Here is a 72,089-nt window from a genome sequence, read left to right as displayed (position 1 = left end):
TATTTAGCCAAGGGTAATTCTCCTGGGTTGCTGACAGCTAAGGGCTGTCAGCCTGCAGCATTTCCAGCAGCCAGGAGAAAAATTCCTTCAGTCCTAAAAGGGGATTTGGGGACATACCACAGTTTTCACTATGATCCTCCTTTTAACACAGATATCTGAATCTGATTATTATCAATATATAATATTTACTTATTTGCTCAATGCTAGAATATACTAAAAGTAGTTTCAAAACTGCCAACCCATCCCACTGAGGGTTTGAAGGAGAAAAACTAGTAACTAGAGTTCAACATTGGTTTAACTATTTTTTTTTCTTAAGGTATGTAGTTCAAATACTGTGTTTAAAGGTTACTAGTGTTAGTTCTTTTTTCTCCCTTTCAGTGTGCTTATGGTATTTATTTGAAATGCACCCAGGTTGGCTTGTTTCCATTTGTATTTCATTTTAGGGTTTTTTTTCAATCTCTGTTAATTTTATTCATTACTTTATTCACTCATTCACTCTGGAATGGGAAACATAACATGGTTCCAAAAGTCAAACCTATACAAAATATATACTCAAGAGAACTATCACTCCTCTCCACATCCCTTTCCCTCATTCATACACCCTTAATTCTCCCATCACGATCCCACCCATTCACTGTAAGTAACCACTCTCACTAGATTCTGGCATTTCTTCCTGCCTTTCTTTTTTGTTACATTAAATACATATGTGTTCTTATTTCTCCTTTTTTCTTATACAAACGTAGCATACTACCTTTAATCTTTTTCTCTTTACTTTTTTTTTTTTTTTTTTTGCAGTACGCAGGCCTCTCACTGTTGTGGCCTCTCCCATTGCGGAGCACAGGCTCTGGACGCGCAGGCTCAGCAGCCATGGCTCACGGGCCTAGCCGCTCCGTGGCACGTGGGATCCTCCTAGACCAGGGTACGAACCCATGTCCCCTGCATCGGCAGGTGGACTCTCAACCACTGTGCTACCAGGGAAGCCCTTCTTTATACTTTTTCAAGTGTCCCTTTGTTCTAGTTTTCTTATTTAATCTTTTACTATCTAGTTAGTCAATTTGTAATGGTATCCTTTCACTATACCTATTGTCTGTACAACAATTAATGGATTTATTCTGTTTCCCTCTTTCCCACTCCCTTCTCCCAGTTTTAACTATACTATTTCTTCCATCAAAAGATAAATTATTATATTATTCTTTAATGCTCCATTCCACATTTTTTTCAGTCTTAGATCATCAATTAAAATATTAAATGCTCACCATCAGTTCTTTTGATGAAGTTTCCTTAGTCACCTCTTGGTTAGATAAAGTTCATCCTCTCTTAGATTGCTTAAGAAGTAATTCTTAATATCTTGAATGTTTCACATTTTTCATCTATAGCCTTAACTCTTTTTTTTTTTTTTTTTTTTTTTTTTTTTTTTGCCGTACATGGGCCTCTCACTGTTGTGGTCTCTCCCGTTGTGGAGCACAGGCTTCAGACGCGCAGGCTCAGCGGCCATGGCTCACAGGCCCAGCCGCTCTGTGGCATGTGGGATCTTCCTGGACCAGGGCACGAACCCGTGTCCCCTGCATTGGCAGGCAGACTCTCAACCACTGCTCCACCAGGGAAGCCCTAGCCTTAACTCTTGAAGGACAGTTTACCTAGGTAAAAACGTCTTTATTCATATGTTTTCTTGAGTAGTCTGAAAATGCTGCTAATTGTTTTATTGCTTTATAATTGCTTTTGAAGAGACTGATGACAGTCTAATTTTGATGAAACTTAGTTGTTTGTTTGGTTAGGCCTGGAGGCCCTGATAATTTCTTTCATTATTTTTAAAGTTTAATAGTTTACTGAAATATGTCTATGGCTTGATTATTCTGGATCAGTTTTTACAGATAACTGGGAAGCCCTGCAGATCTATGTCTATTTTATTTCTGGAAAGTGTTTTTGTCTAATAGGATTAGATAAGACATTAGCATCATCCCAGTGTTTTTCCTTCTTCAGTAATTTCAGTTATATGTGGATCTTCTTTGCTTTTCTATTTCAACCATTGCCTCTCTAGTGAATTTTATTCATTTCTTTATTTCAATTTTCATTCTCTTTGAAGTTTTCCTACTTTTGTTTCTCAGGCATCTTATAATTTAGTCTTCATTTGTTATATTGTTTTCTCTTTCTTCTATTTCCTTTTTGAGATCAATCAACTACCATTTTATTTCTTTATGGTTTTGATACATTTCTGTTCTTTTTAAAATTTCAAATACACTATTATTGGGATTTTGTTATATCACCAAATGTTTGAGAATATTTGATTTCAGAATAGTGGCTAGTTTCCTTCTGCTGTGTGTGTGTGTGTGCGTGCGTGCGTGTGTTTGTGCATGTATTGGCAGCTTTCATTAGCTAAAATAGATTTATTCTCATTTGTGGTCTTATAATAGCTTTGTGGAGATCAAACATTCTTTTGTCTTTCATTTTATGGACAAAGCTACTTGTTTAGGGTGGTTTAGAGTATTCTTAGTTGAAAAATGACTCTCCTTTACCCCTTTGTCAATATAGGAAAATGCAGTTTATTTTTTTATCAATGGCACTTGGAAAATAGTGTTTGTGTTTTTTTTTTTTCTTTTGTCTTTCAAAATTTCTCCATACTTACTCATTTTTCTCTTCCCTGCACAATTTCCAGAGTCCACTTGTCTCTTCCTTTTTATCCTATTCTCCCCAGAAGCAATAACTTTCCAAACTGCATACTTTTGAGTCCCATATCTATAGCCAGTGCTCTGATATACACGGGTTCTTTTGCAGTGTTTTAGCACTTAGTATAGACTTACTTTTTTATGGTGGTGATTTTAGTTCAATCTTAGGCCCTCTATTTTCTGTTCCTATCTTCCAGACAGTTTTTCAAAATGTCTACTCTTTATGCAAAGGTTTAGTAGGAACTCAAGAAATAGCTCCACTGCAAAGTTGTGCTTATTTTTCTACTTACAGGACAGTTGAAGTTGTTGTGTTCTCTGTTTTCTACTTACACTGAAGGCTTGGGATTTGTGTGGTTTTCTTTGTCATTCTTATTGATTTGTATAGTTTTGAAAGATATGTTGGGAGATTTTAATTTAGGTGGCCACCATTACTTTGATTATCCAAAATCAAGGTATGTAATTTAAAGAATGATAGTTGTGTTTCATCAGTAAACTCTTAATTAACTCTTTAAGATTCTATTCAAGATTTTTCACATTATGGATCTAATTTAATTTTGTAGGTTCATGAACAAACACTTAACTCCCAGCCCCCTACTTCTATCCTCCCTTTTAATAATTGGTGTCACAATTTTTAGCATTCTTTGATTTTGCCTTGTATTTCTTATCTCTATACCTTTGTTTATGCTTTCTTCTCCCTGAAAAATTTCTCCATTAATTATTCAGTAGTTAAAAATATTTGTCCATTGGGTTTCTACCTTTTCCTTTAGTTGTAATTAAATACTTATTTTATGATTATACAAAAAGAAATCAAGTTAGGAATCCTTTCTCACTCTTGAGATTGGTACCACAGGTTGGGATGACTACAAGGAACATACAAGTAAGGGAATATTTTTCTCTCTTAAAGGAATAAATTCAACTAAATCAATCATCTATGATTCATTAAAGTTGAACTCCCACTTAGCATTTTGATAACATATGGTGAGCTTTTCCTCGATAAACATTATTATTATCAAGTTTCACTTCCTGCAATATTTCATTTTCTTCCAAAGAGACATTTTAAAGGTACAGAAAATTTTTAATTATTAAATGCCTGAATTTTTCTTCACAGCATGAATATTTTCTTTTCTTAAGCAACTACTATATGAAGTATAATGAGGAGCTTGGCTTCCCATTTCAAATTGTTTTAGGAAGCCATCCATGCTTTTGTAAAAAGAAGACACTTTGATATTGTCCAGTTTATAACTGTGGGGTGATTGACCTCCACCATTTCTGGATTCATGAACTTGGGTGTACTTTGGGTTATATACAAACATTTACAGCAGAATAAGAAGGAAATAAAATTTGGGGGAAATCTAATTCACTGACAATCCATGATGACTCTTATCAAGAATTTCTAAAGCAACTACTGCATTTCAGGTCCTAACCATTCTTAGACTGTGGAGATTGTTCTAGTCTAATTAAACTAAATTTACATGGTCCTTATAGTTCCAACTTGCCAGTGTAAATTTGATGCTGATTTTTCACATTTTGTTTATTGAAGAGCTTCTTGAAATAATTCTTTTAAACTCCAAAGTATACTAAAATATTGAAACATTATTCTTCCTAGCCTATATATAGACAGGCACTGCGTCATCCATCATACTGCCCCTTAGAAAATTGATTTTTGGTGTCCTCTTTATATGTCCCTGACTTTCTAAGTGGTGCTTTGACAAATCAGTGATTTCACTGAAGGAGTGGAGGAAATATTTATAGTTGGTGGAACTTTCCTAATACTCCTCAAATCAGACCACTGCACAGACAGCTGGCCTTGATATGAAGATACCAAACACATCAAGTATTTGAAAATCAAGTTTGATGCTCTTTAGCTGATGAGAAAATAATGACTTGTTTCCTGGCTTCTTTGCTTACTTTCTATTTTTCTCTCCTTCTACCTTGCCCTCAAGCATGCACAACACGAACTGCATTTCCCTAGCCAAGTTGGAAGACGTGTCTGCTCAGAAGCAGAGCATAATTTTTTTCTTTCCTCAGTGAAAAAAAAATTCATACATTATTAAAAACATTTGGTAGGGATGGTTAATATGAAAAATAACAGGAAAACACTCAAAACTGTAAGTAACCTTACCAGATTATCTTCTTTGCTGCCTTTCAGCCGTGTCCCCCCATAAGGATGACTGTTATCTTTTCTTTCTTTTTCTCTCTTTTTTCTCCCTCCCTTCCTCCCTCTCTTCCTCCCTCCCCCCTCCCTCCCTCCCTCCCTTCCTTCCTTCCTTCCTTCTCTCTCTTTCTCTTTCTCTTTCAACTATTGTCTGGATTCTCACTGGAAAGAGATTTGTACTAAGTAGAAATAATATTTCAAATTCTAATCCATGTAGACTGGAAGGAGAATGATGGCAAAATGTTTTCTACTGAGATTATGCTCTGCAGTGATTAACATTGATTTCAGTGATTTCTCTAAAGACTGCCAGTATCACCAAACATATATTAATTAGTTTTATCATAATTTTTGCAGTAGTTTATATATTTAATATAGATAGAATTTACTGTTAGTGAGATTTGATGTGCACCTCATTGGAATAGGGATTCAGAAAGACTTCTGTATTGTCAATTGACTTTGTTTTTTTGAAGCAAATATTAAGTGAATAATTAAGGAAAGATAAAGTTGGGGAAGTAACACCAACAACTAGTGTTTGGCTTGTTCCAGGTAAACCCTACAACTGCGTATCTATTAAATCATAACTAAGGTGGCCTTAAAGAATTTAGGTAACTACTGTACACTTTCAGCTGGTCTCCCTGCTTCAACTCTTGCATCCTCCATTCTCCACACACCAGTCAAAGCAGTCCTTTAATAATGTAAATCAGATCGTGTCATGCTTCGGCTGAACACCATCCAATGGCTCTTATGTCGGAGCCTGCTTATTTCCACCAATACCTATTTACCATTCTTCTTTGAGAGTTTAACCCTCAATATATTCACAGATGTATAGAATGGACGCTACATTTTCTACTTTCTCTCAGAGCTAGGTGTGACCATAAGACAGAGTTCTATTCAATGGAATGTAATCATGTCTTGACACCATAACACTCCTAGAAGAGAACATAGGAAAAACATTCTCTGATATAAATCATACCAGTGTTTTCTTAGGTCAGTCTCCCAAGGCAATAGAAATAAAAGTAAAAATAAACAAATGGGACCTAATCAAACTTATAAGCTTTTGTACAGCAAAGGAAACCATAAACAAAACAAAAAGACAGCCTACACACTGGGAGAAAATATTTGCAAACAATGCAACCGACAAAGGCTTAATTTCCAAAATATACAAACCGCTCATACAACTCAACAACAGAAAAAACACAAACAACCCAATCAAAAAATGGGCAGAAGACCTAACTAGACATTTCTCTAAAGAAGACATACAGATGGCCATCATTAATTATTAGAGAAATGCAGATCAAAGCTACAGTGAGGTACCACCTCACACTGGTCAGAATGGCCATCATTAAAAAGTCTACAAATAACAAATGCTGGAGAGGTTGTGGAGAAAGCACCCTCCTACACTGTTGGTGGGAATGTAAATTGGTGCAGCCACTGTGGAAAACAGTATGGAAGTTCCTTAAAAAACTAAAAATAGTGTTACCATATGATCCAGCAATCCCACTCCTGTGCATATATCTGGACAAAAAGATACATGCACCCCAATGTTCATAGCAGTACTATTTACAATAGCCAAGACATGGAAGCAACCTAAAATGTCCATCTACAGATGAATGGATAAAGAAGATGTGGTACATATATACAATGAATACTACTTGGCCTTAAAAAAGAATGAAATAATGCCATTTGAAGCAACATGGATGGACCTAGAGATTATCATACTAAGTGAAGTAAGTCAGAAAGAGAAAGACAAATACCATAAGATATCACTTATATGTGGAATCTAAAATACGACACAAATGAACATATTTGTGAAATAGAAACAGACTCACAGACATAGAAAACAAACTTATGGTTACCAAAGGGGAAAGCAGGTGGGGAAGGGATAAATTAGGAGTTTGGAATTAGTGGATACAAACTATTATATATAAAATAGATAAACCACAGGACTTAATGTATAGTCCAGGGAACTATATTGAATAACCTGTAATAAACCATCATGGAAAAGAATATGTATATATATGTATAACTTAATCACTTTTCTGTACACCAGAAACTAAAACAACATTGTAAATCAACTCTATTTCAATTTAAAAAAATGTCTGGGACACTTTTGGGGATATAACTTTATAAATAGAAGCATTTATACAAGGGTGCTCCCTTGTGCTTTCTGATGGTTGAAATGCAGAGTTGATAGCCGGAGCTCCTTCAGCTATCTAAGTTCCTGAGGCTAAAAACCACATTCTGAGAATGACTGAAGAGCAAGATAGAAGGAGCTATGTCCCTGCCAATTTTTTGAAATTTTTGATGCCTATATCTTGATGTTTTTATATGAAAGAAAAGTCATCTTCTATCTTTCTTAAGCTAGTCTAAATATAAATTTTTCATCATTTGCAGCTGTACCTAATTCTAACTTTTCATGTGGTTGAGAATAAAATTAAAATCCTCTCCATGGCCTACATGCTCCTTGGCTAATTTTATCCCTTATTTCCTACACTTCATCTACATTCAGTCTATTCCAGCTGTACTGAACTGCTTGCTACTCCTTGCACACATCAAGCACATTATTACCTTAGGGTCTGTGACGTCAAGCACATTATTACCTTAGGGTCTGTGTGCTTTCTGTCCCTCAGTCTGTCGTGCTCTCCTGGAGCATAAGAGTCCTGTGGGTGTCTGGTCTCTGCTTGGACTTCCTCTAGAAAAGACTTCTAACCAGTATGTCTTAAATAAAAGCACAAGTTAGTCTTCCTTCATCTGCTTTATTATTTTCTGTATAGCATTTATTAATCCCAGTTAATATATTTTTTTTTATTTGCCTTTTAGTTTATCCTCCCCCCTAAAAGCTAAGTTCCATGAGGTAGGCACTTCATTTTGTTTGCTACTCTGTCTCCCAGACCAAGAACCATTCCAGGCACTATTGCACAGTATGTATTTCTTGAATGTATGAACATATGAATAATTGATTATACATGTACATACCCGTTTACTTGTCTTATATTATCATCCTATCTGTTATACCCAGGATAGTTAGGTTGGTAAACTGATATGACACTGGTCTTTTTTTTTTAATAAATTTATTTATTTTTGGCTGCGTTGGGTCTTCGTTGCTGCGTGTGGGCTTTCTCTAGTTGTGGCGAGCAGGAGCTACTGTTCGTTGTGCACGGGCTTCTCATTGTCATGGCTTCTCTTGCTGCAGAGCACAGGCTCTAGGCATGCAGGTTTCAGTAGTTGTAACATGTGGGCTCAGTAGTTGTGGCTCACGGGCTCTAGAGCACAGGCACAGTAGTTGTGGTGCACAGGCTTAGTTGCGCCATGGCATGTGGGATCTTCCCGGACCAGGGCTCGAATCTGTGTCCCCTGCATTGGCAGGCAGATTCTAAACCACTGCGCCACCAGGGAAGTCAACACTGGTCATTTTTTTGATGGTGAGTTTGTTAAAGTTCTCTTAGAGCCTTCAAAATGCTGTTTGGTGAATTATTGTGTTGTTGGTTTCATTTTTACACTCAGGAAACAGGAAGAATCTTAGTGAGGTTAGACCCTAAATTTATTCTTTTTTTTAATTTGATGGGAAGAGACCGAAATGGAAATGCAGTGAATTCTGTGTATCCCATCCTGAACTTGACTGTTTTGGCCAAGGTATAATCCCACATTATACAATTCAGAATTCAGGAAATATACTGACCTCACACGACTGTAGGATTGTTTGTCTGTGATTGTTTTATGGGCAAGAGTGGAATTTTCCCTTAATGAATTATCCTACAGTCAGTCACACTGGAAAGGTGTCAATTCTGGGGAAGAAAGTGAGCCTCCAGTGGTGCACCACAGGCAGAGAAGTTTGAAAAGCTTTCATCTTTTCTGAGTATTTTGGGCATGTGGCCTGGGCTCTGAGAGAGAGACACTGGTAGTTCTCCTATTGGTGGAGGCAGGCTGGATTCAAACAGGAATGAAGCTGGGTAAGAACTCTGTAGTATAGGGCTGCAACCTTGGAGTAATTACAAATTATTTTCTATGCTGTACTTCTCATCCAGTATGGTCAAGCCTTCAGTAACATCTGGATAAATATTCTCTATGTCATGATGAATAAAGAGAAAGGAACTATTCCACATCTAAGAATGAAACAGAAAGAAAGCAGAAGCCTCGTCCAAAATTCAGGGCACCGGGGCTGTGTCCAAAATAGTGGCAATTAACCCAGGCAGTATAGCTGAGGCAGCAGCATCATACCCTAAGAAGGAAGTTGGAGGGACAAACCAGAGGGACCTGACATTTAAGAGCCCAGACTCTGGAAAACTGTCAGGAATTGTTAAAATTGAGAATTTTTGAGAAGGTGTTCTTTTCTGCACTAAAGCCTGTGGGAAGGTCATTCCATTTTAACGAAGATCTCTTCTGTATTTTCTATTTCTAGTCCAGAAAGTATTTTTCAAATAAGAAAGCATTTTTCACATTGTACTGAAAATTGCTGTTTATTTTTTTTCCCCAGCACTAGCCTGTAAATTCTTTAGGACCTGCTTCTTTCATCCGTGTATTCCCAGTGACCAGCACACTGCTGAGCAAAGTAAATCCTCAACAGTTGCTTGTGGAAGGCATAAACCAGCCTTTCTAAGAACATTTACAGTCATTCCCATGATTTGAATGAAATAACGTATATAAAATATTTGTCATAACAATGTTAATTGAATTTTTGTCATAACAATGTTAATTAAATCTTAAGTGGTGCTAAGGGCTTTTTACAAACACACACAAAAAATGAACAAGGAAAATTTCAGTAACACTTATTGCAAAAATGCTCTTGGTATTGTCACAGAAGAGGATATGAAATGAAGTGAAAAGACTGCTCTGTACAATTTAAATTCAAGAATTTAATTCCCACATTCTTGCAATTCCTATTCTGTCTTTCAAGACACCCAAAACTAGGATTTGGGGTGGGAAAGAGCTTGGGAAGAAACATGTGAGTAAACAGATGCTTTCCTGTCAGCCCAACTGTGACCTATTTCCAAGAAAACAAGCTAGCTTCAAATTATGATCTCTCTTAAATACCTTAACTTTCTTCCCCCAAGGTAAGTTCTTGGGGTTCTAAAGCTAAAGCAAAGTGCTGGCTGATGCCTGGCTTTCTCCCTCACTAGATACTGGTTAGCAATAATTTTGCCAGGTATAACTTAGATATAACTTTACCACATTCTATTATGTGTGGCGTAAAAGGAAAATTGATAAAAAATGAACATGTTTTTATTTATGATCTCAGTGGTTCAAAGCTCATTTGCCACAGCTCCCAGGATTTTGCAAAATTCAACTGAGTCATAGTCCACTCATTTGACAACATTCTTTCTCAAGTCAGCCCAGTGCAAGGGCTTTCAGCTCCTGTCTTTTGGGTCATTTGGGCTGAGAAGTTTCCAGCCTAAGCTCAACTGTGTCATAGTCCACTCATTTGACAACATTCTTTCTCAAGTCAGCCCAGTGCAAGGGCTTTCAGCTCCTGTCTTTTGGGTCATTTGGGCTGAGAAGTTTCCAGCCTAAGCTCAATCCTATGGATACTGATTGCTTTTCTGAAACATATTATTACAGTATTCGGAGCCCATTTAGTCTGTGTGCACAATGGTAGGGACACAGATACAAAAGAATTAGCACTTTGGCAAACTTCTATGATTAAACCAGAAAAGTAAGAATGACAGATAAATTTCACATGGTTTAAAGCCAGCTTACGAGCCCAAAATGATATGATGTTTACTGCCATTTCAAAAGGGAACCTCATCATTTCTTTCTACAACTGACTTTAATGGACACATTTTTGCATCATGAACTCAAACTGTAATTTCACCATGAATTGTTAAGCTCAAACAATACCATTGAAAATAGCAAGGCACCACTTAATAGGTGTGAAAACAGAAATCTAATATCCATGACTGAGGATTAATTTTCTTAATTGTGGTTTTCCCCATATAAATTTGTATTGTTTCTGTCATTTCTTCGTATACTTTTATAACATTTAAAAAAATACAAAACTGATTTCTCTTTAGGTAAAATATACTTATTTTTTATAATGCTTTAAACTAACTTTTTTTTTTTTTTAACTAAAGATTTTTGTTTGCACCAACTAAGGAACCTTCAGGACATCACTGAGAGCAAAATTAGACTATAATTTGATCATTGTTTTCAGAATTTCAGGAGAAGTTTTTAAAACATAGAATATTTCGTAACACAGAATTTTAATGCTTTCTGAGCTAACTGACCTAGAAGAGTGTCATCAACAGATGTCTCTCTCATTTGTGAACTTGTATTGTCTCCTGCCACTGCAATCACTGTGAACACTGACACTGATTGATCACTCTTATCTCCTGTTCCACATGGTAACAACTATAATGGCTCCAGAACCCCTATTCAAATAAACAAATTATGTGTAAATATAGTTAGGATAGGGAGGTGACATGAATGGGGATATATATATACTCTGGTATTTTGTGTATAAGATATATTTTTATAAATGGGCAAGGTTTTGATTCAACCTTGTTTATGGATTTATTTCCAAAATAAAACAATTTTTTTTTTGTCAGCAGAAAGCTAATGTGGCTCTTGTAGCTATGCTTAGGAAAGATGAAAGATTTAATATAAATAATTTCCATCTCTTTTATAACTACTGTCAACTGAAGAAAAACGCACAACCTAAAAGTTGTGAGTTATGTTTATTCGAGGACCTTATGGAGAATTATAGGCTGGGAGACAGCCTCTCATCCGAAGAAGTAAGGGAGGAGCCAGGATATATAGGAGTCTTTTCTGAAAAAAACAAAAACATGTAGTCAAACATCAAAAGGTTACTGCTGATCACAAAAAAAACAGACCTCCCAAGTTAATGATTTTAGTGCTTTCCTATGTATGGGAAGATGTAAGAGTCTGGGCTGTTGAAATTATTCCTTAGATATGCATCTTAACTGTCTAGGTCCAATATCCTGTTTTTCTCCATCCTGTATTCCCCTCAGGGAGCACGCTTGGGGGCAGCCACAGTGGCTGATGACTTGATGGCTTGATAGCTTGATGGACAGCAGCATTCATTGTCTACTAGAATGGCAGGCAGCATTTTTTTATCTGCACTACAATAGCACAGAATAAAGATTCAGATGATCTTTCTCAAGTTTGTACATAAATATTGTCAATTCAGTGATGAGGAGGAACTTATAAACATTTATTGTCATTTAAATAAGAATAAAAATAGATTTTCTCTTCTTTTTGGCAAGTACTAAATGATAAGATATTATAATGTGAGCCTAGGGGCTTGTGACTAATCCTATACTTTGCTTTTTTGTCAATGATTTTAGCTGACCTTTTAGGTTGATTTTTTAAGTGAACTTAAAATAAAAAAGGAAAAAATCTCTACCATATTCTTTTCTAATTCTAATCACTTAATGCTTAGACTACTCAGTTGATTCAAACATTTTTTAAACATTTTATTTTGAAAAAATTATAGATTCATAGGAAATTGCAAAGGTAGTACAGAGAGGTTCCATTTATCCTAATCCCATTTCTCCCAGTGGTTACAAATTAAATAATTATAGCACAGTAGCAAGAGCAGGAAATTGACATTGGTATAATGTATAGTTGTTTTTATCACATATGTAGGTTCTTGTAACCACTAAGATACAAAACTAACACCTCATTGCAAAGATCTTCTTAATGCTATCTCTTTAGTCATATCCAATGCTACCTCTTTATAGTCATAGCAAAAACTAATTTGTTCTCCATCTTTATAATCTTCTCATTATGAGAATATCATAGAAATGGAATCATACCTGTTGAGATGGGCTTTTTCTCTGAGCGTAACATCCTTGAAATCCATCTAAATTGTTGCACATTTGTTCCTTTTTATTGCTGAGCAATATTCTATGGTATGGATGTAGCCCAGTTTGCTTAAATAGTTACCCATCGTAAAACAATTTGGCTGCTTCCAGTTTGAGGCTACTATAATTAAAGCTGCTGTGGAGAGTCATGTACAGGTTTTTTGTGTGAACCTAAGTTTTCATTTCTCTGAGGTAAATGCCTAGGAATGTGATTGCTGGGTCATATTTATTATTTTTAAAAAACTCTTACACCATCTTTCAGAGTGTCTATACATTTCCACAAACAATATATGAGAGATTTCATTCTGTGCATCCTTGTCAGCATTTGGTGTTTTTGATATTCTTTATTTTAGCTGTTCTCATGTGTATGTAGTGATAGCTCATTGTGATCTTAATTTGTATTTCCATAATAACTAGTGATGTTGAACACCTTTGTGTGTACTTATTTGCCATCTATATATCCTCTTCGGTGAAATGTTTCTTCACGCCTTTTGCTCATTTTCTAGTTCGATTGTTTTGTTTTTAGTGTGGAGTTTTTAGAATTCTTTATATATTCTAAATATGAGTCCTTTGTCAGATATGTGACTTGCAAATATTTTCACCCAGTGTGTAGTTTGTCTTTTCATCCTTTTAAGAATGTCTTTTGCAGAGTAAAGGTTTATAATTTTGATGGTTTATAATTTATGAGTTTTTTCTTTTATGGATTGTTCTTTTAATGTCATTCCTGTGTACTCTTTACCAAGCCCTAGTTTCTGAAGATTTTCTCCTGTTTTTCTACCAAAGGATATATAGGTTATTTTTTTACCCTGTCATTCTTCTTTTTTCTTGTGGTTTAAAAAAAGTACGTAAATTCACCACCTTAACCATTTTTAAGTGTACAGCTTAGTGGTATTAGATATATTCACATTGTTGTTAAACAGATCTTCTGAACTTTTTCATCTTGCAGGACTAAAACTCTATACCCTCTAAATAACTCCTTTTTTCCCCTCCTCCCCAGGCCCTGGTAACCACCATTCTTCTTTGTTTCTGTGGATCTGACAACTTTAGATACCTCACAGAAGTGAAATCATACAGTGTTTGTCTTTTTTGTGATTGGTTTATTTCACTTAGCATAATTCCTCAAGGTTCATCTATGTTGTAGCAGGTAACAGGATTTCCTTCTCTTTTAAAGCTGAATAAATTCCATTGTATGACTCTACTGCATTTTGTTTATCCATTCATCTCAACAGATGTTTGCTTTGCTTCCACCTCTTGGCTGTTGTGAATAGTGCTGTATGAACATGGATGTGGAAGATTTAGCTTTAAGCCTTGTAATGAAATTTGTGATCCATTTTGAGATATTTTTTGCATAACATGTGACATTTAAGATGAGGGTCATCTTTTTGGCTAACCAATTCCTCCAGCAACATTTGTTGAAAAGACTCTTTGGCAGTACTTGTGTGGGAGTATTTCTGAATTCTTTATTCTGTTCCATTGTTCTGTATGTCTGTCCTTCTGTCAGTACCACACAGTCTTGTGTAACAGTTGTATAATAAATCTTGAAATTGAATGAAGTGATTCCTCCTTTATTCTGATTTTTCAAAACTGTTTCAGCTATTCTATTTCTTTTTTCCTTTACAAAAAAATTTTAGAATAATTTTGCTTTATTTATTTATTATTTAATAATTATCTTCAGGAAAAAACCTTACTGGATTATGATAATTAAATCTGTATATCACTCTGGGGAAAATTGACATCTCTACTTTGTTGAGTCTTCCAATTTACAAACACCAAATGTCTATTCATTTAGATCTTCTTTGGTTTCTTTCTGTTTTGTGGATTTCAGCATAGGAGTCCTGTGCATGTCTTATTAGATTTATACACGTGTTTAATCTTTTTGATTTCTAGAGATTATACACGGTATCATATTCTTAACTTCAGTTTGAGTGGTCATTGCTTTTATATAGAAATATAATTAATCTTTGTATGTTTTACTTGGATCTTAAGACATTACTGAACTGTAAACTGTTAAATATCAGTTCTAGGAGTTTTTGGTATATTTCTTAGGATTTTTTATGTAGACCATCATGTCATCTGAAAATATGTACAGATTTATATCTTCCTTTCCTATCTGTGTATCTTTTATTTCTTTTTCTTACCTTATTGAGCTTCCTGGAACTTCCTGTAATATGTAGACTAGCAGTGGGGATAGGAGACACCACTGCATTGTTCCCAAACTTAAAAAGAAAGCATTCCACTTTCACCATTAAGTATAATGTTAGTTATTGGATTGTGTAGATATTCTTCATCAAGTTGAGGATGTTCCCCTCTCTTCCTCGTTTTCTGAGTTTTTATCATGATTGGGTGTTGAATTTTGTCAAAGGCTTATTTTGCACCAATTGTTGATAATTGTGATTTATCTCCTTTACATTGATAATATGGTGGATTACAATGATTGATTTTAAAATATTGAGCCAGTTTACATCCCTGGAATAAATTCCACTCAGTCATGGTATATAACTCTTTTTATATATTGCTAAGTTCCATTTGGTAATATATTTTTAAGGATTTTTGCTCTATATTCACAAGGGGTATTGGTCTGTAGTTTTCTTTTGTACTATCTTTGGTTTTAGTGTAAGGGTAACACTGATTTCATAAAAATTATTGGGAAATGTTTGTTCCTCTTTTATTTTCTGAAACAAATTATGAAGAATTGGTGTTATTTTCTCTTTAAATGTTTGGTAGTATTCACCAGTAAATTCATCTGGGCCTGGAGATTTCCTTTTTGATAGTTTTTAAATTATCAGTTTAATTTCCCTAATAATCGTAGAGCTATTCTATTAACTTTTGTACATTGTGTGATTTGTGGTAGTTTGTGCGGTAATTGTGTAGTTTGTTCCATCTAAATTGTCAAAATTTATGTAGGCAGAGTTGTTCATGCTATATCTTTATTATCTTTTTAATGTCTGCAGGTTCTCTAATGATATTGCCTTGTTTCCTTCCTGATATTGGTAATTTCTGTCTTTTTGCTTTGTCAGTCTTGCTGGAGGTTTGTCAATTTTATTGACCTTTTCAAAGAACCAGATTTTTGTTTCATTGATTTTGTCTATTATTTGAACTTTCAATTTTATTGACTTATGTTCTTATATATATTATTCTTTTCCTTCTGCTTGCTTTGGATTTATTTTTTTCTTTTTCTAGTTTCTTGGGGTGAGAGCTTAGATTGATTTGAGACTTTTCCTCTTTTCTAATGTAAGAATTTAATGTTATAAATGTCCCTGTAAGCATTGCAATAGCTGTATCCCATAAATTTGATGTTGTATTTTCATTTTCTTTCTGTTCAATGTATTTTTAAAATTTCCCTTGAGATTTCCTCTTTGAGGCATAAGTTATTTACAAATGTATTGTTTAACTTCCAAGTTTAGAGATTTCCTGTTTGCTTTCTGTTACTGATTTCTAGTTTGATTCCATTTGGATGAAAAAATACTGATATTAGTTTTTTTTTTTATTTTGTTGATGTTTGGGTTATGATCTAAGATATGATCTATCTTGGTATGTGTTCCATGGGCACATGTTCTGCTGTTTTGGGTTAGTGTTCCATATATGTAAATTAGATACTATTTGTTGATGGTGTTGTAATAGGGAAGAACAAATCTGACTCCATATTGGATCTGTTCCTTTTACTTTGACCTTGTGCTTTGTTGCCTGTGGTTAGTCATGCTGGCTCTGCAGCTTTTGTAAAAGAACGTTGCCAAAAAAAAAAAACAAAGGATGTTTCCTATAGCCTGAAATATATAGGAGCCCTATTCACAGGGCTCAGACCTGTAAGAGTCCATTCATATAGAGATAAAAAGTTGCAAAACAGAGTATAGCATATGTTGGAGTTTTACAGGAACATTTTGACCTGACCTTCCTGGACAGCTGCAAGAACAAAGGGTTTCAACACCAAGAAGTTTGTAGCAGCTAACCACTCTCCCCCCTTTCCCCCCACCTTGCCTTTAAAAGTGCTTTGCTGCAACCATTCAAGGAGTTCTGGGCTTTTTGGACGCAAGCCACCTGTCTCCTTGTATGGCTCTGTAATAAACATTTCTCTGCTCCAAACTCTAATGTTTTATGTTTCAGTTTGTTTGTCCTCACTGTGTGTGGGGCACAAGAACTTGTATTTGGAGACAATGTTGTTATTTTACATACTTGCTATTTTTTCTGTCTAGTTGTTCTATCAGTTGAGGGAAGGATGTTGCAGTCTCCAACTGTAATTGTGGGTTTGTCTATTTCTTCTTTCAGTTCTATTAGTTTTGCGTCACATATTTTGCAAGTCTGTTGTTTGGTCTACATTTGCTTGGTAGGTTAATTCTTTTACCATTATGAATTGTCCTTTTCTGTTAATGGTAATTATCTTTGCTCTGACAACCACTTCATTGGATAGTAATAGTCTCCACTCCTATTTCCTTTAGATTAAAGTTTACATGGCATATATTTCCATCCTTTTACTTTACTGTTTTATCATTGTTTTCTTTTTCTTGCATTCCTGTGTGTTACTAGAACATTTTTTTACATTCCATTTTGATTTATCTATAATAGCTTTGTATATCTTTGTTAGTGGTTTCTCTAGATATCATAATGCATAACTTATTACAATTTACTGATGTAGACATTTTACCAGTTTGAGTGTAGAAACTTTATCTTCTTGTATGTCCCTTTACACTCCCATTTATTATGTAAGTATATTAAATATTTCCTTTATATTTACATTATATTGACAACCAGATCAATGTTGTAATTTTTGCTTTAACAGTCAAAAATAATAGAGAAAATCAAGAGAAGAAAGTCTATTGTATTCACTGATATTTTTATTTTCCATTGTTATTTCTCTCTTCATGATGTTCCCAAATTTCTTCTTTTATAATTGCTTTCTCTCCAGAGAACTTTTTTTTTTTTTTTTTTTTGGTAATAAAACACTGAACCTTATTGAGAAGTTTCAAGCATCAAGAACTGAGGAAGTATTTTTTAGTTCAGTTTATCAAAATACTTCAGTTTTCCAGCTGGATCTGGGATTGCTGTTTCACCACCAGGTTTCCAACCACCAGGGCAGACTTCTCCATGTTTATTGGTGTACAGGAATGCTTGAACCAAACGCAGTGTCTCATCCACAAATCTACTCCCAGGAAGGTCATTCAGAGTAATCTGTCTTAGGATTCCTTTGTCATCAGTAACGAAGAGACCTCTAAGAGTGTGGCCTGAGTATTCCAGATATACGCTCTAGTCCTTTGAGATCTGATGGTTCAAATCTAAAGAAGTGGAATCCTTATTGGCCCAAGTCCTCCTTGTCTTCGAGGGGTATTAATCCAGGCCAAATGGGTAAACTGTGAATCGACAGAGCATGCTACCACTTCAGTGTTTATGGATCTGAATTCCTCAGTTCTATTACCAAAGAATAACTGATTTCAGTTGGACACACAAAGTGAAATCAAGTGGGTAGAAGGAAAAAACCAGGTATTTCCCACAATAATCAGTTAACTTCCAGCTGCTTAAATTCTCCATTTATCACAGCTGTTCCTTCCCAATAAGGTGCTGGCTTGGAAATCTTGGCTTTGCTGAGGTGCAGGCAACCAAAACCTGGGACGCCTACCCACCAGGTACACTTGTCTACACACATAGAAGTGGCACTCCTCTTCGTGGGTTGGGGGCCTCTCCTCCACCTCCAAGCCCCACAGAGCTTTGGCCGGCAGCAGGAACAGCAGCAGCTGCAGCAGCAGTAGCTTTCGGCTCCAGCCAGGGGCCGAAGTGGTTGCCGGTAGCCACTGCAGCGCCTCCATGACCACGTGAGGGCAGTTGCACGTCCCTTGGCTCGAGCGCCACTTCTCCCGCCACCAGGCAGCTACAACCGTGCACCCAATGCCCATGTGAGCCGAAGCACGGTGTTGCGAGACCTGCCCCGCCTCCTCATTCCCCCATCCCCCGGGCTCCCCACCCGGCCACATAGGTGTGAGCCCACCTGCTCACCCCCTGCAGAGAATTTTCTTTAGCCATTCTTTTAGGGTAGGTCTGATGGTGACAAAGTTTTTTAGTTGTCCCTCATTGAGAATGTCTTGATTTCTACTTCATTATTGAAGGATCATTTCACCAGATATAGAACTTTGGATTTACAGTACTTTGAGCATTTGAAAAATGCTGTGACTCTCCTTTCTGTACTTCATCGTTTTTGATAAGAAACCCACTGTCATTCAGTTTGTTTTTGTCCCAACAGATAAGGTGTTTCTGTATTGCTGCTTTCAAGATTATTTATTTTAGTTTTCACAACATGGATTACAGTGTGTCTTGGCATAGATTTCTTTGGGTTTATGGTGTGTTATTTGCATAGCTTCTTGAATCTGTAGGTTTACGTCACTTGCCAAATTTGGGGAAAGTTTCAGCCATTACTTATTTCTCAGAGTACGTCTTCAGTGCTGCCATTTCCCTTCTCCTTCTGGGACTCCATTAACACAAATGTTTATATTTTGTTGTTATCCCACAGGTCCCTAAGGCTCTGTCATGTTTTTTAGTCTAGATGATCTATGTTGTAGATTGGGCAATTTCTATTGTTGTCTTGAGTATGACTGATTTATTCTTCTATCATCTCCATCCTGCTGTTGAGCTTATCTACTGTGTTTTTTAAAAAATTTCAGTTGTTGTATTTTTCAGTTCTAAAATTTCTATTTGGGTCTTCCTTATATCTTCTATTTATTTTCTGATACTTTCTATTTATTTGCTTTTTTTTTCATTTGTTCATAAATGCTCACTGAAGCATTTTGATGATGGCTGTTTTAAAATCATCATCAGATAATTCTGTTTTCATCATGGTATTGGCATCTGTTGATTGTTTTTCCTTATTCAGCGAGACATTTTCATGATTTATGGTTAAACGAGTGAGGTTTTTATTGAAACCTGGATACTTTAGGTATTGTGAGACACTTTGGTGGGAAAAGGGGTACTTCACCTGGTTACTGTCAGGTAGAGTTGGAAATCCAAGTTCTTTTGCCTCCATTGACATCCAGGGAAGGAGGGGTACCTTGTTCCTCTAGGATGGAAGTGGGAATTCAGCCTTCCACTAGGAGTGGGAGAGGTGCCTTACTACCACCGGGTGGGTTAAAAGTCTCAGCTCCCCACTCAACTTTTGCTGCTGGTCGTGCATGGGGGAGCCACAGTGGTGGTGTTTGGCTGGAGAAGAATAGTTATTATCTAAATGTCTTTCTGCCTCGCTAGATTTTTCCTTTCCTGGCTCTTTGGCTAAAGAGAGGGGAGCTTTCTGTACCTGAACCCATTGGTTTTTCCAGGCTGTTGGCTTCTCTAGCACCTAGAATCAGGAATCTCATTGGTGTGTCATAACTTGTTTCCCAAAGTTCCTAGTTGATCTGCATTCTTGTCCTCACTTTTCAGAATATTTTACTGTAAATATTAAATATTTATTTATTTAATAAGGCACAAGATTGTTAGCTATACTTGAATGGAGGAATAGAGGAAAATATGTCAACTTCATATTTCCAGACATGGATCTCCCCAATAATTTCTTTTTTTTTAATCTAGTCACTGCCCAAATACAAGTTACTCACTCCTTTTAAATTGGCTTCATATGCTTTACAACACAAACACTTCTTTATTAGCCATTCATCATTTTAATATATATATTTAATTATTTCAATTAAAGTAAGAGTCAAGTATAATACATAGTGAAATATGCTATTATTCTATTCTCCCTAATGTGTTTTTCTTTTTACCTTGACTGACTGGCAGGATCATTAAAATGCTCTGTTTGGAATATTGATTCTCTTTTGTAGCAGTAGACATTTGTATAGAATACAAATTTTGAAATATTTTGTAACTGTTTTTGCTAAACCAATTGAAAATGACACTGCAATGTTGGGAAAAAAAATCACCCAGGACAACAAGCAAATATGTTCTATACATTAATTTCATTTTAAATGTCCATTTTTGTCAAGGCCACAGTTGTCTTTTAAATTTTCTAAATATATCTTGGTATGTTTTGAAAATTCCTTTCTAACTTCCTATTTGATGTGTCAAAATACAGAATCCCAGCTGTAGGCAGTTTTTTTTATTGGACTTGAGAAGCATGAATTGTTTTACAAAACTTGAATTTCCTGGGTGTATGATCAAAAATCAAAAATAAAAAAGTCAGTGTTTTCTATTATCTAGTACCTTTAAATTCATATTTAAGTGATTATTAAAAATTTTAAATTTAAAATACATTTTATAATACTTAAATTTTTAATTCAGAGTACATTTTATTGAATTTAAATACATATTAGGCATATCCTTTGAGTTAATGAAACAAAGACATTTTTAAACATTCTAATACAAACATTTTCTGTGCTGTTTACATAATACAGAAAGGCATTAATGAGAATTTAGACACACATGCTAAAAAAGACATTATAACTACTAGGAAATATGTCATAATAAATCCATGGTCCTTGATTAAAAAAAAAAAGTAAAGTTTATGGTCAAATTTCTATCTTAAGAGACACAAAAGCAGTTCATGTCATCGTATTTTGTGATATTTTTAAACCATTACATAGCATTATAGTTAATTATATATGTAGTAAGTCTAATATTTTCATTTGTTTATCAAATAAACTTTAGAAAAATAAGAATTTGTGCTAATTATTTTCTGAAGTAAATTACAAATTAAATAGCAAAATCAATTTTTATAAGCAAAAGTTCTTAATAGATAACACACCAAAATAATATATAGATTTTAACCAATACCCTAAACAAGTTTCACTAGCATTCTCCCATTTGGGACATGAGAAATAATGAAATATAAATGTTACAGGTTAATCATGTGATTAAAAGTAATTTTGACAATGCTAGTCGTGAGTGATGTTCACTGATTTCATAAGTAAATTTTATTATAAGGGCATAATCAGGCATTCCTGATTTATTGAGAATTATATAGATATTATCATTATGACACATTAATCATGAAGGTAAGCAAGTCCAAAGAATTGTCTAGTTCATTTCACAGGCCATCAAAAACAGGACCTTCTTTCCCAGCTTCTCTTACAACTTGTGAATCACATTTTCAAATGCTGATACAGTTTAATCATACTACTTTTGAAAAGTAATAAATCTTTAAGCTTACTAAATTGTCTCATTATAGGCACATCTCTATAGTGAGACTTACCTGGCATTTGCTAAAGATAGGTCGTTCCTTGGAGGTAAATTTCAAAGTGTTTATTACTCAAAATTGCAGATATTACTGCTGTGCCTAGGCTAGATCATCCATAAAGTACTTATCTCCTACCTACAGGCTAAAAATATGACTTACAGTCTGTTTTCTGTTTGTCCTGGTAAAATTACAAATAGCACTTTATTTCATTCTCAGTGTTTGGATGATAAATTTTATGGTCACACTAGTTATTGAGAAAACAATGAAGAGTCTCAAACAGAAGTATATTGATTCCCCAGGACCACTGCAGGGACACAAGTATGCCACAGAATAGGTTCTATAAGCCTTAAGAATAAAATTATGGAACTTATTATTTAATTGACCATCGAAAGGAGTGAAATTTTTTTTAAAGAAAGACAGTTAATAGATAATAGCCTCATTTTTCTAAGAAGCACCTAAGTAGCAGGCCAAAGCTGTTCAACGTAGTTAAACCTAGACTCTTGAGGAGGACTCCTTGGATTTCAATCCCAGATCCAAATACCTAATCTCTCAAGCTTCAGTTTCCTCATCTATAAAAAAGTAGTTAATAGTTTCTATAGCATAAGGTGATGTGGAAATTAAATGAGATAACACATTTCAAAGTATTTAGCACAGTACCTGTCACATGCTAAGCACTCAACAAATGTGTTTATTACTATTTAATAATATGATATACCCTCAATAAAGAACTCAACTGATAAACTGAGCATGTAACTGACCTTTCAGGTATACTGCAAATACATTCCTAAATATCACGTGAAAGAAATGCACGTAGATAGTTCCAGTTTTCTTTTTATCTATGCTAGAGAAGATAAATTCACAGTTAATTAATTAAAATCAAAGTAGATAGTACATAAATATGTATAATTTAAGATTCCAAAATAATTGAGTCATTCATCTATTTTTCAGTCATTCAGTAAATATAAATTCAGAGAAAGCTATAATAGGTCAGTGTGCCTTTTAATTAATTCTGGAACACACAGTTGAACTTGCTGCCACCTAAACATGCTAACGGGAAGTAAGTCCCTAATTCATTGCATAACTTGTTCAGTTACAGAAGATTCATTTTCTATAAAGAAGTAGATATTCAGTAAATAATTTGCATAAATCTATTTAAATGCCTCAAAGATGAAAACCCAGGGAATAAGTGAGCAGAACTGACTTTCTTTTTCTTTTGATGAATTTAATTAATGACAAACTTTCAGTGACCAAAACTAACCAACGAAAGCTTTCTAAAAAATATATTTAATACAGATTTTGAATTGGATTCTGAGATATTCTGAGGAACTCTTGAGGTACTCTGAGATATTCTTGAGGTATTGGCAGGGAGGAGGAAAGAGAAAGTTAGTGGAGTGGACACTAATATCTACAGTACCATGCAAAGAACTACAATTACTAAAATTCTTTATGTATATAAAGTCAATACACTGTCTTATTAAAATAAAGGATAAAAATAAGGTTAACATTTGCACTGCCTATGAAAAATAAAAGACAATAGGAACTTTTTTTTTTAATTTTTTTGATGTGGACCATTTTTTAAGTCTTTATTGAATTTGTTACAATATTGCTTCTGTTTTATGTTTTGGTTTTTTGGCCGGGAGGCATATGGGATCTTAGCTTCCTGACCAGGGATCAAACCCGCACCCCCTCCATTGGAAGGCGAAGTCTTACCCACTGGACTGCCAGGGAAGTCCCAATAGGAATTTAGACAAGTTGAAAGCAACATACCCTGTATAATAGTTTAGGAATCAGAACTCCCTTTGCTCATTAGATTATTACACATTATTAAAATCTGACAGGACTTTTTATTCTATTATTACTGTTTTTCAAAGAAGTAGAAGCAAACAATGAAGTTTTAAAGGCTTGTTTATCTCTGTTAAAATATTTTGTTTCAATTCTGATGTCATAATTTAGATTGTTCTTCTAAAAATAAGTATAAATGTATGAAATTTTATGTTTACCTATACATTTATCCATGCACCACACACTTCATGGCATCTCCAGCGTACCCTCTCTGTGGTAGGTACGGGATACAGAAATAAAAGCAGAATCCAGGAAGGAGACATATTTATAATACACGGTAATAAGCACAAAGAAACATGGAGTTATTTGAGCCCATAAGATGGCACATATTCAGCTGGGTATGAGGGATCTGCCAGGAAGTAACATCAGATTAAAGTCCTGAAAGCTGAACTTGAGTTCATCAAAAGGGGGGAGCACAGGGGGCAGCATTCTGGACAGACTCTCTCTATGTCAAGGCTAAATCAAGACAGTGGGAAAGGATTCACAGTTTGGAAAACTGCAATACTAAGATATGGCAAAGGTGAGCCTGTAGAGCTTTGTCATGGAAGCTGCCACATTAAGCTACATAGTGAGATTCATGGAAGCTGCCACATTAAGCTACGTAGTGTTTCAGAAATATGGCCCAACAGCAATGCAAAAAATGATTAACTGAAGATGAGACTGAGGTAGGAAAATCAAGACCTTAGCTGTTGCAGCTGGCAAGCATGGAGTATGGGAAGCAGTGGGTGGATTAATGAGCTATTAAAAAGGCCAAAGGAATAGAGATTCATGACTAATAAACATTAGTTAATAGAGAAGAAAATAGCACAATGAGCTCTAGGTTTTGGCCTGGGTAACTAGATGCTGAGAAAAAGGGGAAAGACTGCAAAGAGAAGATTTACATTAGAGCATAAACTGAATATGAAAATATCTGGGAATTTTAAGACATCGTTAAATCTACTTATTATGCTGAAAAACTCTGTTAGCTAGAAAGATTGATAGAATTTCCCAAGGTGTCTAATATAGAAACGTGGAGTAGTTTTCCTACTTCAGCCTTTCTGCTTGCTTAGTATTTTCAGTTGGTCATTTCAATTTACAATTGGTCATTTTTAGTTAATCCATTCATCTCCGTGAGGTTATTAGTTAATGGAAGCATTCCATTTTTAACCTAACAGTGGTGGAATAATTTTCTGGAAGTTCTCCAGAGAGACTCTGAAAAGCCAAAATTCAACTTTAATTTTCTGAGTACCTTTTCTGCTTAAAGTTACTGAAGTGAATTGTCTTTGCTAGGAAAAATAGCAAGCATTAACACTTAAAAATTCAATTTACTACATAAATATTTCATATTATTTTACATTGGGGCAGCAATTTTTCTTGCTTGAGAACCATTTTGTGGTGGCAAAAGAGAAGAATGCGTACTGCATATGAGCTACAAACTGGGGATTTGTATATGTCCAGTCACAAATACATTGTTTTGAATTGGACTTAGTCAAATAGCAGGTCTGAATAATTTTTCACTGAATTCAACTTGTTTAGATTAATTAAGTGAACTGCTTGGTTGTCTGCCATCATATAGATACCACCCAAGATCATTTAATCAAATTAATAATTAATTAAACCAAAACAAATGCCTGGCTTATTGCTCTAAAACAAGAATAAGATGAAACCTCCCATTACTTAAATCATGTAGTCTAGTCAACAAAACTTGTGTCAACAGTTAACATGCTTTACACAGAACACTGCTGCAACAAAATAAGTAGCTTCCAAGTGACACTGTATGTGTATTATTTATACTCGTAATATTTTCATCATTAGTTAAGATGCCATATAAAGTATAATTTTTCACTACCTGAATTTTATTATAATTTTCTCAGCCAGAACATCATATAAATGTCTAAAAAGTACTTTTTTCAAATAATTGAACACCTCTTTTTCAAGCTTTAATCCCCTAGTCACCAAGATCATGGGTTCTTTGCCCCCATCCCAAATCCTTCCCTCTTTGCCTATGATTGTTCAGAACCCTGCTGCACTGCGAGCAGGGGGACAGTGGACTCATCAGAACCAAGGGCCCCCCAGCAGGTTTCACATCACTGTCTTCAACCTAACCTAGTATCCTGCCATATGATGTTAATGTTACATTCAAAACCATTAACAACTTTTCATGTCTATTCAGATTTCATTGAACTTACATTGATTTTTATAAAATAGTTCAGTTATATATGAAATAGAAACAAAGTATTCTATTTTAAAGAAAAGTCTAAGTTACTGGCAGCAACACAGAACTGCTTTAGTACTTCTTGATTTCAGACAAAGGCATTAGTATTATAAACCAGTAATAATTCATTTTTAGATATTTAGCCAGCCATGGATACCAGGAAACCATGAAGCAAGGAAGCATGTCAGTAGCAGTGCTACGTCCCATCTGTGTGAACCTGTACACTACAACATCAACACCAGCTGTCACTTAAGAAATCCAAAACCCATAGCTTTAAAAAACTGTTCTCCAGAAAGACTAAATATCACTTTATCCTGGTGTGGGAAAACAGTGGCGATGAGTGGAATGAGATTGGGAAATCTGCTTCTGTGGTGATGGAGATTTGGGGCAAGTGTATGGTTTTATTTCCTTGCCTTAAACCAATATTTTTGTAGGAAAAGTATGTTTTTCTTACGGACATTGTACAGCAACCATCATTAACAAAGGTAGAAAGTGCTAATTTCCTCTTGAGGACACTTTTTTTCAATATGACTGAAGGATGAACTTTACATGAAAATTATTACAAATACTTCTACACCTAGTAAACATGATTGGGGAAAAAACCTTTTTAAGACAAATGGCAAAGAGTTTGTCTTTAATGAATTCTTTGGTTATAAACAGGTCTTGAGTGACATTTGCTCTGTGTACTATTTGGTTTTGCTGGTGTCTGTTCTGTGTGTCCCTTGAGGACTAGAATGAAATTAATTGTCCTGGGTTACAGCTCATAGAACATACTTAATACAATTTACCTTGCTTTAATGTAAAATAATAATAGAATGAAAATATATCTTTAGATCTGAAATAGCATATATTATTTACAAAGCTACTGCTGAGCATCTTGCATAAACTTTTCATCCTTTTAAAAATAAAAATTCACATGTTCTTAACAGGAAGCAGAAACAAAGCTGAAATCCAAACTCTTTGACATCTTCCTGTGACTCTTGACATGATGTTTCTCATTCACTGGCCCACAGATTCCTGAGTTACATAAAGCATAATGAAACATAATTAGCATAACCTGGTTATTCTATAATAACTTACTATCACTTTAGCAAAGCAAAAATGTCTGGAAGAGGTGATCCAAACTACTGCCAAAACCAACAGTTCCTATTCTAAACACTCAAGGAAAAAAATGTTTATGAACTATGAAAATTTTGATTCTAATCAGTGAAGAAAATAAGCTAATATTGATTCATTCATAGCACCAAGTATATGGGAATATGTGACAATAAAATAGGAGAATCCAGAAAAACTGAGAAAGAAAAAAGACTACATAAAAAGTTGTAAAAGAAACTAGCCTGTGGTGACAAAAGAAACAATATATATCTGCAGTGTAATAGATTCACTTTTAGATTGGTTGTTATATGTTCTCTGGTGGAAAAAAGATGATTATTTTTGTGTAACTATGTATATTCTCCTATAATATTGTTTAAAAAAGCATATCCAAGCACATAGTGAATGACTAGGTCTTTTTAAAACTAAAAAATGTAGATGGATTAATAGCCTATGCATATTGAATTTTAGCTTTTATTTGGAATATCATTTTGAAGCAACTTACATTTTTTCTATGCCTGGGGGCATTATTTTCTATACCATTGCTATCATCTGATTTCCTGTAGAGAAAACAAGAAAGAAAGTTACTAGATGTTTACATTGCATAAAACTAAGGTCAGTACACCATCTATATCATGGCCATCGGGTTAAAATTTAAAAGGTCAATACAGACAGAATTTATTCTTCCTAAAAATGTTTTACTCATAGTGTTGATTTTATTTGTATGCCATTGCTTGGAGAGGAACTGTTGCCACAGATGACAGTGACAAAGGCCTGTTTCTTTTATGCAGAGGGAGAATTGCTTCTCCCCAAGCATGAGTGAAGGCTTGGGTATATAGCCTAACTTATATGTTGCTTTGACACATGCAAGATAATAGCCAATCAGGAGCTCAGCCAGTATGTGCAATACAGGTGCTGTAATTCAGTATGTCTATTACATTGAATTAGAGGTTAAACATGGTTCTTTATCTACCCAATGTGCATCAGAGTAAGACCACAATGTGGGCTCCAGATTCTTAAGGAAAACTAAACTAGGTTACAAGGTTATATAATAAATACCCTTCTAGATGTTATTGGCAGGCTTGAGCTCATTAAACTAGTACCACCAGATAATAAATTCAACAACCTAATCAGCTGTCTAAAAATTGAGGGGATGGGGCAGGTAGGTTAAATATTGTGTGCGTTAAATATCTGGGTGGATCAGATAAATGCTGTTTGAAATGACTAGCTTGTTTTGATGTTATATGCTTATTTAGTAGTGTACTATTTTTAAAAGTCATTTTCACCAAGAAATTCTAGGAATCGCTGGTATCTAAACACACATATAAGCATCAAATATAAAATGTATTGATAAACAATATTCTCTGTAAAGAAAAATTTATCTGCTAAACTAAAAATTCTAAAAACAGCATTGGTGAAAAGTTGCTCTAAATGAGTACAAGTGCCCTTGATACTTAATTTAAATCTAAAGATACTGAAATAACCTAAAGATGAGAAATGTGACTGCAAGGGACTGGATAGAAACACTGGGGAGGCTGAGCTGGGAGAACAAAAGAATCCAGGCAAGACAGTAATTGTTTCAAATATCTGAATGACGGTCATGTTTTTTATATGACTCTGAGTATAAGAAAGGTAATCAATACATGGGAACCAGAAAGATAAAATGTTCAAATCAATACAAACAAGATGTCCAAGTTCTCCAGAAAGAGGTTCAGATTCCTTCCAACCATGAGAGTCTCTGTTCTAAGACAACAGTTTTTTCCTATCTGGGGTTATGGACCTCCTGACCCATAAAATAATTATTTTATGCTCTTAATTATTATTTTATGCTCTTAATTTAGAAGTTCATATCCTGTTGATTTAAGTTACCTGCCATGTATGAACTGAGGAAAAAATAACTATTTAAATAATGTCTACGAATATCTGCATGACAGCTGTCCGCCCCACTTCTGCTCTTTAACCATGGCTATAGCACTCACACCTCAGAGCCCCTGTTGACTGAAAAAGATAAACTTGAGGTGTAATTTTGGGTTGGTAATGGTTGCTCAGCCCTCCCATTTCCTAGGTTTCTTTCGGCTCCTTTAATCTGGTCTCATTTTCTTGGTCCCCAGCCCTTGGCTGTGTTACTTGGACTTTAAGCACCTCTCTCACTGGGCTCCACTGTCAGTTCTCTGGCTTGGTGGGTCCAGTAACTCCCACGCTCACCAAACCAAATGATATCCCTGGTAATTTTCTTCCTAGTTCTCCTCATGCTCAGCTCAACTCTAAACAAAGGAGACTGTAACAGAAATGTGGCACAATTTGTGTTCCTTCAAAAATAATGACACACAAGCCCAGTGATTTTCAACACTGAATTCTGAGAATCAGAATCAGTGATAGGCACTTTAAAGAAATACAGATGCCCAGGCACCAATTCCAGAGGTTCTGATCCGAGATATCCAGTTAGGTCTGAGTAACTGTAATTTTAAGGAGCATCCTAAGTGATCAAAAATATAGCCAGGGTTGAGAATCATTGCTTTACACAAATAATACTTACTTATGGTTCTTGAGTGCCTCCTGTGCATCAAAGCCTATGCTAAGGATTTTTACACATAGAAAGTCATTTAATCCAGAAACCTTATGTGGTAAGTAGTATCATTAAACCCATTTTGTTGAAGAGAAAACTGAAGCACAGAGAGGTGAAAGTAAGTGGTGGAGGGGGATTCTATTGCATGCACGTAAATGCCAAATGCCATTCTTCACCACAACATGGACATCTACAGAAAATAACACACATTATATACTACGTTGTAAACTATGTTATATACTCTTGTACTTTTTTCTTCTAACTGCAAACATTTTATTTAATTTCATATTTATCTGTATTTTACGCATGTGAAAATTAATCTATAAAAAATAATACTTACAGCTGTTCAATTTGTTCAAATTCCTTCCCATCATCTGTGTAACAAAAGAAGAATTTAACTCTTAAGATTGGTTTATTAGTCTTACAAAGCATATATGCTCAATTCTACTTTCCCCTGAATTCAACATCTCCTGACTGCCTGTGCTGTTTTCCCGCTCTGGAATGAGAGAGATGGGCCCCATCAGACAGCTGCCCCTCCATCAGGTCCACTCCTTCCCTGCTCTCCCGACTTGCAAAATTGCCTGCAGTTTTGATCAAGCATAGTCTGGTGCCTGGGATCATCAAAAACAGAACTGACTGATTTGTAATTATTTAAGTTATGAAATATTTAGTACAAAACCAGGAAAAAATACAGAATATAAGATAAATTTTCTTAGGGGACCATTGGTTTCTCAGTCTGTTATCCATCAGGCACAGGCTATGAAAACAGAAAGCTGGCAGGTAATGTCTTTTATGAGAATTTCAGAATGTTTGATTAAATGTTTTTAAAAATGAGTTATCTAAATGAAATAATAATTGTTTGTCTTTGAGATCTTTTATATTAAGCTAATGCAGAATTTTCTAATATTCCAGTACCAATGCACATATCACTTAATTGGTGTGCTGGTCCCAGTAACACCAAAGAAAAGGGAAAAAAGGTATATTTTAACATTAAAATTTTTTAGGAAGTTGATACAGAAGACCATCAATATAAGCTCATAGCTCACTGTCACCGTTGTTATTAACATAAATACCACTACAAAAAACAAAAGTTAGGTTTTTCTCTAAAGCCACCATAATGGATTGTCATAACATGAGAATTATCTAAAAAAAAGAAATCCTACCTGAGTGCTTCTTTTTCTTTTGGGTGTACATTTCACAAAGCAGAATAATAGCCACTAAAAGAACAACCTCAGCAGCTATTGCAAGAAATGCTTTGAGGGGCACCCAATAACTCAGCACGACAAGTTCAATGTGATCTTCACTCTCGCCTAATTGGAATATTGCATGGCACCAGTAAGATCCCTGATCTTCCTCTGAAAGTTGCATTATCTTGAGCCTTGTTTCATTAGCATTTTTTCCATTGATCACATACTTATTGTTCATTGGAACACCAACAGGAACCTAATAGAAGGAGACATTAAAATCCGCTCCTATCATATTGCATAAAAGATACATGTCCTGAATGATCTAGTTTTGAGTGAAAGCTACAAGATAGTACCAAGAAAACTGCTTACCAGAAAAAGGGGCATATTAGGGACTTCCCTGGTGGTGCAGTGGTTAAGAATCCGCCTGCCAATGCAGGGGACAGGGGTTCGGGCCCTGGGCCAGGGCAACTAAGCCTGTATGCCACAACTACTGAGCCTGTGCTCTAGAGCCCACTAGCCATACCTACTGAGCTCCCGTGCCACGACTGCTGAAGCCCGCGCACCTAGAGCCCGTGCTCCACAACAAGAGAAGCCACCGCAATGAGAAGCCCGCGCACCTCAACAAAGAGTAGACCCCGCTTGCCGCAACTAGAGAAACCATGCGCGCAGCAACGAAGATCCAATGCAGCCAAAAATAAATAAATAAATTTATTAAAGAAGGGAGCACATTAAAGTATGTGAGAAGTTATACATACAGAGCTCAAGTCTTACCATAGTTTGATCTTTCAAAGGTAGCAAACAAAGGAAAAGTACATTTTGCTTTAACTACTTAGCACTGAATGTTTGAAACTACAGTGTGCAAGTCATTGTGGGTAAATATTCTATGAGAATTAGAAATACAGAAATTTTCCAGCCATCTGGGTTTCATGTTACAATCCCTGACTAGTTCAAAATACTTCCTCCTTCACAATTTCAGGCATACATTCATTAAATCAACTACTAAATTAATGAAGCTATTATATCTGATCATTCCTGTAAAGGAAGCTCACTGGCTCATGACATTGGGAGTTCCTCAAACTGGAACCGAAGACAAAATCTTCAGGCCTTTGAAGCTGATGTAGAAGAAATGGTAGAAATCCCTGTAAGCCTGGTATACATGGTGGTCTGCGCACCTTCTGTCTTCTCATAGCTGAATTTCTCTCTCTTTCTGACACGTTGGCTTCTGAGATTCACTGGGTTTTCCTCAGCCTTTTAAGATCCATACTAAGCTATTTGGTGGCTGATTTATTTAATCCATTAAATTAAATTTTATTCTCAGGCCATTTGATGCCTTCATTGCTCTATCACTCAACTGCACTGCTCAGTAAATGCTAATTTGCATACAAATATTCTTGGAGGTTATCTGATGAAGAACTGTCTGTGAGTTTATTATTTGCCAAAAAAATTATAGCAACCTGGCTCACTGTGTGCACAGCATTGCCTGTGATGCTTGTTACAAATGTACTCTCTCTAACTCAGAGCTGATAAATCAAAGTACTACATGTTTAATAGGTGCCCCAGGTGAGTCTGATGCAGATGGTTCACCTACTTTTTGAAAAAACACTTGACCTAAAGTTTTGACTTGCACCATCTTCCCTGCACTTTTCTCATATCCTAATATAACCCATGCTTAGGGCCAAATTGAGAGAAACTTAGTATAGAAAATGGAGAGAAGCACAGACTACATTCTAAAAGTTTAATATAATTAGACAAGCTTTTTTTGTCTATTATCACATATGCATAAATAAATTAGGCTATGTAATTCAAAAACTATGTCTGTTACTTGTTTTTACAAATTTACATGCTCTTTAAAAATATTTCCATACACAAAATGACTGCCTTTCCTAATCATCAATAACAAGATAGTACAAATAATAATAGTTTAAGTCTACTCCTAAGTGATTTGGAGCTATCTCTTTGACAACTCAAACCAATCACAGAATCAGTAACTCACCCTTTTAAGTCCTTCCCTCTGTCGTCGTCAGCAGTCTACAATAGCATCAGTGCTGTCTAAGAAGGAATTTAATATTTCACTAAGATCTACACTGTCTCATACCGTTCCTTCTAGAATTGCCTTTACAAGACTTCAATTTCAATGCTCATTAGCACCAGGGCAATAAAAGGGTGTCCCCTAAAGGACAATGTCCTAAATTTCCCTGCTATTTGGGAGGAAGAAAACCAGAAATGATTTCTTAAGTACTCATGTTTTTCTTAATATCAGCTCTTTGAAAAGCCATTAATTCTTTTTTTTTTTTTTTTTTTTTTGCCGTACGCGGGCCTCTCACTGTTGTGGCCTCTCCCGTTGAGGAGCACAGGCTCCAGACGCGCAGGCTCAGCGGCCATGGCTCATGTGCCCAGCCGCTCTGTGGCATGTGGGATCTTCCCAGACTGGGGCACGAACCCGTGTCCCCTGCATCGGCAGGCAGACTCTCAACCACTGCGCACCAGGGAAGCTCCATTAATTCTTTAATAGGAATTTAAAGTATTTGGTTTCCCTTAGGTCTCTGGAAGTCCAAAAGAGGTCAGTGACACAAAGAACCTAGAACCTGAGTTTAAGTTACCAAATTTTCATTCTTTTCTCAGATGCTGCCAGTGTATTGCATTCTATCACAAATGTTTCCAGAGACAGAAACAGGAAAAGAAAACTCCCTTTCTTTTTTCTAGTTACTCTCATGAAATGATAAGAAAAAAAAGATTCTTTTTTGTTGGGGTTATATCTAAACTTGTCAACTAAAAATGAATTGTAACTTCCTTTCATAGAATTTTAATAAATTCCTAAATCTAAAAAACAAAGTACCACTTAATGAAACATTAAGAGTATCTTCAGATGTATAATGTAATATGCTAAAAACACCAAATGACAGCTCCATTCATCACTGTTCTTTCTTCATGAACACATATTAAGGAACAAGATAACAGAAGTATAAAGTCCTAAGAACTGTGAGTGTATTATAATCTTATTATTTATCAAATAAAAGTTTTTATTTTGTTTTCTTCAAGTCAAAGAAATATGATCTTACCTGTACACTCCCATTACTACTGTACCAGGTCCAATTTAAAGGAAAACAGTCTTGACATTTACACATCAAGACAACTGAATCCCCTACATAAGTGATCAACGGTTTCTTTTTTTCATGAAGTTCAGGGACTAAGAAAAATGGAGAGAAATGTATGTTACTGAAAGAGTTTGAATAGGGGGAATGTATTCAAGTAGAATATAATTTCTCTTTTCATTTTTTCACTAATATATGATTTTGTTTCTGTAGTTTTAGTTCTATATAAAATGAATTTACAGTATAGTTATCTATAGTTAGGACATATAGTTGTAGTAGGTAGATGGTGCAATATAATTGTCAGTAATATAGAAACAGAAGGAAGGTCTTCTATTATTGAGCCAATAACAATTACAAGTATTGTAATAGTCTGTTACATGCTTTGGATAAGAAAGAAACTTCATGTTTTCAAGACTATTCTTTCTTCCCACCTACTAAGTTACGTTAGAGCAAATATTTTTTCAAAGTTCACCCTTAAATGGCACTCGAGTGAGGAGACAAAATTTTCAGGATTTAAAATTTTTATTTGACACAGATTTATGAAAAGAGTTGGAGAAGATGGGAAGATGAGAAAGGAGCAAAAGAAATTTAAGAGAAAGAGAAAAGAATAGGAAAGAAAATGAGATAAAAAATACTTTTATGCAGTTTTGTAGGAAAAAAACAAAAACTAATATTCATTGTGATAAATTTCTTTTGAAGCAGATGCCATTAGTAACAATAAAAATGAGCACTGAATTTAGAAAAATTAAGTTTTAAGGCTATGAATAACTTGGTAAAGAAAATTAAAGCATAAGAACATAAGCAAAGCAATAAAAAGCCAACCAGCAGCTTCCATGGTGAAATCAGTTCCTTCTGATTGACCTCAAAGGATGTATTATAAAATGTACACTTTTATGGGAGACAGACTTATCAACAAAGATGACTTTTGTTGATTTTTTTTTCTTTTACTAATTTTAGCAGGTTTTGTGTTTTGTTTTTCTTTTTTTTGGTTTTCTAGCAGAGAGACAATGTCTAAATTTTTAATACTGTGTTGACAAATTTTATAGACACTGTTTGCTACTCACTTGTTATCCTACTTTTAGATTTTATTTTGGGGAGGGTCAGGGTGGAAAATGGAAAGATCAATTTTAATTGCTAAAATTAAGTTCCCAGATTAAATACATTTTCTAAACACTCTTGGCTTTCTACTACCAGAAGAGTATTGGGCATTTGCTGGATGTATGAATTGTAAAGATGAGGAAGGGGGAAATAATTGGTAATAACTGGAAAAGAAATTCTGACTTCTATAGCCACTTGTATAGGGGTAAAAATAGGGTTGGATTTCTTCACAGGTTCTGTCTTTAGTTGATTAATGTTACAGTGATGAGTGTTGGAGGTCTTCAGTTTTCCTTATGGTTTAACGTGGGCCTAAATACAATTGCACATATCACCCCCTCCTTCATCAGCAATGCTGACCAGCAGAGTGTTGAATGAGGCACTGCTAATAATAAAGAGATGCAAATAAGGAAGGTATATCACCACTGAATGTGTAAATCATAAGATGACAGAGCAATCTATAAGTCAACGGTTCTCATACTTTTCATAACCAAGGAAGTATGTTTTGATAAAACTGAATGATCTACAATTTTACATTACCCAAAGATGTGAACTACCAATCAGAATTTATAATCACCCCACTAATAGTTTATGAGCACCTAGTAAGGTACCACTAGGGTACTCCTGAGGTAGGAGAGAAGTGAACACATGTGATTAGCATGACTGAAGTCATCCCAGCCAGAAGAAATTGGTGAGTTAATCTTGCCAGAGGATATTCTGAACACTCCTTTTGAATGGCTACTAGTGTCCCACACTCCTTATTGGTCACCATTAGTCTGAGGGACACTAAGGGAAATGTGGTTAATATGTGTCCATTTCAAAGGTCAATGAGCGTTTGAAGTAGTCAGCACAATGAGACAATGATGTGACAAACATATAAGATTTGGGTCCAGGAAATATTTGAATTAGAATTATAGCTTCAGTGTTACTAGTGTTGAGGACATAGGTTGGTCATACCCTTCTACAATGTTACTGTAAAGAATTAAGTACACAAACACAGTATATGAAGGGCTTGGTGTAGAGCAATACCACAAAATTCGAACTTCTGTTATCATCATGTACTGGTACTGCTTTTCTTAACTGAGTTTTCGTACAATTTGTAATGCCCACGGCCTTCCTACATTAGCCAGCTTAATGGCATGGATTGTTGTCATGTGCAAGAATGATTTCTAGGCCAGTTGGCCATGTGGAACAGAGAAGAAATAAGACACAGAATAAAAGGAGAACTGGAAATTCACCTGAATTCATTCAGAACCATAGGAATGTATAAAAACACTCCCAAATGTGGAAAAGGGTCCAAACTGAGCCATTTACAGAACACTCAGCCCATCTGAGAAAGGCGATTAAAAGAGATTAAAATGATAAAAAATAAAAGATGAATTCACAGGAGACAAGGCCCAGCAGAATGAAGAAACAGTAGCTTTGAGATGCTGGAGGTGGCACCAATCCATCCTTTAATAACATATATTAAAAAACTTTTCAGTGAAGCTGTAAAACAAATTCTGCTGCTTGAAACACTTATGCAAGTCCTTGGCTAAAGCAGATGAATAAGAGTTTGTGGAGAGGAACCAAGATGGGAGAGTAGAAGGACGTGCTCTCACTCCCTCTTGCGAGAACACCAGAATCACAACTAGCTGCTGGACAATCATCAACAGGAAGACACTGGAACTCACCAAAAAAAGATACCCCACATCCAAAGACAAAGGAGAAGCCACAATGAGACGGTAGGAGGGACGCAAGGTTGCCCACTCTCACCACTCTTATTCAACATAGTTTTGGAAATTTTAGCCACAGCAGTCAGAGAAGAAAAGGAAATAAAAGGAATCCAAATCGGAAAAGAAGAAGTAAAGCTGTCACTGTTTGCAGATGACATGATACTATACATAGAGAATCCTAAAGATGCCACCAGAAAACTATTAGAGCTAATCAATGAATTTGGTAAAGTAGCAGGATACAAAATTAATGCACAGAAATCTCTGGCATTCCTATACACTAATGATGAAAAATCTGAAAGTGAAATTAAGAAAACACTCCCATTTACAATTGCAACAAAAAGAATAAAATATCTGGGAATAAACCTACCTAAGGAGACAAAAGACCTGTATGCAGAAAATTATAAGACACTGATGAAAGAAATTAAAGATGATACAAATAGATGGAGAGATATACCATGTTCTTGGATTAGAAGACTCAACATTGTGAAAATGACTCTACTACCCAAAGCAATCTACAGATTCAATGCAATCCCTATCAAACTACCACTGGCATTTTTCACAGAACTAGAACAAAAAATTTCACAATTTGTATGGAAACACAAGAGACCCCGAATAGCCAAAGCAATCTTGAGAACGAAAAACGGAGCTGGAGGAATCAGGCTCCCTGACTTCAGACTATACTACAAAGCTACGGTAATCAAGACAGTATGGTACGGGCACAAAAACAGAAATATAGATCAATGGAACAGGATAGAAAGCCCAGAGATAAACCCACGCACATATGGTCACCTTATCTTTGATAAAGGAGGCAGGAATGTACAGTGGAGAAAGGACAGCCTCTTCAATAACTGGTGCTGGGAAAACTGGACAGGGACATGTAAAAGTATGAGATTAGAACACTCCCTAACACCATACACAAAAATAAGCTCAAACTGGATTAAAGACCTAAATTTAAGGCCAGAAACTATCAAACTCTTAGAGGAAAACATAGGCAGAACACTCTATGACATAAATCACAGCAAGATCCTTTTTGACCCACCTCCTAGAGAAGTGGAAATAAAAACAAAAATAAACAAATGGGACCTAATGAAACTTAAAAGCTTTTGCACAGCAAAGGAAACCGTAAACAAGACGAAAAGACAACCCTCAGAATGGGAGAAAATATTTGCAAACAAATCAACAAAGGATTAATCTCCAAAATATATAAACAGCTCATGCATCTCAATATTAAAGAAACAAACAACCCAATTCAAAAATGGGCAGAAGACCTAAATAGACATTTCTCCAAAGACATACAGATGGCCAAGAAGCACCTGAAAAGCTGCTCAACATCTCTAATGATTAGAGAAATGCAAATCAAAACTACAATGAGGTATCACCTCACACTGGTTAGAATGGGCATCATCAGAAAATCTACAAACAACAAATGCTGGAGAGGTTGTGGAGAAAAGGGAACCCTTTTGCACTGTTGGTGGGAATGTGAATTGATACAGCCACTGTGGAGAACAGTATGGAGGTTCCTTAAAAAACTAAAAATAGAATTACCATATGATTCAGTAATCCCACTACTGGGCATATATCCAGAGAAAACCATAATTTAAAAAGACACATGCACTCCAATGTTCATTGCAGCACTGTTCCAGGTCATGGAAGCAACTGAAATGCCCATCAACAGACGAATGGATAAAGAAGTTGTGGTACATATATACAATGGAATATTACTCAGCCATAAAAAGGAACTAAATTGAGTCATTTGTTGAGACGTGGATGGATCTAGACACTGTCATACAGAGTGAAGTAAGTCAGAAAGAGAAAAACAAATATCATATATTAACTCATATATGTGGAACCTAGAAAAATAGTACAGATGAACCAGTTTGCAGGGCAGAAGTTGAGACACAGATGTAGAGAACAGACGTATGGACACCAAGTGGGGAAAACCACAGTGGGGTGGGGATGGTGGTGTGCTGAATTGGGCAATTGGGGTTGACATGTATACACTGATATGTATAAAATTGATGACTGATAACCTACAGTATAAAAAAACAAACAAACAAAAAAACAACTAATACTAAACTTTCTTTGGGTTATTTGTATGGAAATACGTTAATATAAATGTTTCAGACATTACATGAAATTTCTAAAAATCTTATATGTTCTGGTATAATGTTATAAGTCATAATTCTAGTTATTACTTTAAAATGTGTATCTCAGAAATAACTAAATTTCCTTGTCAATTGCATTATTATGAACTTTCATCAAATCTTTAACCATGGTCATTTTTAAGTCTTTTGTCATTTACAGACAGTTCTGGGCATACTCTGATGCTTTTCAAAAATGTTCCTATAAAAGGGTTTCATATTCAAGGAATTCATGGAAAAGACTGACAAGTACAGGTTTCTGGTAACTGACTATACTGCTGAACTGAATGAATAAGCATTTTCAGAACTCTAATGGAAAACTGATGAATTCATAAAAGTGCTAACAAAAGATCAAGATGAAAAAAAAATTACATGGAACTGAGTGAACTGATGAGGATGATTATAATTTTTGTTACTTTCTGTTTGAATTAAAAAAAAATCCCACAAGGACTCAGAGGTAAAAAAAATACAAATCAATTTTCACTGCACAGTAAAGGAGCTGTTACAGTGGAGGATTACTGGACTGAATGTCAATATTATGACACAGTATTAGTGTGTTTCGTGTGTGATATTTGAAATCATTGTTGCTTTTGTTGTGGTCATCCATTTACAATGCTTGGTGTCAGTTTATTTATCTCTTGTAAAAATAAAATACAGTATGTATGTGTGAGTTGTGAGCAAAAAAAAAAAAAGTTTGTATAAGGATTACAATTTAAGTATAAATTAGAACAATTTCAATCAGGGGACCTAATTACGGCTCCTTACCATAAAAAGAAATGAAATTGGTTAAAAGTTAAAAAGAAATTATTGTTTCCAGACCTATGTAGTATATGGAGCAGAAAGAACAAATGGAATAGTACTTTACATATTATTATAAAACCTAAGAATAAAAAGGAAACAGCCCATTCACCACATACTGGATTTAATAAGAAAAGGCAAGAATAAAGCAAGTAATAATTTGACACACCATGAGCTAAATTTTTAAATAATATACACATGTTTTTATAATAAAAGTTTTTTATAATAAAAATTAGTTTGGTTCAATTTCCTCAGTCTGCAGCTACCCCTTCAGGGCCATTTGTAGACCCAGACAGCACTCTAATGGAGGAACCAATATAAGAAAAGTGGAAGCAACTCCAGGATCAAAGAGAAAAGGTTGACCATACGTACTGAGATATTAACATAACAACTATATTTTAAGTTCCTGAAAAACAAGACAATAAGTTTAAATGTCAAAATGTTAAAGGCCTAAATTAGGCTGAGCCACAGAACATATTTTGTTTCATTTCTCTTATGGTAGAGCTAGTTTTCTCACTAGACACTGGAGGCAAAGGCAGCAGAAGTCTGGGCAGTGGTCTGGACAGAAGTCCTTGGTGATCTCGGTATTAAATTCCCTCCTCTCATTCAACCCTCCAGTTTTCCAGTCCTAGAGAGGAAGTTAGTCCTGGATTGGTCATATTCCAGGGCACAGATTGGGTCTTGTTTTCTAGGGCTGGGGATTTGGAGATATAAATAACTCAGCCTCATGCTCAGCATGTGTCTTCTGTCTGGTTCAGATGGGTATATCCTCCTATCTAGAGTAGTAAGTACCAAATTGAGCTTGGACTGTGAAAGAATAGATGACTCTGCTTTGGTTTAAGGTTAGTAAGACCTAACTGAGAAAAAAGGAAGCCATCTAAGGATTACAGCGAGGTTTGTGGCCAAGGCTGGCCAATAATAAGATGTTACTTTTCTTTGGTGTCTCTGTTTTGTGTATATTTCTACATTTGAGATTTGTTGTGAAGAGGAATGATTGGACCAGGTGAGAATGGAGCTGTTCTTGGGTCTGCTGACAAAACACTATTGGCTTAATAGCACTTTCTAATCATACTTCATTCCAATATTCCCAGCATCTGGTGTGGTTTTATTACTAAATGAAGTATGAGAACACAGAAGCACTTGAGGGATAAAGTCCCACTTGGAAAGATCAACCCTACTTTAGGAGAGGCCTCAACTAAAGGCCTGCAGATTAAGTAGAGATTTGAGCTTGGCTAAAATAGGGATTCTCTTCTGAAGCCACAAGTTTCCTTCCAAACCTCCAATGGAGCAGAGCCACCCTTCTTGAGTTCCACATGGAGAGATACAACATGTACATATTTGGCACTGCTTTTTGATAGTGTGGCTCTGGTGCAGTACTTCTAGAGCCAGGCTAGGCTCACCTTAAACACTGCTTTGAAGGCAGACCGCAAAACTGGTTTTGTTGAGCACTAGTTAAGGGCAAGTTTCTGCTTTCCCAGCTTATGGATCTCCCAGATATCTATCCTGTTTCTCAATTTCAGCATGCTTCTTTCTGGAAATCATGCTTCAGCAGGGAAATATGTGTTGAAATATGATCAAAATATTGAAATCCACCCACAAGCTAAGAATCAAAAGTAGAAGAAAGGTAACATTTGAGGGGGGAAACATGCCAGAAGATACAATGGTCTGCAGTAAGCGTCTAAGAGGCACAGGCTTGGGAAGCATAACTGGTAGCTGAAGGGTGCTTTTCAAGAAAATCTTGGGTATTTTGAGGTTTGGGTGAGGAACACATGGGTATGCTATTAAACCATCCCAGTTAAATGTTAAGATTTGGGTACAGACAGCAGATAACTGACAGTGACTGAGGGATGCCACAGAGAAACAAAACCCACATTCTATTTTCATCTCTTCTGTTTCCTTGACTATGCCGTAAACTAATGGCCAAGATGACATTAAACACTGCTCTATTATGCTTTATATGGCTGATAACAGTGGAACATTAATTTGTTCAAACTTCTCCAGAGGTAACAGTTGGTTCTGAGCTTCTGCTAATGTTTAGAAATATTTATGAATAGGAGGACAGTGATAGAGCATTCTAATGTGTCCTTTTGACCCTTTGGAACTCTGGATAAAGTAGGACACACAAAATCTTGGGGTTGAAAGAATTCAAGTTTAAAGATGGTGAAATTGCTGATTCAGACTAGTGTCTAGGAAGATGAGGTCTAGGAACTACTCAGTGAAAGTGAAAACCCTATGGAGTTGTAAACCTTAGAGATTTATATTTGCATATTTATGGACTAGAAAACATTTGCCTGTGTCATTTTTGGCTCAAGGATGTTTAGGTGTTATCAAATTAGGAAAAAGATTCTTCCATATAGTCAAAGACAGCTAACTAGGTTTCAGCACTGGCGTTTGAAGCTTAAGTTCAAACTGATTCTATTACTATGCTCTTCCATTTGACTCCTTGGATGCTTCCCAGTGAGGACAGATGGCTGGGTCAAGGCAGGTTTCATAGCACTTGGTACTATCAGAATCTCACCATGTCTTCCAAGAAGTTCTACGTCCTATTCCTTATGCTTTACCAACTAAGTTTCTGCATCTTTTTACTAAGAGATTTTAACATTGATGGTTATTATAGAAATTTTCAGCATCTACCTCAGAATATTTGACCTACTACTAAAATACATTGCAGACCATCACCCATCTTTCTTGGTGAAAGGCAGTCAGTGACATTAGCAGTTGCAAGCTTCCAGTGTGACTTTTGCTTTCTCCCCTATACTGTCATCAACAGCCAAACACACAAAGTCAGCAGGGTTTTCCACACTGTACTAATCAGTGATGTTAAGGCCCTTTTATAATCTTATAGTAATAAATCAACCAGTTTCCATAAAGGCAGAAGGAGGGACTTTGCTGATAAATTGTTCTGAGGACTGAGGCTCATGCACTTTAGTTGACTCATGTGATCAATAGCAGAATTTTTTTCTTTTTTGGCTCAATTTTAAAGGGAGGATAAAACAGGCTTTTCATCCACGCTCAGTTGAAAAGATAATCCTCTTCTTAGGAAAAGCCAAAAGCAATCCATGTGGAGAAAGAGTAAAATAGGATATTTGTAAAAAATATATATATACCATTCTAGAAGCCTTATAAGATCTAATTAAATAATAACTATAATATGAATTGTTCTGCAGATGCCTTTAAATTGTACTCAAATGAAATGATTCCTCCAAGCAATATTCAACTTAGATAAATTAAAGAGAATTATTATTTTACCAAAGAAAATCTGGAAGGGCCCAACTTATTAATTATATAAAAATCTTTAAGATATAGTACATACTTAAAAGTTACATTGTTAAGTGGGCATTTAAAACAAATAAACTGAACTAAACTGCTTTAAGAAAACTATAAAAAGCAAAAATGTAAATATTCAGTGGCTCTTTGCATTCCTCAAGCACTTGATTTCAAACCTAGACCTTGTGTAGGTGCTTCTGACACCAGCCAGCATCAACCTAGTTACTCAAAATAGATACAGATCAAGAGGCCTTCTTTAAGACTACTTGGCATTAAATTTATTAGTACACTGAAAACTAAAATGCTTCTGTTAATCTTCACATTAGAGACTAGAATGATGACTTCCAAGTAATAATTTAAGTAATTTATCATAACAGTGCTAATAAGAAAAAATGTAATATATTCGATATTTAAACTTTGAACTAGTACATATTTCTAGAAAACAGTGCTATTTAGAAGAGGGGAAAAAGCAATTTTTAAAGTTGAATCTCCTGGAAGCACTTTGAGCCTCAAGATTTGATGAGTATTTCCTCAAGACCTGTAGGCCTTCTTTACACATTTAAAGGAGACACATAAAATGCGTACTAGGATTGTGTGTTTGTGTGTGTGCATGTGTGTCCATGTGTTTAGTATCTGTTAGTTCATTAGGATGGCAAGGCAGGGGCAAGAGAAAAAAGACTGAGGAAAGAAAAAGAAAAGGGAAGGTAAGAAAAGGAATAAGGGAAGGAAATGTATATGATATATCTATCCTTCACTAGGTTAAATTTGGCAAATGGAGGAAAGAAGGTTAAAAGAGAATGTACATGACCAAAATAATCAAAAGATGATAATAGTTTCTGCCTTTGCAGAGACCAAAGTGCATAAATACAAGGATTTATTATATTTACCCAGTAGGAATATTTATAAAACCACAGGAAGGAAATGAGTCTGAGTGCAGAGGGACTACAGGGAGGGATGAAGGAGGGGACCATCTGAAATCATGGCAACGATGAGTCAGGCCATTCTGTTATTGATGGGACTTTGGGGATAGAATTCGTATTTTGTCATAGCAGCTAGCTGGATTTCACAAATTTTAGGAAAAAGAACAATTTCTCATGTGTGCTGGTAAATTAATGTGAAGCAAAGCCCAAGATAGTTAATATGGCAACAGACTGCATTTCCCAAATACCAGCAGGGACAGTGACATTCACTTACCTATCAGAGAATATGGGTTTTTCATGAAGATAATTACCCAACTTGAACAACTAGTCTCTATTATGAGATTAAGACCTTTAAAGTTTTGGTTTAATGATGGTAAGAGTAAAATACTTTGAGTTTATTTTTTCCTGTGGGGGAGAACTGTGGATTACATTCTGGGGTTTGTCCTTACTTGATGAAATCAAAAGCAGGCAACCTCTGTGCATCTCCAAATTATTTTAAAATTTTATGGGTTCCTAAAATCCCAAGTCCTGGAGCCACGGATATGGAACACCAAAGCATATTCTCACAGTCTAGGAGTGCAATAACTCAGACACCTAGAGGAGTATTATAAAAGGTCTGAGTTTGGAGGGCTAAATAAATAAGTAAATTCAAGAGACTGCTACAAGAGAGGTACAAATAACGTGGCAGCCTGGTCTTTCAAACTAAAACCTGTGTTTTAAACTGGGGGAGGGAGCACTGGGAAGACACTGTGAAGCTCCATTTTCAAGGTCACCACTTATGACTCAATAGAAAGCACATGATTCCTTTTTTTTCAGCTGTATTTTTAGTATTGTAATAATAATTTTAAAATTTGAGGATTTATTTGTTTATTTTTTACCACAACAATTATTTTGTGAACACAACAGGATTTTAGATGATGGCATAAGATCCAAGACCTTTACATAATGGTAAAGATTTATTTCAGCACAAAAACTAGATATTTTCTTCCCAACAAATTTGAGGATTTAGAATTCTAAGAATATAATGCTAAAGTTATTACTCTACAAATTATTAGTACTGACCTTTGAAATTAAATGTGCCCCTTTGTTCCTTTTTCTCCTCAAAGAAACAAGAATAACTTCCCATTTGTTCGCTATTAACGATGGTGAACCTAAAGATAATTTAAGTTATTAATACAGGCTTAGTTCTCAAAAAACTCTCCTTAATGAAAGTGAAAGACTCAGCCATTAATCAAAATTTAAAGATGAAAAAATTTTGTAAATGTGCAAATTAGAATATTAGCATAACATTCAAGTGACAGCAAAGGAAAGAATGCTCAGTCAGGAAAATATTTAGAATTTAATTTCATCTAGCCATACAGGTTAAAATTTTGTTTACTCACATGTATTGGGTATACAGGATGCTTCCTGTTGCATTGATGAGATAATTATTCTCAAGTAGTTCATCGCCTTTTCTCCAAGTCACATTTACTGAATTCAAATCTCCAGATGTCATGAACTGGCATGTGAGTTCTATGTTAGAAGGTCTTTCTAAAGTGATATTTTTTTCGACTGGCATATTGGAATGTTCTGTTAACCACAAAAGAAAACAAACAAACAAAAAGATGTTGTAAAAGTTACATTTAGGGGAAATCCAAGATATAAAGAAGTTTAAATAATCAACAATAGGGCTATATCAGCAGTTTCCTAATGTAACATTCCTTTGAAGAATTATTCCTCTGTAACATATATTTAGTTCCCTTTATTATTTTCTTTCATAGGCACAGCTGAAGAAAAGTTTTGTTACAATAGTAATGGAATCACAAAAGCCTAACGCTGTGACCTTAATCTGCTTAAACTCACTAGCTGACAAGGATATAGGGGGAAGAGTACTGTTTAAAGAAGTGCCATGTGCTCTGACAGTGTAGAAACAGTACAACTGTAGAAACAAACAGAAACTAGTAAGGAGAGATAGGAGTGACTGTTTCAACTCCTTTCAGTAATCATGTTATTGGTAGTTACTACAAGAAAGTGTGTAATGTGGGTTTGTGTGATATACTAATTCTATCATTCCCAGTCTTCTAACTCCTTAAGAATTTGTAGGGATGGGATAAAGATACAGTCGTGAGACAGAAGAATTTAAATAAACATCTTGCAGTTCTGAATTTTCACTGCATTTGAAATATCAGTACAAAGCCATTAGGTGATATATCTATATATAAATACGTAGATATAGATATTGATATATATATCCAACTTAGAGCCAGCTTTTTAAAATTTTGAACAGTGGTAAATAAAGAAAAAAATATCAAGTAAGCACACTGCTCTTCCTATACAGTAATGTACCACTGGTAACCAAATAATAAAGGAAGATAACTTTCTCTTTATAGAATTGCAGCAAATAAATGAAGAAATCATAGAAATACAGTACAATGATGCAGGAAACCCCGGTGAATCATGAATCCAGTCATTTTGCATCAACTGCTGCAGTCATCTCAAAAACAGAATTGTGTGTCTCCTGAGGAGGAACACCCCACTACCTAAGAAGTAATCTTGTCCAAAAAAAAAAAAAAGTAAAGTGGAAGGGGGCAGAGCATGGGCTCTAGGCACTCAGGCTTCAGTAGTTGTGGCACGTGGGCTCAGTAGTTCTGGCTTGCGGGCTCTAGAGCACAGGCTCAGTAGTTGTGGCACACGGGCTTAGTTGCTCTGCAGCATGTGGGATCTTCCCAGACCAGGGCTCGAACCTGTGTCCCCTGCATTGGCAGGCGGATTCTTAACCACTGCGCCCCAGGAATGTACACCTATGTAATAAAACAATTTTAAAAAGCAAGGAAGTGACTATACAAAAATCAGAACAGTGATGGTTACTTTTAATGGGAAGGAAAGGGCTGTGTTTGGGAGAGGGCACTGCATTATATAAACACATTTCCCCATCTCACGCTCAACAGTATAGTATCATTAAAAGTAGAATGCAGAGCCAAAATGTAGAAAGAAAAAAAAATAGAACTTAAAATAGCATAACATCACTTTTAATTACATTTAAAACTTCACAAAAATGCTTCCTTAAGCAATGACTATGTGCAAAGTTTTGCCAACAGTGAAGTACAACTAGTGTGAGAAGTGCTTTGTGAGCACATGCTTGAAATAACTGCTCGTGTAATTCTAAAATTGCTGAATTGAATTTTATGCCCAAAAAGGAAAACAAAACAAAACAAAAACCCTAGCTATGGGAAGACCTTAACAAAATACAATTATACAGGGAAAAAAAAATTGAGTCAGTAAAACTGAAGGGATTTATACATTTCAGCATATGTACATGCAGAAATTATACTAGGTACTAGTAATAGGAGAAAATGTTTCAAGATCTGCTGTATTTGGTTCTGAGCTTCTGTTTTCTATAAATTTTCCTCACTTCATCTTTAACTCTATGATAGCCTTAAAACTTAGTCCTGTCTGTCAAAGAAATTTACTTCGTTAGCCAATTTCTTAAGAGTTTTCTACACACAGTCTCTGTTCTCACCCATGTTCTCATTTCAGTACAGCATATTCTAGTATCTTACCACATTACAGAAAGTGCTTTCTCTTGGGTTAAAGATGGCCTATTTAACGTGATGACCTCTTTTCAGAGCTCTTGTTTTGTTTGATGTCTCTGAAATATCAGATGTTGCCAGAGACTACCTACTCCTAGAAATTCCCTTTATTTTGCTTCTATTTCATGATCCTAACATTCTGCTAGCCACACACCAATTCTTCCAACTACCCCTAAATGTTGGTCTCCCTTGGGACTTTGCTCTCTGGTCTCTTTACTTTTCTGTTTGACACTCCCATGTTGGATTCAACTATTATTTCTAATATCCTTTATTTGTAAAACTCTTGGCTCCATTCAAGACTTCCTTCTTGATCCCCAGGCCCATAGCTCCAGTTGCCTACTGAGCATCTAAACCTAGATATCCCAAAGGTTCTTCAAACTCAAAATATCCAAGGGAGATGCATTAGCCTTCTCTTCTCCTGACCCCTAAGATTAAATCACATCCAGTAGAATTCAGTCGATTCTTACCTCTGAAATGTCAATCAGATTTGCTCAGTTGTCTCCAACTCTTCTTACTGTAGGGCTTTGATGGGGTTGAGAACATGCTACCCCCAAAATATGGCACCTTGGTATACTAAATGTCTTAAGCTGAAGGAGTTTGTGAAAATAGCAGAAGCAGAAAGGTCACTCTGACATTCCCCCTGCGCTTCTCCCCTGAAACAGGTCATAAAACCTTCATGGGAGAGGTGCCTTCCCTATATCTGGGGGAAAGGAGCATCCTTATCTCCACAGACAAAAGGGACACATAGAAGAATTCTAACAAATAGGATTTGCTAAATTTCCCCCAGTTTATTACACTTATCTCATACTCTCTGATCTATCATATTCTCCCACGACTCTCCACTCTTCATCAAGCCTAGCATAAAAATACTCAGATTTAACTGTTTCTTTGGGTCCTCCTCTCCTTATGAAGGATGCTGTGTCACATAAAACTTAAATTAATTTGTATGCTTTAATCCTGTTAAACTATGTTTGTCAGTTTAATTTTCAGACCCAGTTAGGGACCCTAAGAGGGTCAAGGAAAACTTTTTCCTCCCCTACACCTTCATTACCTTTCACCAGGATGAGAAAAATGACTTCCTAACTTCTCTTGGCTACAGTTTCTCCTCCTCTACATGTTTTTTTTTAACACACCAAAGTTGTCCTTCTAAAGTAAAACTCAGATTATTATTCTACTCTGATTAGATACCTTTCATTTGCCAATAAAAAGTATACTTTTTTTTGTTTTTAATTCGTGGTAGTAACACGAGACCTACCCTCTTATCTGTAGGCACAATGTTGTACAGTAGATCTCTAGAACTTATTCACCTTGCTTAACTGAAACTTAGACATTTGACTAATACCTCCCCATTCCCCACCCCTCCCCAACCCCTGGCAACCACCACTCTATTCTTTGTTTCTGTGAATTTGACTGTTTTAGATACATCATGTCACAATAGCCAAGATGTGGAAACAACCCAAACGTCAGTGGATGAATGGACAAAAACAATGTGGTATATACAAACAATGGAACATCCCTCATCCTTTAAAAAGGAGGAAATTCATTTGGCAATATGCCACAACATGGATGAACCCCAAGGACACCAGGCCCAATGAAATAAGGCAGCCAGAGAAGGACAAACACTGCACGATTCCATGCATATGGAGGGGTCTGCATTTTTGCAGTCTCTGCTCATAGTAGTTAACAGCCTTTTTTTGGTACTGCATGGCTTCTTTGAAGACTGAACTGGTTTGGTTTATCTCCCTGCCTCGTGTATGAAAGGAAAGCTTAGCTTATAAAGAAAGAAGAGGCCTCAGGAGGTCAAAATGCCTAGGACACGTGGTAGATGGACCATCATTCAACTCTACAAAAGACTCTTTCACATCTGGCAAAACTCTGCTTCAGGAATAAAATCTTTGTAGACGTCTGTGAGTCTCCTCCCTAGGTCTGAGCTGAGCTGATTCCTGCTGGATGCTGCTCAACCCAAGTCTAACTCGTGCAGGGTTCCCCTGCTCAGAACGAGGAGGCCCAGACCTCGTTCCAGGGCATGGAGCTGTAAGAGGCTCCAGCGGTCAGAGCACCCAGAAAAGGCTGTTTGACTCTGGCATTATTTCTTTGGCACCTCGTGAGGCTGATGACAAACTTTCCTGGGGAGAACTGGCAGGGAGATGTAGCTGCATTATCACCCCTAGCAGGAAACAGTATAGAGATATTTACATTCCAGAAGGTGATTCCAGGGCACCGTGCTTTTCTTGGTGATGTGGTTCACTGGAGCCTCCTAAGTTAGAATATGAATTATTCCCCCATTTCACAAGAAAGCAGCCCAATGTCAGGGGCTCTGTGCCTGAGGTTACTTACAGGGCAAAACAAAGTATATTTATATTGGACATCTCAGTTTCCCCATTTATAAAATGGGGCAATACATATTTCGTAAGATAGTAGAAAGGATTAAATGAACTATCATAAGAAAAGTATTAGCAATATAGTAATTGCTGAATAATTACACACTTCCTCCCTCTCACAATTTATCTCATTTGGGTAGTATAACAAAAGTTATCATGTATGTTGCTAAAAGTTATACATTGATTATATCATTTAATCTTCACAGCAGTTCTACGGGGTAAGTACCATTATTCTCATCACTATTTCATAGATGAGAAAATTGAGGCAAAGAGAGGTCGACTATCTTGCCCAAAATCATGCATCAAGATAATGACAGCAGAGAATCTCAAATTTAGGTGTGACTGAGTCCAGATTCTCACAACCAACTCTCAAAGATATGAAACGCTCATGACAGTGAAATTAACTTCTTCATCACTTTCAAACTACTGAACCAAGATTTTAAATGAAAGAAAACATTAAAAGAAGATGAAACAAATTTATAATTTAGCAATGTGATGACAGATGATGTGATCAACGTTTTTTTAATTTAATTTTTTTTTCTCTTCCAGTTTAATTGAGATATAATTGACATACAGCACTATATAAGTTTAAGGTGTACAGAATAATGTTGTGATTTACATACCTTATGAAATGATTACCACAGTAAGTTTAGGGACCATCCATCACTTCATAGAGATACAAAATAAATGAAAAAGAAAAAATATTTTTTCCTTGATCAACATATTTTAAACATTCATACTTTCAACTAAATGCTTCTATTAAAACTGCAATGTAACTTTTCTTCTTGCCAAGCCATCCTCCAAGCCCTAATTGTTATCTCACTGTTTTTTATACTTTGCTGGTGCTTCTGCAGCCTGATTTCCTTCCTGTCAGGAAATCACAAGCATCAAAAATACGTAGAAAGTTTTATCCCTAATACTAAAATATTTTTTGGTTAGCCAGAAAACTAATGTGTCCCTTTAACTCAATGGACAATGTTTCAACTTCCCCAAAACTCCACAACTGCAATGCATTTCTGCTGTTTTAGAGTGTTAAAAAACATCCATGACATCTACATTTCCAAGACCATACCCATTTGCTCGGTTTCTGAACTATACTTTTAAAAAGAATGTTCTTTAAATCATACAGTAATTTACCTCTGTCTAAATACTCTCTTAAAACTTTAAGGGTAAGCTGGGACAAAGAGAGTGGCATGGACATATATACACTACCAAATGTAAAATAGATAGCTAGTGGGAAGCAGCCGAATAGCACAGGGAGATCAGCTTGGTACTTTGTGACCCCCTAGAGGGGTGGGATAGGGAGGGTGGGAGGGAGGGAGATGCAAGGGGGAAGAGATATGGGGATATATGTATATGTATAACTGATTCACTTTGTTATAAAGCAGAAACTAACACAGCATCGTAAAGCAGTTATACTCCAATAAAGATGTTAAAAAAAAAAAGTATATGGACCTTTCTTAACATCAAAAACACAAACAGGGGCTTCCCTGGTGGTGCAGTGGTTGAGAATCTGCCTGCTAATGCAGGGGACACAGGTTCGAGCCCTGGTCGGTGAGGATCCCACATGCCGCGGAGCAACTAGGCCCGTGAGCCATAACTACGGAGCCTGTGCGTCTGGAGCCTGTGCTCGGCAACAAGAGAGGCCGCGATAGTGAGAGGCCCACACACCGCGATGAAGAGTGGCCCCTGCTTGCCACAACTAGAGAAAGCCCTCGCACAGAAACGAAGACCCAACACAGCAAAAATAAATTAATTAATAAACTCCTACCCCCAACATCTTCTAAAAAAAAAAAAGAAAAAACACAAACAACCTGATTAAAAAATGGGCAGAGGACCTGAACAGACATTCTTCCAAAGAGACATACAGATGGCCAAAAAGCATGTGAAAAGATGCTCAACATCAGGGAAATGCAAATCAAAAGCACAATGAGATAGCACCTCACACCTGTCACAATGGCTATTGCCACAAAGACAATAAATAGCAAGTACTGTGAGGATGTGGAGAAAAGGGAACCCTTGTGCACTGTTGGTGGGAATGTGAATTGGTGCACCCCTTACAGAAAACACTATGGAAGTTTCTCAAAAAATTATATATAGAATTACCATACGATCCAGCAATTCCACTCCCGGGTATCTATCCGAAGAAAACAAAAACACTAATTCAAAAACATATATGCACCCCTGTGTCCACTGCAGCATTATTTACAATTGCCAAGATATGGAAGTAACATAAGTGCCCATTAATAGATGAATGGATAAAGAAGATGTGGTGTATACACATACATACACACACACACACACACACACACACACACACACACACACACACACACAATGGAATATTACTCAGCCATAAAAAAAGAATGAAATCTTGCCATTTACAAGAACATGAATGGCCTAGAGGGTATTATGCAAACTGAAATAAGTCAGACAGAGAAAGATAATTACTGTATGATTTCACTTATATGTGGAATCTAAAAAACAAATGAACAAACATAAGCAAACAGAAACAGAGTCACAGATACAGAGAACAAACAGGTGGCTGCCAGAAGGGAGGTGAGTATAGGGTTGAGAGAAATAGGTGAGGGAGATTAGGAGGTATAAACTTCTAGTTACAAAATGAATAAGTCACAAATATGAAATGTACAGCGTTGGGAATATAGCCAATAATAATGTAACATATTTGTCTGGTGACAGATGGTATAGATTTAACTATACTTATACTGGTGATCATTTTGAAATATATAGCAATATCTAATCACTATAATGTGCCCCAGGAACTAACATAGTGTTGTGGACTCAATTATACTTCAAAAACAAACAAACTCATAGAAAGAGAGATCAGATCTGTGGTTACCAGAGGCAGGGGTGAGGGGAAGGGAAACTGGATGGTGGCCAAAAGGTACAAACTTCCAGTTACAAGATAAATAAGTACTAGGGATGTAATGTACAATATGATAAATATGATTAACACCTGCTGTATGTTATGTTAATACTGTATTGAACACTGGAAATATGCTAAGACAGTAGATTTCAAGTGCTTTCTTCACATACAAAAAATGATAACTGTGAGAAGATATGTTAATTAGTTTGCTTGACTGTAGTAATATATATATATCCATATAGTCATGTTGTACATCTTAATTATATACAATGATTAAAAATTATATATATATGGAAAATTTTAACTATAATAGATACCCTAAGTCAAATGAGATCTAGATCATCACAGGTGACAATAGAGTATCATAAAAATACTAATTCTCCCCCAAATTAATCTATAGATTCAGTGAAAAATCAGTCAGAAAGTATTTTTTATGGAACTTGCTTATAAACAAAAAACCCACATGAAAGGGTAAAAGTCCAGGAAATAGGAAAAGTTACCTTTAAAAAGAAGAAAAGTATAAAGTATAATGTTTCAAAAATTAATATTAATTTGTTAGTGCTGCTAGAAAACACCTAGAAAATTAATGGAATAAATAAGCAGAATTTTTCAGAAGCAAGTTGGAAACTATTAGTGGATCAGGAAATAAATTTAGTAGTTACCACCAGATTTGTTTTTTAATGGGTTGTAAGAAAAGAGAAATTATCAAAGTGTAACACATCTATTAGGTGTGGGTGTTGCTTGACGTGTGGGTGCATGCATGGTAGTGCATCAGTTTACAAGGTAAGTTGTTCCTTACTTTGTGTAGCACTATAAAAAGTTTGAAAAACATTGAAACAGTAGAGAGACAGAATAGCATATGGGAATTTGGAATATGATTAGTGTGCTATTTCACAGCAGTAGGAAAAAGAACTGTTCAGTAAAGGATGTTGGGACATTAGCTATCTATGTAAAATAGTAATAAAGTTAGTGCTCTATCGCACACAATACGTAAAACCATATTTTAAATGGTTTAAAAACTGAAGGTTAAAAAATCCTATTAAGAACTCCTATGACAATATTAGGAGAAATGTGTAAATGAAATTTCTACACAATAAAAAACACCATGTAAAATTTTAAAGACAAGAAAGAACATTTGCAACTTTTATAAAAAGTACAGATTAGTACTCAAAATGTATAGCTGTCTCACTTACATAAATTGAAGAATTTATAAGCCCAATAGGAAAATGAATAAAGGGTATTAACAGATAAACATACACAGATATAAGTATGCCTAACTCCAGGATGCAAATTAAAACAATAATAGTACAGTTTTTCACACTCAGAAAAGTGAAGAGTTTAATACTACCAAGGTTAGTCAGGATCTAGAGAAAATTATACTCAAATATGCAGATGGGGGAAGGGGTAAATTGTCAGGCTACTTTGGAGGGCAGTTTGCAAGTATGTATTAAAATTAAAATGTGCATAGTTTCTAACTCAGCAATTCTACTTGTGGCAGTTATCCTAGAGGAACACACACAACCATGCCCAGAAAGAGATATGTAGAAGTGTTCATTGCTCATGGTTTACGATAGAAAAAAATTTAAACAAACTCAGATCTAGTGGGTAGAGGCCAAGGATGCTGCTGGACATCCTACAATGCCCTGAACATGCTCCCCTCAACTCCAGCAACAAAGAGTTATCCAACCCAAAATGTCAATATTTATGCTAATGAGAAACCCTAGTGTAAAACTAAAGTTGCTAACCGCCACTACCAATTGTGTTACTATGGGCAATCCCTCTTCTACCTTCTCTTTCACTCTCTGTGTATATTAGGATTCACATTTTTTTCCCCTGTACATCTACAGTCTACATAAGATTTGATAACTGGTGGTCTGCTTCTGAGAAACATCCTAAACATTTGCACCTCATTGGAGTCATTCTGGTATCTTCCCTGCAACAAGGTGTCTGAGCAGCCAAATGTAAGGGACTCTCGCTTCTTTTCTTTTTTCAATCTGATTGACCAGGCACCTGAACCAGGAATCTGAATGGTCCTAACACAACTTCTTGTCTAGCTGGTCTAAGCAACATGGCTGCCATTCCTGACCTTGACTAATCTTCCCAAATTTTACTCCATGCCTTAATATATGTATCTGTAGCTCCAATGCCTGCTTTGTCTACCTCCCTGTCTCATGAGGTCCTTACCAGGCCAGCTGCTCACATCTCAAAATGATAAATAAAGTGTGCCAGTGGGGAGAGCCTATGCCAACATTACCAGGGCAGTCAAGAAAACTGCCAGCTGATGCTTTGGTTTTAACCTCTTGGGTTAAACTATAACACACTAATGGAGGCACCAAACACTATAATATGCACAGAGAAAGAAAAAAATAAAACAATAAAGAAATACTCTAATTGCTATAATACAATGACTTCTGAATATTGACATTGGGAAACCTAACACAGTCATGTTAAAATAGTCCATTATTAAAAGATCAATTTTTGAAAGACAGTGACATCAGACAACTGGAAAAAAAAAACACTTCATGCTTAGTGAAGTCAATTATACTTTTACAAAGATATCCATTATCTCAGCAAATGCAATTTCCAAGACAAACCTATTTAGCAAAGGGCAATCAAAATACCTTTGTTTTCATTGTTTTTGAAACTTCTTTCCATAGTCTCATAGCGAATCTAAGTTTCCTTAAAATAGGTATAATTGTATTAATAACACTGCTGAAAGAAATGAGTAACTGGGCATTAAGAAAGGCTGCATAGTATGATGGTTAATAGCGTGGCGCCTGGTGCCAGACAGTCTGGGTTCAAAATCAAACTCCCAACTTACCACCTGTGACCATGGTCAGTTCACTTGATCTCTTTGTGCCTCTTTTTCCTCATCTGCAAACTGCAAATAGTAATAGTACCCATTGCTTAGGGTTCATATGAGGTTTAAACTAAGTTATATGTAGAAATACATACATGGTACATAGTCAATACCATATGTCTGTTAAGTAAATGATTAGCAGTATTTTAAAAACATAAAACAAGTAAACAATTAGGCTTTCATGAATCAAAGGTCATGTTTTTCACTCTCCAAGGCACAGGACCTGTTTCCCAGTCTCAAGCATCTTTGAGTAAATGTGCTATGAACTGGGCCAAAGTTGTCATGCTGGTCCAAAATCTGCAACTAATGTACTACATTTGCATCTCTGTACAAAAAAATTTTCTCCCAACAGAGAGATCAACTTCTAAAATGGCCAGAGGGAAAGAGAAAATAAGTAACAACACAGAAATGTTAAGCACACTTCAAATAAACAATGATATGACAAAATATGAAAACATTCTATTTATGAAGTAGATTAAAAATCCTTGGTGGTAACAGTAGGTAGAAAGCCTATGGTTCCTAATAAGCATAAGTACGTCTTCAGATTTAAATTCTATATTTCAATAAAGGCAGTTCCTAAGAACAAACTTCTTGATGGGAAGGCAAACAGAACAACAAGGGTCACAGTTCAGAGATCCTGTGTTTCGAAATTAATGTCAAATCTTTTCTTTTGTCAAATAAAAACAAACCTAGACTTAAATAAGGAGAGACTTTATTCCAAAAGTCTATTGCAATAGGGAAAAATGCTCCAAGTTTTGGATCTACAAGTATCTCACTGTCAAATAGAAAAAGACTTTTATAGGGAGGGGTAAGCAGGCTAGCAGGAACTTTTGAGAAGAAATGAGGCAACTGGTGGGTAGAAGCAGACAGCACGATTGGGCTGTGGTCATGCATTTACTGCTTGCTCAGACTTGGGGCATGCCAAGTTCAGGGGTCTGGGAGGAAGAGAAAAGCCTGACTAAAGTTTGATCAGGCCAGAGCTGAAGGTGAGTGACGGACAATTGTGAACACCTGCTCTCATGAATACTGTAGGAATACTGGTACCAGAATAAAAGAGTGGTTAGGAGTGAAACCCTCCAAATGGGTTAAGTAAATAACCAACCTGACATCAACTAAAAAGTCCAATTTTTGCTCTCCCTTTGGGTACCTGACCCTTTTTTTCCCGGGGCTCCAGCTACACAGGATAAGTGAGGTGTGTGCTGCTGCCAGCATTACCAGGCCAATCCAAGGATTTGCAAACTTATGTTTTCACATAAATCTCTCTTAAAGAAACATTCCATCCTAAAAAAGGAAACCAACGACTAGAACGTGCAAAAAGTAAAAGAAGAAGTAGCAACACAGGGGTGTTGTAATTACTTTTTACAAGTAGGAATAAGCTCCAAATACTAGGATGGGGACATCTGGGAACAAACAGGGGTTGCACAAAGTCATAAAAATGTTCTCCTACCAGAAAACTCACTGCAAATATTCCACTGGTATCAGATTGGGGGAAGGGGCACACCTTTAATTCATATTAAACAGAAATAGAGAAACCGTTCTTAAACTAGAGGACAGTTAAAGCCTGGACATATAATTGGATGAAACTTATTAGTGACTTAATAAATAGGATTAAAATTCTAATTATACTTTTAATATTGTTGCTAAAACAGGTAACTACTCTTGCTCATTTAAAGAACTCTGAGATTACTTTTAAAATACTGGAATCCAAAACTGTGAAAAGAGAAAGCAGACTTGAGTTTTATGTCAGGATTCTTCGCTTGATTTTCCATAGCAGTCATAGATGACATCTTTAATTGTTTTGCCTAAAGGCCTTCCAGCAGATACATGAATTCTCCTCTCAGTGAACAGTGGTTTGAACAGATGTACCAGCAAGGTGTGATGAAAACCGAAGAGCATCTGCACATCAAAATGAGCCTTCCTCTCGTCCCAGGCTCCCTCCTTCTAGAGAGCATTTAACCCCCATGCCTGGAAAGGCTGCCTCCTCCCTCACACAGGGCATGCCGGCCTGGTCGCACGGGACCCCATCACACTGTGTTATGACTGTATAAGGTACTGGTGTGTCTCTCCCGCCAGACTGGCAGCAGGCTTTAGTACTTCATAATTCATACAGTAACTTAATTAAAAAAGAAAAATTATCTGGCATTATATTATTTGAAACACAATACACTTACCAGTCAGTGATATGTTATGACTCTCCAAGGAAAGGTTAGAGTATTTTGCCATCATTTCTTCCCGGACAGGTAGGCTTGTGAAAGGTGCAGCTGTAAGAATAAGAACATGTGATTACATATTATTATCAAGGTTAAGTGACTGTCTAAAAGCTAGTTCACAACAGCTAAAATGGTATATTGTATACTATTAATGAAAAATAATGTTTTCAGGAAGCTCTGATTCACTAGGTCTTACATGCTCCACAGACATTCAGAAACACACTGAGCTATTAAATATAACAAAACTTCCAATTTTTCTATGTTCTTTTCTTACTGAAAAATCCCTATTGATTACATCAAATGACTTTTAAAAAAAAAACCTTCCTTATCCTAAAATTCGTAGTTTCTTTATAAAACATAAATGAAGATACGGAGAAATTAGATAAGAGTGCCAGGGGAAAAAAAGGACATAGAAAGGCAGAGAGAAGATGAGAGCACAAAAATGGACAGAGAGACCAAAACAAAGGGCATAAAAAAGGAATAAGAGAAAAGGCAGAGAGAAGATGAGAGCACAAAAAGGGACAGAGAGACCAAAATAAAGGGCATAAAAAAGGACTAAGAGAGAGTGCACCAGGCGCTACAGGACAGAGGACATAAATGGATGGACAGGGAGAGTCTGTGCTGCTCTGTTTTCCAGCTACGGTGACAGTCCAGTGTGTCCTCTACCAAACCAACTTTCCGTTTTTCTCTGTCACTTATCTCTTCTTTCAAAAACCTTCATCGAAGAAACAATGTTTCCATTTCCACCTGTCCCACTCTCCTCAAAGATTCTTTTTTTTTTTTTTTTTTTTAACACTAGATACTGTTTCTTTGACTTTAGGACACAGTCCTTACCTCCCACGAAAACTACCCCAACTTTACCAAACAAGTCAGAGGAGAAAGGCTCATCATTGTAAACTTGGCTGCATTCTTAAGACCCTTCATTCACTTTAAATTAAACCTGGGCCTTTTTTACACCACATTTTTAACACTCTGCTCAGAAAGTTATTCTTAGTGCAAGATTAGATTTCTAGTTCTTTACTTTTCTTATATGTATGAAACATGTTATCAAAGGAAGTGATCATTTTTGTCGCTTCAGCTTACACACAGCTTTTCAATATTGCCTAATAAAAAAATCTACCTCACAGAACCTAGCTCTCCAATTAAGCCATGTTCCAGAGCTTTGATCACTTCTAATACAGTCTTGGAAGGTGGGATGCACTTTCCCATAAAATAATCCTTTAACAAATAACATACCTAAATCATACTACCCTCTGACAGTGATTATTTAGGAAAATATGCCCTGAGTTTCTCACTAGGCTGTCGGGAATACAAAACTTCTCCTCCACCCACACCTAATATTCATTCATTCCTATTCTCTCTCTCTGTCACTCTCTCTCAAGCACACACACACATTGCCAAAAAGTCACCTATCAATATGAAAATTCTTTTTTTCTATTATTGGGCATAGCTCACTTACAGGTTGCATTAAAGAGAAAATACGTCAGGAAGATCAAGGCAGATGCCGTTCCCTTCTGGACAGGAAGCCAGGAGGGAGCAGCATCTGGGAACGGCAGATGGGAAAGAAAGACCTGTTCTACTCTATCATCTGTTCTGTGAAGCTTGCAAACATAAGCTTTGATATCTTTGCTTCCTTTGCTCGGGAGACCTTTTTTCTTGGCCTAGCCTATTGCAGGGCAGAATGCCGTCATGAAGATCTTCACCACGCTTTTTATCCCTGAAACAAGCTCATAACCCTTTTGAGATGGTCTGACATTTATTATCATTATCATTATTCTTAATCACAGTATCAGCAACAGTAAGGATGACATAAGCTGAAAAAAATGCTGTCATTCTGATTCTCATTTCACTTAAATAAGTGAACATATACAGCATACATGCTTGATGCCAATAAGGAATATGAAGCTGAGTAAACTTGGTTCCTGGAGGGCTACATGGATCATAATAATGTTGGTTTAGGCCCACAATTTGTGATTGAGAGTCATTAAAATTTCAGAGTAGCACCCATTTATAATCTTGACTGTAACTAGCCTATGTGGTGTATACAAGTTGGTATGTGAGCTACAGAGTATGAAGTGTGATCTACATCTTTGAAGGACTCTGGAGGTAGAACAGAGCTGGAGATAATGCCAAGGACAAGAGCTCTGAGGCTGGGGTTATCTTCCCATTTTGCATCAACAGGATGTGGATGGATGGGTCCCCCTAGGACCTACATTAGAACAAGGAGAGAAAAGGGGGGTCTAGGCTTGGCTTGGGCAAAATATAAGCTTATGAAAGTTGAAGGAATAGGAGGAAAAGGAAAAACCAAGCTTCAAGAGTAGGAAAATTTGGATAGCTCCAGAATATACTAACTGTTGTGACCACTTCTAATTGCCAACTCATGTATTAAAAATACAAACAGACATCTATAATCCAGCCATCACCTGTATCCTAACTTGCTATTGTCTTTAAAGCATTCATGATCAGGCTCCAGACTCCACTGAAGAAGCCCCAAGTGCAAAAGGGCATGTATAACTGTTGTGATTTTTGTCTTGGGAAAAGTTCCTTTAAGAGTCTTGAGTACAAGAGCAGGGCAGAAGGTGTTAGAATATTAAAGTGAGAAGTTCATTGTTTAGCCAAGATATTTTTTAATCAAAAAAGTGAGAATGTAAACCTTATTGCTTTCAGTAGGAGGACAGCTGGCAGGAGGCTGATGCAGATGATGTTAGTGTTTAAAGGAAACTGGCAGGAGATTCAGGCAGATGTGGTTTGAATACTTCCCTGAAAGGATTAGGCTGAGTCACAAAAAGAAGTACAGAATGGAGAGTCAGGGATTTGTATCCTGGTCCAAGTTCTGCCACTGACTTGTTACTTGGGGTTTCATTTCATAGAGAAGGGAGGATCAGAAAAGCTGGATATTGAGTGATGGTGCCAAGATTATAACACGCATTCCTTAAGTTATCATACTCACTCTATTAATCATTGCTGGAAATTTTCCACTCGGCATTCTTTTACAGGTAGTGGCCAAAATGCCAACATAAAAGAGTAGCTTTTAGTAGTTGTGACAGAGATTAAAAGATTTTTCTCCCTCTACTTGGGCTATGGGGCATGAGGGTGTTGCATCAAAGAACTGTGTAACATTCTAATATTCACCTATATTGTTTCATGGGAAATCGCAAAATGTTCTCCACTTAGATATCTTTAACATATTACATTTTAAAATAGACATTCCTAGAAGGGTTTATAATTTATGCTATTAACATTTTAAATGAAATAAACATGCTATAATTTCTATTTAATATTAAGGGAACATTTTCACTAGTTTAAATGGGGCCCTATTTAATTGAAGTAAATTGGGAAGAAAAAAAAAGATAAACACTAAAAAAATGCACTGGGTTTTAAGATTTGCTTTTAAGTCAGAAAATCAGTTCAACTATACCTCTATTTAAGAATAAGCATTTTCTCTAACATACGCCCCGCAAATCTCTTATATTTTAAAATCTTGGAAGGGTCTGGACATCATTTGAAGAAAGGTATAAGAAACAGCTATTAGGATAAATACCATTCCGTCTTTCTCTCTCTCATCCACATAATGTATTGATTGCTATCAACATGTATAATTAAAATTATTTTAATAAGTCTTAGTTTTAGCGTTCTGATAAATAGCAATATAAATGTGCAACCCAATTACAGAAACACAACCTAGGAATGGATAACATATACTATTTATAAAACAGAGGTTTCAAACTCAGAATATATTTCCCCATGGAAGCAGCACTATCAATATACATAACCATGGGATCCCACACCAAATTGTAAAAGCCATTTAAGCCATGATATAGCTGAACTATAGCATTAAAATATCTAATTACCAATACTGCTTGTAAACAATACATTTAGAGTTCTACCGCTGGGCTCTAGGAATATAGGATCCCTATCCCCTGTTCTAGCGGCAGGAGTAAAAGAAGAGAAGGGGAATATGGCTACCTTGATTCCTAGACACTATACTCCAGAGAGAGTTTGTCAAGAAAAGAAGAGGAAAGAAGTTTTGGCAAGAAAATAAATTCCTGATGGGAACATTTATAAGTCAGACTTTCTAAGTCAGGGACAGGTAACAGTCTAGATAGGGAACTCATATTTTTTTATATACATGGGAACTATTGGACAAGAAGGTCATTTTTAGATTAGTTTAAAAAAAATTAAAGAACAATTAAAAAGCCTAATGACAAAAGCAATGTGTACTTTTACACAGCCTTGTAAAACTATTTTTAAAACTTGGTCACATAGAAATGCAAATAAATTGACCTTTTCTTTAAAATATGATTTTTGCAATAAAATATATTCTGAAGGGCAGTGTGGAAACTAATGTTTCAAACTAGCGCCACCTGGGTCATTAAGATATTTTAACAGTGAAACTTATGCCAAATAAAACTAGGATTTCTGCTCTTTCTAGAGACTGTGGGTTTTTTAAATGTTTCACCCGCTAGGTTATTCTTTGATAGGACTTAGATTTTGTTTAATGGTTCTCAACTAGAGGTGATTTCTTCCCTGCACCCTGCCCAGGGGATATTTAACAATGTCTGGAGACATTCAGGTTATCACAACTTGGAGGTTACTACTTGTACCTGGTAGGTTATATTAGTTTTGTGGTGTTGCCATACCAAATTACTGCAAATACGGTGACTTAAAACAACAAAAGTTTATTCTCTCAGAGTTCTAGAGGCTAGAAGCCTGAAATCAAGGTGCAGGGCCTTGCTCCCTCTAAAGGCGCTACGTAAGATTTGTTCCTGCCTCTTCCTAGCTTCTGGTGGTTGCCAGCAATCCTTGGCATTCCCTGGTTTGTAGATGCATCACTCCGATCTCTGGCTCCATCTTTACACATCCATCTTCCCTCTGTGTGTCTGTGTCTCTAGATCCAAATCTCCCTCTCACTTCTTTCATAAAGACACAGTCATTGGGTTAAGGGTCTATCCTAATGTAACATGTCCTCATGTAACATGACCTCATGTAACATGACCTCATTTTACCTTGATTACATCTGCAAAGACCCTACTCTCAAATAAGGTCACTTTCACAGATACCAAGGGTCAGGACTTGAACATCTTTTGGGGGGGTGACACAACTCACCCACTACAAAGGTAGAGGCCAGTGAGGCTGCTAAGCATTCTACAGCACAGCCCCCCATAGCAGAGAATTATCCAGCCCAAAATGTCAATAATGCCAAAGTTGAGAAATCCTGATTTCAAAACAGGTACATCTTCAACCCTCATTCCTCAAAGTGATGATTTTTAAAAATCTTCAAATGGCCCTATAGCCCTGAGGTCCTGTTTTACGTGGTTTAGGTGCAGATACTTTAAAGCATGAACATTTGCAGCCCTTCCTATTTTGAGGACCTTTTCCAAAGAGGCACCAAGTGCTGGATGGAGTTTTAAAATGCAAACTAGGAAACCAGTTACAGGTGTTAGCTAGCTCCAGGCTCTTGGCTACATCACAAAAGCACTCTGGGCTTCAAGATCAATCAGATGAGACATCTAAATTCCCTTTCAAGGTCTCAGAACTATATAATTATAAGGCAATAGTAAAAAAGATTCTATCTTGAGAGTAGGGATACATTAGTAATGATATGACCACAATAACTTTAAAAATACCAGAAAAATATTATTTTCAGTTAAAAGAGAAACACCATTTTTAAAGATAACATCTATTATTTCTATACTAACAATATATTATTTGAGATATTTTGTTGTGCATGAATAGTGACTATGTTTTATTAGGAGAGTTTATTTTTAGTAAACCATTGTGAGGTTTTTTTCCTTCTATGTCAATGTGTGTGTCCTAAGTTGTTTATTTCCGAGGTTCACCTAATATTGTGAAATATGTGAGGCCAGCTATACAAAAGTAACTTGAAAAGATTACAATCTAGGACAGAAAGCCTCAACACTTACAGTCTGTCTCTGTTTGAGGGCAAATACTCCTTTGGAAAACCGTACCTAATTACATAAACTGATGACTATTTCTCAGCTATCCTTGTGGTTTGTCTGTTAATTCAAGCTTTCTCAGAGTTGAAATTCTTTTTGCTTTTCAAGCAATCTCAAACTAACAGAAAAGTTTTACGTACAGGGTAAAGAATGTTTCCCCTGAACCACTGGGGAACAAGTTGTTCACCTGATGACCCATTCGACCTCAGAAACATTACAACATTATTTCCTACAAAGGACATAGCCCACTTCACCCCAGTACTGCTGTTAAAATCAGGAAATTAGCATTTATGCACTATCATCTCATCCCACATCTTATCTAAGTTTCAACAAAAGTCTTTATAGTGTACTTTTTTAGTCAAAGGTTTCAGCTCAGGATCACATGAGCTGCCATGAGCCATGTCCCTCTATTCTCTTCACTCTAAACAGCTTTAGTCTCCTGACTTTTATGACCTTGATGCTTATGAAAGTTCCAGGATAGTTTAGTTGTAATACGATTAGATTCAGAGTAGGCATCTTTGGCAGGAAAATCACAGAGGAGATGTTGTGTTCTTCTCACTGCATCCTATCAGATGACACACAATTTTATTTCTTTCTTTACTGATTTACACTCTGATCATTTGATTAAAGTGGTGTCTGCCAGGCTTCTCCACTTAAAAGTTATTCTTTCTCCCTTTTCATTAATGCCAATTTTGTGGGAAGTTACTTTGAAACTATATAATATTTTGTGCCTCATCAAACTTTCAATTGACTCATTTAATTAATTAAGTTCAGTACGTACTCATGAATACCTACATAATTCAATGGACACTATTCAGTGCATATGGATACTAGTCCATTAGTATTATTATTTACTTTCATACTCTGTTTGTCCATTCGTACCCCCTTCACTTTGGCTTCTGTATCCTTTTGACATTACCCATTATTCTTTGAACACTTCACTGCTTTCTGGCATAAGATGTTCCAGGCTTATCCTATCCTTTCCCCACTCCAGTCCTGATATCAGCCATTTCTATAAAAATCCAAGTTATTATTAGTAAAAAAAAAAAAAAAAAAATGTATTTAGAATCAAGATTTGGGTGCTAAGTATGTTCATCACTGCTCCATCACAGTGGGCAGACCTAAGAATACATGTGTACATATTCATACACACACACAACATATATATAATGGGTATAATATACATACATATATACAGTTGGCCCTTGAACAATGAGGGTTTGAACTTCAAGGGTCCACTTATACGCATATTTTTTCAAGAGTAAATACTACGTTACTGCATGGTCCATGGTTGGTTCAATTCTCAGATGCACTGATACAGAAGGCTGACTATAAATTATACACAGATTAACCTTTATGTTCAGGGATCACCTGTAAATATATATGACACATATATGCATTATACATATATTTACACATACATGTTTATATTTATGCATCTATTTATATAGATATATATAGACATAAGACATGGATAGAGATAGATAGATATTTAAAGTCATGAATTCACGCTAATGCTGCCAATTGCAGTCCAACACCACAAGGTTCATTTGTTTTCCCCGTTTATTTCCTTCTTCTCTAGAGAAAAACCTAGATTCTGTTATCCTCACCAGCTTTACTTATTTGATCAATCCCCCCATATATAACTAATCTCCCATTGGCCCCAAAGAGATGTCTTCCTCACCCACTTAGGCTCCAGCATCCTGCACTGTCTGCTCCTGCATGCTTTACCTCCATCCTGTGATCAGGATCAGACCTGCATGCCATAGCTGCATAGAAGCCCTTGTCATTCTGCTCAGCGCTGAGGCCTCTCGCCAGACCACCCTTCTGCAGAAACGGCCACCTCATGTGCCTTCGGCTCTAACACTCTACACAGGGCTGCCCTCCTCTACCTGGATGCCATCCTGACTGGGCTCAGCTTCTAATTACCTGATCTGAAACCATCTGGGTCCCTTCAACAGGGGAGACGCTTCCGCATTTCCCCACCTAATGACTACAGGACTCATTCCCAGAAGGAAGGGAAGGAGATGGGGATGAGAGGTGGGGATAAAAGACCAGGATGAGGAAGAGCCAGTTGCACTAATTCTTAACAAATGTGTATATAATGTAATTTCGAATGTGATGGTAATTTAGGGTCAAAATTTTGATGCCTCAGATACAACCCTATTAAAGACAGGCTTATATCCAATCTGTTCCTTTAAAGTTTAAATGCCATGAAAGGTAAAAACTGCTAAAGTTTTCTGCTTAGATATAGACTAACAATGTAAGGCATATATAGGTGCTCAAATATTTGTTCCAACAAATATTTACTACCGGGCAGTTGCTCTGTGTGTCTCTAGAAAGGAAGGGGGCATTGATCAAGGAAGCATATAAGCAACATCCTTTAGAAGTTAAAAATGATCATTTCAAACGACTCCCCTGCAAACATTTTTCAAAAGATAAGCATGACCCTTTCCTTCGATTTGTTCCCCCATAAGAGTAATAATAATGATTTTTAAATATTCCCATTTATGTAATATTTCTCCTTCATAAAGATATTCTACGTTTCTTATTTAATTAAAACAGCCTCAAAGAGTTAAGGTGAGTCCTTGTGCCAACTTTATTCCAGGACTCAAACTGAGTCAGCAAGCCCTACAGCCCAAATCTACCATTTGTATCCACACACTCTGCTCTCTGTCAGTGATTCCAAACCTTCATAAACATACCGACTCATCTCAGAGAGACAACTGAGTTTAAGAACACAGTATTTGGAATCAAACTGAACAATGCTAAATTTCCTGCTCTACTGCTTAATTATTTGTACTTAGGCAACTATTTAGCCTCTCTAAATTCCAATTTCCTCATCTGAAAGTCAGGGATAATAAAAACTAACCCATAGAGCTATAAACTATATGGTGCAATGCCTGGCACACAGTTGTTACATAGTAAATATACATTTATGATAAAAAATGATAAGCATTTTTATTTTTAAAATTTGGCCCCAAATCTTAGGTTTATAGAACACCTACTTCCAAGTAGTTCAAGAGCACCTAGGTAAAAAATAGCTAGTAAACTTCACAATGGTCTTTAGCAAGGAGGAAACTGAACCTCACCGAGATCGATACAGTATCTATAAAGTGAGATGAGGCTGCCTCACAGAATTCAAGGTTTTAATTCTGCCTTGAAATGTTAACTTCACGCCTTTTATATGTCACATTCTTCCATAATTTTAGCTTAAGTGGAGCTTAAAGGACAGGACTTGTGCTACATACACACAGAGACATCTGCCGTACATATACACATCATTCTATTTATTTAAAACTTTATTTGTTAATTTATTCCACCTTCATTTGTTTCCTACTTTTCTCTTTGGAAGTCTGCTCTAAGTGTCAATTTAAACCTGACTCCCTGATACCAATGGAATACCTATCCAGCAGTGCACTCTCTAGGCCATATCATTTCAAAGCAGTGGTTTTCAACCTGCTTAGGATCATATGATTAAAATCATATGGGAGGGCTTCCCTGGTGGCGCAGTGGTTGAGAGTCTGCCTGCCGATGCAGGAGACGCGGGTTTGTGCCCCGGTCCGTCAGGATCCCACATGCCGCAGAGCGGCTGGGCCCGTGAGCCATGGCCGCTGGGCCTGTGCGTCTGGAGCCTGTGCTCCGCAGCGGGAGAGGCCGCAGCGGTGAGAGGCCCGCGTACCGAAGGAAAAAAAAAAAAAAAAATCACATGGGAGCTTTTAAAACTCCTCACGTGTAGGCTGAATCCCAGGCCAACTGAATCAGAATTTTTGAGGGCAGGATCCAGTATCAGCATTTTTAATGCTCGCTGGTAATTCCAACATACAGCCAAGTCGAGAACCAAAGTTCTAGGACACACCTAGAATGCGTTGGTCCTCAGAAGTGCAGTACCCTCAGGTGAATGATAGGTGAATCAGGGACAGCCCAGGGTGTAGAAAACGTCCCTGACCATTCTTTATAAGTGGTGTGAATGAAAAAGAGAAAGGTGGCTGCAAAGCGGGGTGAGGAAATTTAGAAACTGAGGCAACCCAAAATGTTTTGTCCAAGTTGTTAACAGCTAGGCCTGTTAAAGGACATTTATTAAAAAATGAGTAAACTTATTATTTGATTATCTTTCCATCTTCAAAGTATGTTACAAAAAATCTACATTCTATAAGCTCATAAAAAATGAATTCCTATTAAAGGTTCGAAACCTTGTGTAGAATAATATCCTGATTTTAGTCACTGATGGGCAATATTTGCAAACTTGGAGGTGGTCTGTTATCCTAATTAGCCGCTAATACTTTGAAATTTATAACACAGGAACTTGCATTAGAAAGTACGTTAGATGGAATACTTTGACCATAAAAAGTAATTATAAACAGGTGAAGCTAAAATGGCAAATCTGGTGTTGGTTTCCCTGATGCTTTGCACCAAAATCCCTCTTTCAGTGTCTTAATAATACAACCACAAATACAAACAAAGAAAAACCCATGGTCTTTGTTTTCAAAGACCAAGGTAGAAAAGAAGATACACACATTATCCTTAAGTCGTGGGGCTTTGTTTTGTTGTTGTGTTATTTCAGCTCAGCTCTAAAAAACATCATCAAAGCCAACCCACCTGCCAGGAAGGGAGGAGGGGATATTTAAGACTCACCATCGATTTAAGTGAAGGGCCTTGGGAAATGTGGCTTTCAGAAATCCTGCCACTTTAGCAGAGGCCAAGTCTCTGCCTTGCTCCTGCCCGCACCCTCACGCCCTTTTCCTAGGAACCCCCAGACACTGCCCTACTACCCACGACCCCGTCTCGTAGGGCGCTGTTCGTTCCAGCGGAGAAGCCCGAACCGCACCGGCCTCTCGGCCAGTTTGGATAACCCTAGCATGGCAAGCGGGCGGAAGAGGACGCCGTTCCCCACCCGCGGTCGCCGGCATCCCCGCGCGCTCTCCGCCCCCTCCTTGGCCCAGCAACCATCACACCTGGGGTACGGCCGTCCTCCGAGCTCCGGCGCACCGGGGCGAGGAGGCACAGGAGGAGCAGCGGCAGGGGCGGCGTCCGGGGCCCCCGCAGACTGGGGAGGGAGCGCATGGCGCCAGCAGGTCCGCCGCGGTCCTCGCGTACCCACCGCCGTCGGTGCCCGGAGTCGCTGCGCACACTCGCCGGCGGCCCGCTGCCCGCTGCCAGGCCCGGGGGCAGGTCACTCGAGAAAAGGCGGAGTGGGAGGGGCCGGCCGCCCTGCCCTCCTCCCCTTAGACACTCTCACTGCGCTAGCAGCACACCCAGAACTGCGCCCGGCCCTCCATCAATTATGCAGCCCGCGGCCGGCTGCAGGAGCGCCCGGATGTGCGGTGGCCACCCCCGCGCCGCATCCTCCCCCGCCTCCTCTCCGCCCCAGCAGGTCAGGGAGGGAGATAGCTAAAGACGCTGGCGGGTGGCGCCTAGCCCATCTCCTGGGAGAGAGGTCAAAACTCCTAATATCTATAGATATATCTGCAGACTATCCTTTGCAGTTCATCTGAAGCAGGGTTCACTTATTTACTTTAGTGGGACAGAGGATGGGAACGCGTTTCAGCTCCCCCGGCCATTCTGGGTTAAGAAGGCTTATGTGTGCGCTAGTGGAAGGCGCTCTCCAGCTGCCCCGCATCCTGGACTAATCTGTCTTTGCTCTGCCTACCAATCGCACACAGCCTCCTCTCCGTTCTCTGAAGGCTTAACCGGTTCGCTCTAGATTACAGTTTCAGAGTCTCAAGAGTCCCGCAGTCTGTTTTCCTTTTTCTTTTGTTTGCTTAACCTAGCAGTTTCCGAGAAGCCACTTAGAGCTCAAAAAACAAAACTATGGAAAGTAGATAACTGTGTAAAATGCACAAGCCTGTAGACCTTTGTCAAACTCCAACACCGTTTAAGATAATGTTATCCCTTACTTACTGTAGCTTGGAATTTTTCAGTGCTCCCGACCAAATAAAATAAAACAGCTAAAAGCTACTGCTTTATCGGAGAGGGCAGGAGGAATCTAATTACCACATAAAGGAGTAGTAAGATGTGATAATTCTCCAGGCTGTTCCAACACATTAAAAGATATATTTTTAAAGTATTTCTCATGAGTTTGTTCCCTCTGCCTTTGTCTTTGCAATGTCAGGTTTGATAGTCATTAAATTCAAAATATATCAGTGTCAAAAAAAGGATTGAAAGAAAATGTTAGATACGAATTTTGAAAATTGAAGTGCAAGACAAGAGCTATGCTCACCTCATACAGGAATGATTTTTACTTGGTGTGTATTTTTAAAATATTCCTGTTTCCAGTTTAATATTACACAGGCAAGACTTTGAGGGAAAATGTAGATTATTTAAATTTGTATCGAGAGAACGTGAATAATACAGTTCGTTAAGCAATATTAAATTTCCACTAAGTGCCAGGCACTGTGTTCATTTCTTGTACTGCAAGGAGTGCCTGCATGCACGCGCGCACGTACACACACACACACACACACACATCTAGAGAGCTATTTATCTATGAACTACAAAACTAAGGAAAGCCTCGTCTCAGTCAGAAAATTATGGCTATAATGATTAAACCTTTCTGAACAAAGCCTTATGAGAGACCCTGAAGGACTAAACATTTTACATCATGACCCTCTTAAGACCTTGAGCGGACTTGCTAAACCCAAACTGCCTGATCACTGGTCGCTAAGTCACACCCCTGTCTTGCTGCCCTGCATCCTGTCTCAAGACTAACTACAAGCATTTCCCTATGTCTTTGGAGAGTTTTAACAGTTAAGCACTTCTCAAAACAAACTGGACTCCGACTGACCTTCCCCAATTACTCCAATAAAATCCTTAAGCTCAAATTCACCTTTCTTCAAATAAGCTGACCTCATTTAAGGAAAAATTATCTTCCCAGTCAGATCAACGTGTTTATGAACAGGAAAAAGTGACTCGCCAGGTTGAGGCTAGTTTCCACTTCTCTTTTTGCTGTTAGAGCAAAATAAATTGAGGAAGAAATATAATTCTTGTTTTGCTAAGCATTTTGAAAGTTTTCCCCATTAGTACTGGTTTATATTTATATATTTAATATTTTCTAGCCTTATCCCCAGTCCATTTTTTTCAAATGATCCGTATCCTTTAAAACCAATTTATATACTACCTTCCATGTACGGCTTTTTCTGATCTTTCTGGTCCAGATTGACCTTTCCCTCCATGGTGAATTAAATATGGCCACATCTGCTTTGACACTGTCCTCATCATGAGGTATGTTGAAGAAGAAAGAGGGTCCTGTATTTCCTCCCCTTGAGCTGGGTGACTCCTGTTGACATATTGAATATGGCTGAAGTAACACTGTGTGAATTTCCGGATCCAGACGACAAGAGCGTCCATTTCCTTCCTTCTTGTTCTTACAAGACAGCTGCCAGGAAAGAAGTATGACTACCTTGAGATCACCGTGCTGTGAGAAGCCCAGACTACATGGGGGGGCCTAGAAGGATGAGGTGCCATGTAGAAGGAGGGGCTGAGGGGCAGTAAGGTGTGCTAGTTTTGTGAGGGACCCTTCTTGGAGCCTCAGACAAGGCCTGCTGAGTGCCACGTGATGCTCCTTGAAGCAGAAGAATTGCCCAGCTGAGCCCTGCCTGTACTCCTGGCCCACACAATTGTGAGATGTAAGAACACTATTGTTTTAAGACACTAAAGTTAAGGGTAGCTTGTGTCACCACAATAAATTATCCAACGGCTTCCCTGGTGGCGTGGTGGTTGAGAGTCCGCCTGCCGATTCAGGGGACACGGGTTCATGCCCCGGTCCAGGAAGATCCCACATGCCGCGGAGCGTCTGGGCCTGTGAGCCATGGCCGCTGAGCCTGCGCATCCGGAGCCTGTGCTCCGCAATGGGAGAGGCCACAACAGTGAGAGGACCACGTATCGCACAAAAAAAAAAAAAATTATCCAACCACTCTCCTCTGAATCTCCCTAAGATTAATTTGACAGTTAACAATTTATAGCCTTGTGACTTGACCTTCATTGTTGGTTTCAACCCCCATTTAAATGTTTTATTGGTATTCAACTTATGTGATTATATCTTCTTTCCCGACTACATTACAACTCTTTTCAGTATAGGCAAAACATCTCTTTTCTTCTTCTGTTTTTCCTAAAACTCTGTTTTCCCTTTTTCTATAGTAAAATAATGCTATAAAATCTTTCTTTTTTTTTTTTCCTTAAGCTATTATTGAGTGAAAAGTGTATGACATGATCCTGGGAAACTGTGAAAATGAGAATGGGAATGTGGAGTGGGTTAGTTCCTACTGAAAATAATATTTAATTTTAAAATTTTATTAGAAAAAAGCATTATATCAGACAGTAATATGTAAAGTACTAAAAATAAAGGTGAGAATTTTCTACTGCCCATTAGTAGAATACAAATCCAAGTCATGAGATAATGGTGGGCAAAATTCTTCAGTGGCCCCCCAAGATTCTTGACACCTGGTCACATGGGGTGATACTGGAATGTGGGCAGATTTGTGAATATGTTGGGGTAGTCATTATTTTGATTAGGTTACATTTGATAAGACTCTAT

General features: G+C 36.8%; 1 protein-coding gene and 1 pseudogene across 2 annotated transcripts; both read right to left on the bottom strand.

The window, feature by feature from the left end:
- Positions 1-17,624: 17,624 nt before the first annotated feature.
- LOC307052883 (peroxiredoxin-4-like) lies at positions 17,625-18,433 on the bottom strand (annotated as a pseudogene). The gene has a single exon. The product of its transcript is annotated as a peroxiredoxin-4-like (transcript).
- Positions 18,434-19,704: 1,271 nt separating this feature from the next.
- On the bottom strand, positions 19,705-68,620 carry EMB (embigin; the record flags this gene model as incomplete). The annotated part of the gene is made up of 10 exons (XM_079701610.1): positions 19,705-19,950; positions 21,799-21,825; positions 27,417-27,471; positions 29,818-29,851; positions 30,641-30,920; positions 33,724-33,851; positions 44,755-44,843; positions 45,075-45,261; positions 57,561-57,650; positions 68,512-68,620. 10 exons carry the CDS (start codon positions 68,618-68,620, stop codon positions 19,705-19,707), a joined length of 1,245 nt encoding a protein of 414 aa, XP_079557736.1.
- Positions 68,621-72,089: the final 3,469 nt, after the last annotated feature.

The sequence above is a fragment of the Hyperoodon ampullatus genome (genome assembly GCF_949752795.1).
Source record: "Hyperoodon ampullatus genome assembly, chromosome: 4".
Classification (NCBI taxonomy): Eukaryota; Metazoa; Chordata; class Mammalia; order Artiodactyla; family Ziphiidae; genus Hyperoodon; species Hyperoodon ampullatus.
This window is presented reverse-complemented; position numbering and strand designations above follow the sequence as displayed.